Here is a 54048-nt window from a genome sequence, read left to right as displayed (position 1 = left end):
TAACAAAAGCAAAACTTGCCAGAGTTTGTTGAAGGGACTGGAGTAATGGCACTCTTGTGCTGAACTTCACTGGTGGATTGTAACCCTCCCCTCAGAACGTAAGCTATATTGTTCCCAACTATTATGTATATTCTTCAGAAAAGGATACCAAAGTGTGGTTTGTAATAGCACAAAGGGCATCAAAATCACTACAATTGTCTTCTGGTTAAAATGGACAGCACTCAGTTCATAGCATTATATTTTATCCTGAACTTGAAAGGGGGAGAGAGAATCATGAAAGGTACCAACAATGAATTCCCATCAAATTTATACATGGCTTTGCCTAGTACATTTGAAAAAGTCATCCTCTTAGATGTCTAAATATAGCAGAAGGGTCAGGAATTACAAAGTGATTTTCTGATTAAAGATGCTTTAGATGTTTCTGAAAATAGATTTCTTATAAACACTATCCTTTGGCAAACAAATTAATGTACAACTTCTTTCTCAAACAGGGCATACAACTAAGAACTGATTATTTAGTCTTTTTCAGAAACCTAAGTTTTAAAATTTTCATCTTTGGCTTTCCATCAGAAAAGGTTTAGTCTCACAAATCAGTTGATTCTGGCTTCACTGAATCCTAATCATGCCCTGGCTCTGATACTTCACAGCTGTATTTCTGCTGCAGTGCTCCTGTTCGGGAGGACTGTTTTTCTTCATATGTTTAAGTTCACTCCACATCCTTGCCAAATATTGGAGTTCAAGAAACACAGAGTCAGAGGAATTCTTTCATTGCAAGGAGTTTACACACCTTTTGATTTGATACAAAAGATCAAGGGCCGCTGACAACTGTGTTTCATCAAGGTATCCTGTGGCATAAATGTCAAATCTATATAGATAGATAGATTTTTCTGTAATATAAGTATTTCTTGCATGTATTTTTAAAACTGGTAGAACACTGAAATGCTTGACCCCAATTCCTTGGCATTAGACAAAAGTTTATTTAATATAGTTAATTTTCAACCATTTCTTAATGGCAGCCAAACCACAGTTTCTTCAATGAATAGTGACTATTTCCTGATTTCTTCCATCGTCTTTCGATTATTTTTGTGAGAGAACAAAAGAATCAAATTATTTAAAGGCAGTGTACTGTCTGGTAATAGCTGCTGGCTGCTCCTCAGACTGATGAACAACTCTGGAGTGCAGTTAGGCACACAGTTGCCTGTCATGACTTACAAAAGGCTTATCATAGAACCATACTTACCAGGAATCACAGAATTTGTAGAGACCAGTGGCATTATTAGAGCTGTTTAATGGTATCTTTTAACTAAGACAGCTGATGTAATTCCATCCAGTTACCCTTGCATTCAGGTTAGTATCCTGTGGTTGCATGAGGTTAAAAACACATCCAGTTTATCACGGGGTATCTCTCGATCAAGCATATTTACCATGCCTAGTGCTTCACAGTTCTTCCCCAAATCACAGATCCCAGACAATGTTCTTGTTTGGTGCCATACTAAGAAGAAATTGCCCTGCTATTCAGACTCCTCTCTTTATATAGCAGGGTTAGGATTTTGCTTTATCATCTTTATAGGAAACTACATTTAGGCTATCAGTGATGATTCCCAAGGGCCTTTTAATAATCAGAGCTCAGGTTTCAGTCCTTCATTTTCTAATCATGGCCTTGCACTCAATATCAAAGGCAAAAGATACTAGAGTAGGTGTGGATCATATCGCTTCTGCTCACACCTTCTTTGGATGCTTAGAAATTATGATTAATCCCTTGCACCCCAATGTAAGTCCACATTTGGCTAAGCTACAGAAATAATCAGTTAAACACATTAAACATCTTTTTTATAAAAAGGCTTCCTATTCTGCTCAATGCATTTTATTGAGAAGCACTCATAACAATACTGTGTTTAGAATTATATACACTCATTTCAATGTAGAAGAGACTAGTGGAAGTCTATGAAGTTCTGTTGCTTGAGTGCAGGAGAATAGACCCTTAAGTAGGTTTCACAGTATGGCACCAAGCCGTCACCCCAGTTTCAAGCAAGTGTTCATTATATCCTTTCAGATGGATACACAATGGAACAAGTATTTACTACATTTGAGGTGGGAATTGTAACAGAGATTTGCTGCAAAAGGAATCATGCAAGCAGGTTAGTCCAGCAGGTCTCACAAAGGGAACACACTTATTTCTGTATCAAATAAGCCCACCTTGTAGAGGTGACTAAAGATGACTTAAAGATGTCACCGGTAAAAGGAGAGCTACCACTATGGCATTACACTGCTCCAACATCCATGGTTCATGTGGCAACCCCTGGTAACAGCTGGACTGGTGCAGTGAGTAGCTTTCCAGTCTTTTTTGGTTACTGGGCACAGGCAAGCAAAGCTAATAATATTAGTTTTGCTCCCCTCCTCTCCTCCTTCCTTTCTTCTACTACAGAGTCCAGATAACCACGACTCAGGCCAAGGGAAAGACATCTGCATTTAGCAGCAATATTGACAAACCTTTTCTCCTTTTGCTGACAAAGAGTGTGACCAAGAACAGCAGCAAGTTTAAGAAAAATCCCCATGAAAATTGCCTAGATGCAAGCAGAAAAATGAAGAGCATTTTCTATCTAGCATGCATTCAGCTCCTCAAGGAGCATAACACCACACTGATGTGTTGTCAAATGTGGCAACTCCTCTGCAGAGATACTTGGGTAAGCTGAGTCAGTAAGTTTTATTTAACTGTCAACCCTTCCTGCTGCACTGTATCAAAGTCAAGAAACAAAGCTTTAACCTCATCTGACTCTCAACAGACACTGGCTTATGGGGCACTTCCGGCAGGGAGAACTTGAGAGGGTTTAGAGAGGAACACTAACGAAGTTAGTAGCATATTAACAATGCCTGGTTTTCAGAATAAGCTGAGCCCATCCTAAGAAAGCGAAGTCCCTTCATGGAGCTGGGCAGGAACAATCAATGACGTTTGGTTTTGGAGTTTTTCTCTCTGCAGGTCTGTGTGCTTGCAGCTGAATTCTGAATATCTGAATTTGGTCTTTGAGGCCAAAATATAAGCTCACTTCGGTTTACTTTGTTTACATTTGCTTTCCAAGCAACCTCTTGAAACTCTCTGCCTCAAACAAAATAGATGATAGTGACAGTCACATAGCCAGGTTTTCCTGCTGAGAGGCAGAAAAACAGACTGTCCCACCAGTATTTGAATCCATTTCTAGTGATGTGTTTATAGGTAAAAAGGCAGACAAAGTGTCACCACTCAAAAATACCAATTGGCTATAAAAGTTTCCAGCTTTCCATCCAGGAATTTTCCCCCTTCTTCCAACTACACTGCAGTTAGCATTATCTTGTACTGTCTTTCTCTACATGTACCCGTTGCAAGGGATGTTGCTAACAACTAAGAAATCAAACAGTATGACAGACTGTTCTCCACCCCTTTCCTCTATTAGGAGAGGAATGCTGGTTATAGATGGGTTAATTATTACATTCAACATTATCCTTTGGGGAAGCAATGACAGGGCACTCTCAAGTCTGTTACTGCAGATAGACCCTTACAGCTCTTCCACTTACCCTACAGCTAGAAGTCCCTGAGTGGCTCCCTCCTGAGCAGCCTTTCTGAAGAATTTTTCAAGTGCAACTTTCTTCATTTTGATGAAATCCTTTTCTTTCTGGCCAGGCAAGTTCTGAATTTCATTTAGTTTGTTTCTGTGTTCAGCTGTCTGAGGCTTCTAAACTGATAGCCTGCTACTGCAGGTGCCATTTTGGAGACTAGATTCACATGCAGAAGACAAACTGTTTTCTCCTGAAAATTGTTCTTGCTCACTTGTTATTTCTCTTCAGGCAAAAAATAAAGTAATTCATACCACAAATTTGCAATTTTTTTTATATATGAAAGACACAACATTAATCTTACCATGTTTCAACATCTAGATAAGGATAACTTGCCTGCTTGAAAGGATTTTTGAGGCGTAGTGTAATGAAATGCATTACCAACATTAAAACACATTTTAGCTTAAGCTGTCTCCAGCCCCTCTGAGTAGGATTGTATCATAACTAAACCATTCAGACACAGTCATTTCTTGCTTCAGAAATGATCTCTGGGTGATGGTTTAAGAGAAAGGAGAAAAACTAACACTCTAAAGCAATTTTATGTGGCTATCCGTTGATCTAGTACAAGCTCAGTGGCGTTTTCCTTAAGATTGATCCAAACCTACCTAACTATGGATATAATAAATGATTATTAATAATAAAATGTTTTGCATACCTTCACTTTAAAAAGGTATTGGGCACACATGCCTGCTTTGTTTTATGTTACAATGTGGAGGACAGCAGAAAAAGAGGTTCTCCTCCTTAAATTACTGGATTGCCATTAATATTGAATGCATGGGGGTTACAAATCGTGCGCACCCTGCCCACCAGCTGTTGTCTGTGCCCCCGCAGCCCTGTGGCTATGGATGTCTCTGTGCTGGTCCCCTGGCAGAGACCCAACTCTACCTGGGTCTCGCACTGCCGAGGCCGTGCCGGTGTGTCAGCCATGCCAGGCTCAGCAGCTGCTGCTCAGCCACACAAACACTTGGTATTTCTGCTGGTAAAGCACGTAGTGCAACCAGCCTCATTGTAGCAAAACACAGGCATGAGCCACCAGTGTGCCCATCTCCTCCACATGTTTCAGCAACTCAGGAGCAGGCTGGGCCCTATGTAATACTAAAGTGACCCTGTTGCAAACCTTGCATCAATTCACAACTGGAAATCGCCATTTCTCCCAGTGAAAGAAGTCTTTCTTCACATCCATGTCCCTCACACCCTCTGCAGGGAGAGCTGCGGTGTGTCTGTGGTGGGCTCCCTTGGTGGTAGTTGGGGCGGGGGGGGAGGCGGTGAAGAGGGGCGATGTGCAGCCCCCTGCCCCTCACTGGATCCCAGCAGCTCCCTGGAGGTGCCCGTTAGGAAGGCAGAGGGAGGCAGGAGGGAGGGTGGCTATGTGGGGAGGCCAAGCCGGGGTGTGTTAGTGGGGGACAGAGGCCGTGGTGCGTTCCCTGCGCTGCCACTGCTGCTGCCTGTGCTGAGTCACTGCGCTCCCACCCCTGCACAGACACGTTTCTGAAATAGATGACTAGGACTATGTGATTTCCATACCGATGAAGCTCCCTAACAGCACTCCCCAGCTCCTCTTTCCCCTCATGTTAGCAGGAATCTAACATGAAATGGATTATTAAAACCTGTGTAAAAAAGCATCTCAGGAAGGGCCGCCACCTCTGCCTTAAGCAGACGTGGAGGGCAGTGAGGCATGGATGTGGCTTCCAGCTCTGTGGCCTCCTCACACAGGTCCCCTGCCTCTGCAGTGCAGCAGGGCTGGCGGAAGCATGGCACTACTTCCTGGCTGGCAGTTTTTTTAAGGTCGGTCGGAAATGCTTTTTCGCCTTCCTCCATTTGCTTTTCCAGCTCAGCTCCTCCAAGGGTACCTCAGCCCATGGGGCCAACAGCCCCACAGAGCCCTACAAGGAAACCCTACTGCCAACGGCCACTGGCCTCCCACCCCAGCCCCTCTGACTCTTCTGCCTTGGTTTAACCCCCCTTTCTTCTTCTTCTTCTTCTTCTTCTTCTTCTTCTTCTTCTTCTTCTTCTTCTTCTTCTTCTTCTAGTTTTCTTTCTTTCTTTCTTTCTTTCTTTCTTTCTTCCTTTCTTTCTTTCTTTCTTTCTTTCTCTTTTTCTTTCTTTCTTTCTTTCTCTTTTTCTTTCTTTCTTTCTTTCTTTCTTTCTTTCTTTCTTTCTTTCTTTCTTTTTTTGGGGTGGGGATGACACCAACTAAATATTAGCTTTTTAACACCTATTTTTGATTATTTTTGACAGCAAAAGAATTATTGTACCTTCTGTGAAACGTTTTACAGATCCTTGTTTGGTTACAAAGGACATCCACAAAAAAACACAATCGCAGTAAGATTTCATAAAAAGGCAGTTTTCTCAGTTTTCTTGCACAAAAGAAGCTTCTACGTGCTTCTGGCTTCCTTCCATAGGTAACCATTAATCTGAGTTTTTCCACTGCTTACAGTACAAGTTCTTGCTCACAGAAATCAGATCCTTGGTTATGTTTTCCTTTTGGCCACTGGTTTGTGCAATTGCTTCATTTCCTTAAATCATCTTACTCAAAAAAGGGGCCTTGATGCTAAATGTCAAACAAATAATGAGACAGAGGACAGTATTTTAAAAATTCTCAGGTGCTTGTGAATATGAAGTAGCATCAAGGAGAATTTTTAAAGAGAAAATGCTTAGAGAGAAGCCTTGCTCCTGGCATGTAGAAAGCTCAAATGTTTTGGTGGGACACAGAGGTCAGGTGGAAGGTCTCCATGTTCTGCTAGAGCAGGCAAAATTATTAAAGAAAGATTTCTGGTGTAGTTTTGACAGTTATGAATAGGAAATGCACTTCTGTGAATATTCTGTATCACTTAATTAAAACGAGCTATTTTTGTGAACGCTTTTGACCATGAACCTTTTCCTTGAATATTCATTGACGATGTGAGGGAAGGCATGAGCAGAATTTATGGAAATTCATTTAAAATCTGAATGACTATGCTTGAGATTTTTTTATTATATTCATTAAATATTTGTTACGTATTTTTTATTTTTAATGTTGGTTTGATTATCTAAAGATAGAAACAGATGCATAGACACTCACATCACATAATTGTTCAGTTATGACTATAACTAATTATTCACACTATATAAGAGATCCCTCTAGATATTTTCTTAAGTGAGTTTGCATCAGTCACAATTTGAATACCATTGGCAATCCATTTGAATGGTAACAGTTTCTGCCCTAGGTCTGGTCCCAGTGTACATTTCTAAAGGCACAGAAGGACCAGGGGTGAGTCACTAAGAGACAAAGAACAATCCCTGCTACATACTCCGAGACTCATGCTTTATGATGCCCAGCAAAAATGGCAGGAATTAAAGGAAAAGCACTACAAGGAGAAAAAAAAAAAAAAACAGTAGCATATGTTGCTCTGGAGACTGTGGGCTGATTTGGGCTGTGGAAACTACTCTAATGCATGCCTCTTCTGGTCCTTGATACAGCCTGAAATCCTCAGGCACAGTGATGCCTTAAACTTTCTCCAGATCCCTAGGCAATGAAATGATTACCCCAAAGCTTCTTTGCCTCTGGAGATGAAGCATGGTCCCAGCCCAAGAGTCTTCTCTTAGAGCACTGGAATAATGCTTAGAAGAACTAAGCAGAAATCCCAGGACATTTGAACAGATCCTGGAGGACTCAGACATCGAGTTAGGACAAAGACAAAGCTTTCTGATCTTCTCACTCTATTAAACTGCACTCTTTCAGAGCCTGAAATAGCAGAGCAATGCCTGAGGATACAATGGTGAGGCCTCTACTGGGATTACAATGCACCAGTTATTTCATTATTTCTAAAAATATTTAAAAGAAGACCAATCTCAGCACAGCTTGGTATAGAAAAGAAAAAAGAATGAAAAGGGAAAGGCTTATATTTGTGCTTTTATCTTATATTACTGTATTAAATGTGTTGGTATACATACATATTGTCTATTTTTCTCTCAATTCATTATTCAGAGATTATTAATCTCTTTAGGTGTCAATATAGTACTTGGGACTTCACAGGATTATTTAGGCCCACGTGCATGAGGTCTGGGTTTGTAGGAAGCATAGCCCAAAGATGCTTCTGTGAGCAGGGCTGTAGGGTGCTAGCATTGCATTTGGAAGTAGACAAAGGGAGGACATTTTAGACATTGCTCATTTACCTAATTTCCAGAAAATATTTTTAATGCAGAACATGAATTAAATACAAAACTAAAGGAACATAGTAATATCTGTTCCTCTCTGTGCCTGCTGAGGTGGCCAAAGCCATTAGTGACAGTAAAGGGTGTCCAAGGGAGGTGCCATGGGAGAGCAAAATGTGACGTAGACCATTCTAGTCCCAATAACTTGCCAGCACCTAGGTCAGGAATGGGACTGAAGTCTGTGCCTGTGATGTTAGCACTGCTTCAGTTCCCTTTTAGATTTTGGGCCACACCTGGTCCCATTCCCATATGACGAGTAGGAGTCCTTTCCTGCAAAAAGCAGTCCTGGAGGCAGACTTTGTGCTTTGGTTTCTCTTCATGGAAAGATAAGAATATGGCATAGGAGGAATCATAGAATCATAGAATATCCTGAGTTGGAAGGGACACACAAGGACTATCGAGTCCAACTCCTGGCTTCACACAGGACCACCCAAAGATCAGACTATATGTCTGACAGTGTTGTTCAAATGCTTCTTGAACTCCATCAGGCTCAGTGCCATGACCACTTCCCTGGGGAGCCTGTCCCAGTGACTGACCACCGTCTGGGTGAAGAACCTAGCACCCTAGCACCCAGCCTGACCCTCCCCTGTCCCAGCTCCATGCCATTCCCTTGGGTCCTGTTACTGTCCCCAGAGAGCAGAGCTCAGCGCCTGCCCCTCTACTCCCCTCATGAGTAAGCTGCAGGCCGCCATGAGGCCTCCCCTCAGCCTGCTCTGCTCGGGGCTGAACAGCCTGAAGAATGAGATGCTGAACTCTGTGCATTGCCTCATGTTTCCTGGAGGGCAGGTACGTGGCATTAACTGTCATGCAGGAGGTGGACTCTTCGTCCTGAAAGGCAGAGAAGACAAATTACATTCTGACATGAATGACAAAAATATCCATAATTGTATTAGACAGAATTAAAAATATATAAAAGGGTAATTAATTCCCATGTTTTAAATACTAAGAGTAGAAGAATCCTCTCTTATTGGCAGATTATTCTATAGCGAATCAATGCATTGTCCTGTGACTTCCTCTGAGGAAACTGATCTTTGGATGGGGATATTCTCAGAAGCAGGGTACTGGCTAGTATAAGCTCTGCTGAAGGGTGCAAATCCTTATTCCTAAAACGGAAGGGGGTGTCACTATTTATCTATGATTTCTGTCTATATTGTACTGTTCAAAAGTCAAACCACAGCCTTTATCAGGCTGATGAGCATGTGTTCAGACAGGCATGCTGGTTACTACTTAAAGCCTTTCAATACCCAGGGATGAGCTGAACATATTTACCAAGGTTAAACAGGTCTGACTGCAATCATTCTGTCTGTCTCTAATGTTATAGCATTGCAAAAGACCACAGAATGTGAATTCTTATGTATTCTAGCACCCCAGCTATATATATGTATTCTGAGGCTCAGTAAAGCTTCTCACAGATGGAATCAGACAGGGAGAAACACACAGAAATGTAGAGCAGCTTCAGTTCCTGCCTTACACATCTGCAGCTCTAGGTGGTGAAGAGACCTGAACTCTGAGCCCATTGTCCAGCTCTCCTGCACCTGCTGCCTGCCAGAGGAGCTTTTGGCACTGCGCCAGCACCTCAGAGCTTTCTCGAAATCGAGGCATGCAAAATATGAAGTCACTTTGGAAAATCTTGGCACTGGAGGAACCAGAAATATACCAACATACAAATGTGGAAAAGGAATAGACCTGGCTGTGCTGTACAGAAAGCTTCTGCTTTGAACTAGAAGGTCCTTTTCTATCAAGGTCGTCTCCAAAACAAGTATAGTTAGGATGACTTGTTACATCCCTAATATGGTTATACAAAACATTTTTAATCAGCTCCCTGATAAAATCAGTGTTTGTCTGATTAAGGATACCAAATAACTTCATCTAAGATCCATGCTTTATCATTACAAAAATATCTATCATCTGAATTGTGTGTTGTCCACCGCATCAAATAAGTACTTTACTATTTTTTAAATTCTTATTCTCACAAAAACCTTTTAAGGGAAAGCTGTATTTTACTAACGTGTAGAAGTTAAGTATGATATCCAAGGTTGCCCAATTCTGTAGCTGGCTGGGAGCATTTTGATGATCTAAGTTAGCGCTCTAATCAGTGAACAGCTTTTCCAGTAAAACATATAGCCTCCTAAGTTGTGCAGAAAAATAGGTGTTAAAATGTAGTAATCTACAAATAGCTCCAGTTGTTGTTCTCCTTCACCAGTAATCAAAGCAGGTAAAACAAAGGTAAGTTCCCTACAGCCAGCTTTCAATGAAATCTGTTTTAGGAAAAAGAAGAGCTGTCAAAGGAAAATGAGACCTATGCAACTTCTAGGAGCTTCTGGAAGCTGTGGTTGTATGCTTGCATTGTGTGTTGCTATAGTAATGCCCCTTTCCCATTCAAAATATGCCCTGTGCTAAGATCCCCAGCACAATAATGGGCTTTGTGAATGCTAACCCTTTGTCTTACCATTGTACAAATAATCAGGTAGCCCAATGCCAGATGTGCTGTACCTAGCATCCTACTAAGAACATACAGAAGACAGAGAAGTTATTTCCTTCACAAACATGGTATTTGAAAACTAGGGATTTTTAGGAAGAGAGGGCAATAACCAAAGATCAGCAGCCACTTAGTGGCTCACTTACTCAGCCAGTCCTTTGGGACAGTTTCCATTTCCAGACAATGCAAACTGCATCCTGTGACAGGTGATGATGGACACTCCAGATTGCTATAGCTACCTGGCACTGCCAGCATGTTCTTAATCATCGTTGCTTGTTTGCATAATGCGTTGCCGTAGCACTGCCAGTGAGCACTGCAATAAATGGCAGAAAGAAGACTTCACTGAGCTGCTCTGTGCCAACAGGGAAGGTGTCTCCCCAGACCAGCATGGAATCATCTATAGCCAGACCCTCTGGCCACAGAACCTCCACTATGACTTTGGTCCTGTTGCACATACTTATTATAATCTGGTTTTTGCTATTGGGTCCTTGTGATATTTAGGCCCTCCCTGGGGATTGTTATTGTCTCTAATGCCTTCTGACTGGTGGGGATCCCTGCTGAGGGGTATTGTGGGGGCACTGTGTGCTTTCCCTCATGGCATGCACTTCCGAATGTGTTGTGAACTAGGGCCGGGCTTGGTGCTAGTGTATGTGCTGTCCTTGCATAGCAGAGTTGAGGCATATGAGGACTTTACCAACTTCTGTGCTGTTCTGGTGAGGATGGACCACGATTCCCAAAATAAGCTGTCCCTGGTGGGCAAATATACAGGATAAAGTACAGAGATTTGCTCACAACAGAAAATGATACTTCAGAGAAGTACTGGATAATCAGTAACTTGGAGCTTGTAGACCTCATATAATTTCCAGCAAAAAACACCTAACCTTTTGGGTTCATTCTGTCTATGGATAGGTTTAGCCTGAATCTCTTGTGAACAGCTTGTACCAAGCGGGAGCCTGGCATGGAGTGCTAAGAGAAGTATCTGTATCACTTAATGGCACTGTGTGTATGCTGTCCATGCACTTTGAAGTTGCCATGTTAGCTACAGGATGTCTCATGTCTCTTCTATTGCTTCTAAAAGGCTCTGGCCGATGCTTGAGTTTGTTCCTGTGGAGGTAGGGATTACATTACCAACATTATTCTTAGGTTGTCGCCAGTGCGATACCCGCTGTTCCCACTAATCCCATCATTGGCAAAAGCTGTAGATAAAAACTAATTCTCTCATGGAGGTGCCAGGAAGAAATGCCCATGGAGGCCATGGACAAACTTGTCAGTCCTTGGTGCTGAATTTCAGATGTTCCAGTCCATGAGGGTTCACAGGTGGGGCCTAGCCCCAGCAGGCTGAGGCCTACCACCAAGAGTGAAAGAACTGGTTGCTATGGTCAGTCGAAGAAGAACTTGCATTTACATGTTTCTCTTCACCACAAGAATTTCCTTGTCACCTGGACTGCAGCACAACATTGGTGTCACTGTCCTTCTCTGCTGAAGAGACTGTCACTTCTCCGCTGAAGAGCAGGAGCTTTTTATTAGTGGAAAGCATGCCATGCTGTGCCTTGGGACAGGCTGCAATACTGGTGGTGGGTAAAACTGCCACAGTCAGATTGTTACCATTTTAAATGTGACCTGTCCACTAAAACCAGCTGTTAGAAAACCACATGTAATATTCGTGAGTGGTCAAGACCACGGCTGTGCATTTCATAGGCTGTAATGCTTTACTGCTGCCCAAATATTCCGTACAACTTTAGGTATTTGACAATAATCGTACACTCAGACTCTGCTAATTACCTACACCTCATTCTTTCAAAGGGCTGTTCACTGTGAATGCCATGCAACAAAGCACATCTTCAAGGAGGTGAATAAAAAGTAAAAGATCTAGTATTATATTGTTTTCCTTAAAGTCAATGGAATTGTGCATGTACTGCATGTAAGAACCTGTGTCTCTGCTCTATCTTGTTTCTGTTATTAGTTTTGCGTCTCTTTATTGTAGCTTTTTTGCTACAAACTGTCTGCCTTGTACTTCTGCCTGTTGTTGAGAAGAAAGTCCTGATAATGCAGCCTAATATTTCAGGATCTTTCTAGGTTTATAAATCCCAGTTTATGACAAGGGCACTTTACTAAATAATATAAAAAAGAAAAAATGCTGTCAAATGCCCTTAATAATTGGGTATGTCCCTTTCAACATATTTCTTTCTACTTGTCAGCTGGAAAGGATAAAATATGGCAGATTTTTTTTTTATTTGACACACAATAGGCTCTGAGTGACTTGTTATGTAAATTACATTTCCTTTAAGTTCAGCTTTAGAATAAAGAAAGACTAAGTATTTAAATGAAGAAGGAAATGTAAAGGCTTTTGGGAAATACTATTCAATGAACAAGACCCCCTAGCAAAGAGAGTATAGTATTAAAAATCTGACCAGAAAGCCTATCTGGGTCATGTGTTTTTAATTGAAAAATAAAAATTTGGAATGTAACAGAGAAAAACGTCTCCTCTCAAAAAAAAAAAATCCTCACATCACCCAATCCAACCACAATAAATTAAGCTAACAGCTTTAGAAATATCCCTGAGTCTGTCATGAGGCTGTGTTACTAATAGGTTGTTGAGACAGGCTTTTTCTGAAAAATCTTTCGTGAATCTGCTGCACAAGCCCTTTTCAAAATAAGAAAGTCTGCTTCCCCGAGGACATAGGCATTAGACAGCACTGCAAAACTGCACATTGAGCTCAGCATTATCCACAGCCCACTGACCCCCCCACCCCCCTGCTTGCTTCTTTGTGCCTGCTTAATGCTCTCCCCAGGATGTCTGTGCTGATGATGGGGGACGAGGGGAGGCAGGAGGGACACGGTGCAGGTTTTGCCCCAAATTTTCTATTGTTTCTGCCAGTGGTTCATCTGATGTTTACTGCAAAGGTAGCAATGTGTATGTGAGTCTGTACCGTGTAGGATAGACAAGGCTCCTGGTACAAGCAATTGGCAGAGTTTTAGCTTCATTAATCATAACCCATTCATGTCAGTAGTAAAACTCTTCCTGACCTCAGTGGAGCCAAGATTTCAATCCAGACAGCCTAAGCCTGATCAAAGCAAGTCTACATGAGACAATGCTTAAATCATCAGCAGAAACTAGCTGACCATGAATCCTTCTTGACCAGATGAAAGAAGTAGTGACAAATTTTGAGTCAATGCCTGTAAAGGCAAGGGTTCAGTCTTGTGCTCTTGTCGTACTGGGAATTCATGAATTTCCACTCAATCCTGCAAAATGAATCATTGTGTGGCATTAGGCAGATCATCCAACTGCCATCTAATACAAGTTTTCTACCCATAAAGTGGGAACAGTTAAATCTGAGCATGTCATTTATTGCTCTGAGAATCAACAACATGGCTTGAGCCTTGTCTGGTGTAGATGACAGGCTATGCAAGATCTCTTCAAGCTGAGCCTTTGGTCAGTACCCTGCTGTTGAGGTTCAAGTTCTGCAGAAGATACAGCTAAATAATACCTGTGGATTTCAATTTGTAGAGAAGGCAGCTGTGCACATATGCAATATCGGAACAGAATTCAGGCCACATTATGTTAATATCCTTAGCTAATCTGGTCTTCACTTAGCAGTTAATAAGAAATCATTCTGGAAAGGTACATGTTCACTGCTATTGGCATTCAGATTCTTTTCTTTCTGGTTCATTTTGCCAGCATAGCCTAAACGTTTGAGACTGTGCATGCAGGAAGGCACTGCAGTTGAGAAAAATATTAAAAACACCTTGGCAAGCCCTGACTCATTATTCTTTTTTTTTTTTTTTTTTTTTTACAGAATTGTCAAAAGTGAAAGAAGACTATGAAGTTAAATTGTGGATTTTAACCTCAATTTCTGTCTTTATTAACACACCAGTTACAGATTTTTGCACTCCAGTAGTCCATGGTCCACTGAAGTGAAAGCTCTAATGGTGTTCAGCTGAAGCTCAACATTACATATTTTCTACCCTTTAAAATGAAAACACAACACTTTAAAGCAGGCAACATTCTTGTCTTCCCATATGTATCTGTTTATGAATAACATCCTCCCCTTTGATAGCTTAAGAATGAGTGTGAAATCCCCGGTCATTTTCCTTGTTTTTGTTTGTTTGTTTGTTTTGATTTTTTTTTTGTCTGAATGAAGTATTTAATCTGGCATTAAATATACAGACTCAGTTGCTCTCAGTTACCTGCTAGTATAAATTCTTCATATCTCACTGGATCCCAGGGACTGTTTTTCCTGCATCACAACGGTGTGATTTCACTGATGTCAGTGCTGCAGCAGCAGGGCCATCAGGAGCTCTGCTGGCTCAGGTACCACATGTGAACAAGGGTTTCTCTCTGATCTAAATCAAACACAGACCACAATTAACACCACTGACAGCAGCTAGATTATACATGCACAACACCACCTCAGTCAGTCACTCCAATCTACACTGTGCACATAACAAAACAGCTCCATCAGTTGTGTTTCAGTAATGTATTATTAAAATACATTCTATAGTATATAAAGCAAACATGAAAACAGAGCAGGAAGTGCAGGGAAAGATTTACAACAGCTGAATATTGTCATTGATAATCCTGGTCCTAGAAAATGATGGAAAGATCTCTTTCCTTTACAGAGCTTTAAGCCCTCCGTCTTACTCCTCCTTTGTCAACAGCACTAAAAAAGTGAGTGAATACCCAGAAGTAGGTCATGATTGCTAATATCCAAGGATACCAGGTTTCTGTGGTTACCTTAGCGCTCCCTCCCTTCCTCCCTCTCTATCCCTCCCTCCAAGCAAAGTGCAGCCCCCATACTGCTGCTCCACACCAATGCTGCATCACCGACTGCAGAACCACTGCTCCTGATTTACACCCGCACCTCAAAGAGTCTGCACCCGTGGTGCCTGTGCAAAGAGAGCCGGGAGCTGTGGAGCACCGGGGCCAGGTGCCACGCTGTGTCTGTCAGGCTGTCTGTCCCCTGCCGTGCTGCATCAGCACCTCGCCTCAGTGACGGACAGGACGTGATGGCAGTGACCAGCACCCCAGGACCTACAGCACCTGGTGGGGTGGCAGGTGGGAATAGGTGGTGTGATGAGTAAGAGGGCACCCCCTCGTCCCAGAACATCACCGAGAGTCAAACTGAGAAATGAGGTGCCGTGCTACAGCATCACTGCAGCCCCGATGCCCTCATGCGTGGCTGAAGGGGATGTTTCTCTAGCATGTCTTCCAGCTAGGATGACACAGAATAGGCTCAGGCTGCGGACACGGAAACAGAGAGGCAAAGCTCGAGGCATAAACACAAAGCAAATCACACCGTGGCAGCTGTGTACAAAACGGGCCGGCTGTGCATTTGAAAGCGTGAGAAAGGAGCAGGCTGTGCAGAGAAAGGCAGGCTTCTGAGATGTGACAATTTTAGCACTGATTCATCATGGGGTAAATTTGCCACAAGTGGGGCTGGGCCACAGTATTTAAAGGGCTCTGCACTGGCTTGCATTTGGGCAGGCTTTGTACCAGGCTTTTGCTCAAATAGGAAATTCTTTCCTTTTTTTTTTTTTTTTGACAGGTCTCTGGGGTGCTAGAAATTGCTAAGACAGACAGCCTGGCAGCTGCAGTTCATTTTCAGAAGTCTTATAAAGCACGGTGACTATTAAACAGTCTGATTCTAAATTTGGGACTTATTTGCCCTTATTTTTTGTTGACATCAAGGTTCATGTCCACCAGTTCCCTTGTTAAAGTACTCAGGGAGTTCCCACAGCAATGGAAGACGTACTGGTCAAAACAAATGTGTTTGCAACGTTAGGAGCAGAGCTTCTGCTAGTACATACCACTGCAGCCCGGGGGTGGATATTTTAGGAGCATAACACTAGAAGCAACTGAATTACTGAATTCAGTCATGATTGCAGACTTCGTGTAATACTTGTTTAATCCAGAAGAGTCCAGGCATCATCTACTCTACACCAAGCAGTTCCCATCACCCTACCAGCCACCCTCTGACTGTACTTGCAAAGAACTCTCTCAATTTTAACCATTTTACGTACCCGCTGAGTGCCACATTTAAGCGACTTTCCACTTTGTCAAATTAACACTTCTCTTCTGTCCAATTCACATGAAACTCATATAACCTTCATAGCTGCCTGTTGCTGTAAGCCCCCAAATTACCCTTGGAAGTCAGTCTCGGTTGAAACTGAAGCTATGTTTTAACTTTTAATTACAGTCATTCAACATATGCATTGGCGGACCTCCAGGATTTGGGCCCTGTGTGCTAACTGCTCTGCAAAAGAGAAGCTGGTAAAGAAGGAACTCATCAGATAAACTGGCTATAGTAAAAACATTGAACTCTTGTGGATATATAGAATATTCATTGAATTCTAGACAAAAATAATAATAAAAAAGACCACAAGATTATATCACAAATGGTATAATCTGCACACAAACATATACATATATATATAATATATATAGTATAAATATATATATAATTTATATAGTATAATCTGTATCACAAACAATATAATCTGCACTGAATCACCCAAAAAAAAAAAAAAGTGTTTAACTGAGCCTTTTGGAAAGGAGTTTAGCCGTGATCTGACACATCCATTGATGGAGAATTTGGCATGAAAATTAAAGTTTGTTCCAGTCATAAATCATTCCTACTATTAAAATACAAATTATGCCTGATTTTTCATTTAAATTTGTCTGGTCAGCTTCAGTTTGCAACTATTGTTTCTTATTATGCCTTTCTCCAATAAATTAAAGAGTTTTTTAATACCTGGTATTTTCTCACCATGGAGGTACTCACACTGTAATCAAGCCACTTCTCAATCTTCTTTTTGATAATCTTAACAGGTTAAGCACTCTGAGTCTCTTACTATAAAGTATTATCTCAAACTGTAATTCTAATTTTCTCAAAGCATTTTTAGAAGTCTTTTCTGCAACCTCATCAGTTCTTCAATATTCTGCTGAAAATGTGGACATTAGAGCATTGTCCAGTAGCCCACTAGAGGTGTCACCAAAGCCATTTGCAAAAATCACTTTACTGCTAATTGTTATTCCTCTCTCTACTCATCCAAGAATCACATTTAGCCCTCTTTTTTAAATTAACATGTCAGCCAATGAGTCTCCAATCCAATTCTTTATGGAGTTTTATTTGTAAATTGTCTAGGTATACTGATTTAAAATGTTAGCTAAGTCATACACACAGCTTGACATCTCCAGCTTCTGGAAGTCAAGTAGCCACTTCAGGGACACATTTTTCCATCCATATGCCTATAACATACAAGAATGCAATTGTTCGTGCCTGTCCGTCTGCCCCTTCTCAGCTCATATCTTCCACCTTCCCGCAATGCCTCAGAGCATCCCAGATCTGCACTTCCAAACCTCAACTTGCAGTCGTCAATGCAGCTGTTCAGTTTGCATGGTTCTGGCATTGCACTGAGTCTCTGTGCCTCAACCAAGACTTCCAGAGAGGAGGCCATGGGCTCCCCTTTCGCAGAGCATGGAAAGATGTGGTAAGTGTGGTGAGAGCCGCCTTCCAGACAGACACGGTGAGGAGCTGGACAGAGGGCCACAATGCACAGCAGCCACAGCAAATGATGAAACAGAGGCAGCAACCATGCAGGCAGGGAGGAGCTGCTGAGCTGGCTGCTTTTTTGAGCAAACCCTCCTTTTTTCACCAACATCAGCCTCTGTTTTGCAGCTTGTCACTTACTGCTGTACCTTTTCCTCCACTCTACTTTCACCTACAAAGTCCTTTCTCCTACTGCTTTTTATTCCCAGTCGACTCATTCCCACTTACGCTCACTCTCCCCTGCCAAAGCTCTTCAGGCTCTTCCTGGAACAACATTTCTCCTGCTGCTTTCCCACCTTGGCTCCTGTGTGTCACCCCCTTGCCCTGTGACGTCCTCCTCCAGGACACTTGAACATCTCTGGAGCAGGTACCGCTTGGAGCTGTGTTCACCCACCGTTGTGCAACGCGGCTCTGGTGCTTGGTAATTTTTTTTAGCCAATATCCTAATAGAGGTGACTAATTGTGGCAGCACTGTGATGTCTAGTAGGAGAGACTGATGAAATAATTGTGTAGCGGGGATGAAACAGCCGGGCTGATGGTGAAGCAGAGCAGGCATTAGCTGTGCCAGGCTTACATAACATTGCAGGCTGAGTGAGAAGCACCCAGAAGGAATTCACTCCTTATCTCACCCCTTCCTCCCCCCTTATTATAAAAAAAATAAAAAAATGTAAGATTTCCTTTACTGCTGCTGCATGGCTGGGTGCAGGTCCCTGGGCTCTCGGTGGGGCAGGAGGGACAGCCCAGCCGCTGCTCCGCACTGGCGCAGGACTCGCTCCAGCTCTGATCCCACACGGTTTGCTGGGCACGGAATCAGGTGTCACTGCTAAAAAATGGTTCTCTGCCTTCTGATTCATGATGGCTTTTTTTCATGTCTTGCAGTGGATGAGAAATATAATTTGAGTTTCAATATATGGCTGGGGGTGCCTTTCTTCTCTCGTTAATTAGTTATAACCCTCGCCTGGTACTGACGCTTATGTCGCTTTAGATGGCTGATATCTGCTAACCACCTCTCTGAAAGATTACAAAAGAGCCATGAAAATGAGAACGGGGGGATGGATAGATGGATGGACGGATGAGGGATGCCTCTATTACAAGGAGCAAGCACAGAAAGCTTGGATTAGGGTGAACAGCTGGTGCGTATTCAATAATCAACTGCTCTGAAAGAAAAGCCTATTTTTTCTCATCCCATGGCATTAGAGAACAGGATACCAGCGCTGCCAACCTTACAATTGAAATCTGCCCACACAGAATAGCAAATTCCCCTTGGCTTGCATTTAAATGCTCCTGGCTCATTATAACTCCATACAGCCTTTAATACATACATGTGGTCGGCATATTATCCTGCAAACAGAGCGCTGCACTGCTTCTCTCAGCGTGTCTCTGCCTTCATTTCAACACCAAAGGGAGGGATGGGGCGGGGGGAGAGAAAGGAGGACAGGCAGCTTATCGAGTTTACAGCTGCTGCCGAGAATATTGGTTTGATCCTCGCTGCTGGTTAGGATTCGTTTCCGCAACAGGCATCAGGTTGGGGCACTGAGCATCGTTTGAACGGGCTCAGGAGGTCGTTCTTCGGGACGGCCCCTTGGGAATAACAGAGCCTGCAAAGGAGCTGGTGGGCAGGGAGCCATGCTGGCCAGCACCTTTGGGTGTCAGCAGCCAGAGGGGAGGAGCAGAGTTGGTACTCTAAGCCTCTGTCCGGAAAGCAGGGAGGGTTGTTTGCTGTTTGTCCCCAGGTACTTTGGTGATGCTAAACACGGCAGGGTGAGCAAGGCTTCCTCCAACCCTATCTACGGTGGCAACAGCAGCAGCAGCAGCTATAATTCACTCTTCTTCTGCTTCCTGACCGCATGCCTCCATCTGAGCCCAGGGAACAAGTCCTGGGGGCAGAGGTAAACCCCGTCACGGTGTCTGCGTGGTGTCTGAGCCCCTTCTCCAGCTGCAGACCTGCCCAGGTGCCTGGGGATGGGCCGTGGTCCAGAGAGCAGAAGTCCACCTGCATGTGACGGTGACAAATGGGACACCAGACAGCTGTCAAGCAGGAACATTTTTCACTTCACGCTACCAGATGCGAACGAGAGGTGAGAGGCTCTATACATCACGCTTGCTCCCACGAGCCAGCCAGTCTCTTGGCTTCTTGGTAAAAGTAGAAGAAATGTTCTAAATGCCCTCGTTATTTTGGATCATCAGGATAACAACAACGACCAGAAATATTGTTACCCAGCAATTTTGATCCATAACAAGGTACTGAATATTCAGAGAGAGAGCCCAAAAGCTTGGACCACAGTTTCCCATTCGAACACCCTGTTAATAATCATGTCATATTCCTGTTCATTCAGTGGCCTGGTTTTTGAGGGAAAACACTGCTCGTCCCTGCTGCCCGAAATGCAAGGAGAATGGAAGGGGCTGCATTAAAATGTGTCAGCCTGAGTCCCTCCTGTGCTTCTTGCAGAAAGGAAAGGAAGATATTAATGCAGATGATTTTGTTACATAAATACATGTTGTATCAGGGCCATTTTTAGCATTTGTGGGGGTGTGAAGAACTTCTCCAAGCTGCATATCTATTTCATAGGATTCAGCTGAACTGAGGAAAAGGACAGAGAGTTTTAAGGTAAACTATCAAGATACATTTTATTTAAACCCACGCAATTCTGTACAGGGCTTCACATGACAGAAAAAAGATTTCTCTAGCGCCTTTCTGGCCTTAGTAGTGCTTTTTAATGCTTTGTAACAGAAAGACCTCTTAATATAATTGGATGAAATTAAGGACAAATTTGTCATCAAATTTCAAATAATAAGTCTGCCATTTGGCTTCAAAGATTTTCAGTTTCTTTAAATTCCACATGGCTACAACATTCAATTAAAATGGAATTTTAAAATCCAGAAACCTAATTTGCACTTTAATCTCAAAGTAATTTAGACTTCAAATGGATATATTTCTAGTCAGGAAGGAGCCCATTTTTGTATGAAGAATAAAATCTGGGGGCATTTTTAGCAAACCGGGTTCACAAAATACAAAACTTCTCCTTATTTATGAGCAGTTTTCTGTCATCCTTTCCACCTCAGCCTTGTGCTCCTCCCGTCCCTGGGCTGAGTGTGGCTCACGCTGTCCCTGGTGTGCCCATCAGTGCAGCAGGCAGACAGCTACCCGCAGCCCCCGGTATGGCCGTGCCAGCTGGGGACGTGTTATACCCACCCCAAAATGGGCCCAAGTTCTGCTGTGGGCATAAGCTGAGGGTGGTTGGGACTGGCATGTGCAAAAGTGGATTTTGCAGTCCTTCCACATTGGAAGTGTCCAGCAACTGGAGCAGCAAGGAGATCCTCAGAGGTTTTTTGCCTGTTCTGAAAAAAATATAAATCATTTTATCTCCATGGTTATTTGAGAACATATTCCTTCTGGACAGGGAAGCAGCTTTTGGGAACTGTTTTACTTAGAGGAAGACATTGTCAAAGAGAAGTTTTCATGGGATTAACTAGTGCCACAGTTTTTGTTTCTCAGGCTCCAAAAGGATCAGGTTGTTTTGAAAGGAAAAGTAAAGCAAAGGACACAAAAAGCTAGCTTTATAAATCATCTGAGCTTGGCAATTTGGCTAATTTCTAAATTAGAGCCTACACTCTGTGTTTCTTAGATTTCACCATGCAATCCACCTGGTAGATCCCTGCTGGGTCACCGATAGCTACAAGGTGCTCAAAACTAGAGGGATGAGAAGGGGTTACCTAAAAATAAATCTAATTTAGCACTTGGCATATTCACAGCAGCCTTGACCCAGGGTATTTTACAAACATGGTAAAGAATGTTAGTCTCATTTCATAAAATCAGACAAAAATAAAAGTCCATTTTGGACACTTCACATTTTGGACACTTCACACTTTAGAAACTCAAGTTTTCTGCAGCAAAGGTCAAGTTTTTCAAACTACTCTAAATTCACCCTGAATCTGCTGCCCCTTTTAAATTACTCCTCTAAGAGATTCATTCAAAGCCACCCTCTGAATTGGTGGTTTAAGTGGAAAAGAAGTCAAGAATTACTTTTGCTAGTTAAAATAGTACTTTTTGGTGGCATAATGACAAGGAAGACTCAGACCCCCCCATATGCCCCTTCATTCTCCACCCACTCATTCTGTTGATCAGTTTACCTTGGATTTACTTTGGAGGGACTCAACTCCAGCTCCTGTCCTCCTGCTAAGGGGAGAAAGATCTACAATTATTGCTCAGCATTCATCAAAGAAGGAGACAAGATAAATGCAATATATCATAGTGGTGAGGATTCTTGGGTGACCCTGTAGACTCTAGGGCCCAACTTCAGTGGCGGTATTAACAGCAGGAGGTGATTCAGGAATTTGCAGAGATTTCAGAGAGGTCATAATCTGTGGGGAGCAATAAAACTGCTAAAACTGTCCTTTGCAGAGACTGACTGCCCCAGATCATGTTTTCTCTTTTTGGAGAACAAAATAAATGAAGATCTTTGGGATATGCATCTTGAGACAAAGAGTAACATCCATTTACAGTAATAATGCAGTCAGCGTGAGAGAAAATCAAAGTAAAATAAGGAAGGTGTCGTCATCAGGAACACTTGAACCTGGTACAAAATAAGATATACTTTGGAAAGACACTTCCTTTACCAACTTTACCAACTGTGAGGGCAGCTGAATGGATGGGATAATACACTGAGGCAGGTCTTTTCTACCTTTTGTTTCCATTAGAAACATAGTATGTCTATAAGACATCGGTTTTCTCTAAGTGCTTGCCATCTATCTTTTGCATTTTTCCAGTATCAACACAACATCACAAAAGCTCTTTTCAGCTGAGACTAAAGAGGAGTTTGCAAAATCCAGACCTCACCAAGCAAGTCACAGTGGCAAGCAGGTTAAAAATTAACTGGAGCTGCAAACAATAAAGCCATTCTCTCCAAGTGCTGCTCTGCATTACAAAAGAGAAAGTAAGCAAAATACAGAAAGGAGGGAGAATGCAGTTCAGTGCCTTCAGCATGTCGCTGGGAAGCAGGAAAAGATCAACAGTGGCCTTGGTGAAGGTTTCACTGAATTCAGTATCTGTAGCTACAGTCCCAGTCAGATCCAATAATCCCGGACCAGCCAGGAGCCAGCACTGTGGACATGACAGTACCCCCAGCACCAGGCACCTCACCAGTGTCCTTCTGTAGTCATGGCAGTAACGGAGGCATCTCTGATGGGTGAATCAACATGGCTAAAATTTGTATTTAACTGTGGAAATACCTATTTCCTTCCCACCTGAGGAGTTTAAGTTAGGGCTTAAGGCTTTGAAGCTCTCCGGTCCCTCTCTAAGTAGGAGAAAGAAATTGGGTACTTCAGGAGGTGCTTTTGGCTTTGTTCCTACAGTCATTTTTCTTAGCAGCAACAACAACATAAGCAGAAATCTCTGCCTCCTCTTTCCCCAGTCCTGTACCCTTGCAGGGGGAGCAATGGGGTGAACTGGATTGGTGCCCCTGTCTGGGTTAAAAGAAGCCCTGCCAAAAATAAACAAACAAAAACCACAGATATTGGATAAACCTAATCAGCTTAGTGGAGGGAACAAGAAATGCCCTGACAGTGGGATCATTTTTTCTCCAGAGATATAAATCATCCTCATGGGTTTACATTAAGAATGCAGCGGTGAACTGAAACCATTCTGGAGAGCCTTGAAAGATTTCTCAGGGGCCGAGAAAGTAAGAAGAGCAGCATGAACAGACACCAAAGGGAAAAAGAAACAGCAGGTAAGTCATAAATTCATAGTAAAACTATAAGAAGTGGAATGACCTCCACTCTTCTTCCCTCACCTGTCATCCTTAGGAGAGGGTAAAAAAAAGTTTATTGTGTTATCTTAGTTCTTTTTCAACAGACACAATGGACTGTATTTTGTTGCTGTAAACCTACTGCCACCAATGGTCCTATTTGTTCTAATGCATTGCTTTGCTCACAGCACTGTACAAAAACCATATGATAAAGACAAAGGCACAGACATAGTATTTACTTAATCATTTTAATACATTGCTTACCTACTGAGCGATGTTTCAGTGTACCCACACAAGAGTTTAGAACTGAAACTTCCCTTAGATAAATGTCCTCCTCTTTATTCTCATATATATATACTAGACTCTTAACCTAGACATTGATATATACATATAAACATACATCATGTTGTTTTGCTAGAGCCGTACATGGCTGTATGCACTCATCTTTGCCTGCTCAAACAGGATCTGCAGCTTAGCTGTATTTGATAAATATTGCCTAATTCTGTTTGATAAATGCTCCCTCTAAGATCTTTCCTCTATAACATGAAAAGTCAATGCCCTAATTTTAAGTTACCCTTTGAAAGCGAGCCAATATTCAGATGGATATTGACTCTGGGCCTGCTGGTTGTTCTGCAGCAGTGTTTGGAAGGCTGCTGTTTTAATGAATGTGCTAACATTTGATACACACACTAACAAAATCAATAGCACTATTTTTAAAAAGCGTGTGGCTTTACTAAGTACACTGTCACTACCCCGTTGTGCAGAAGTTTACTAGAAACCTCCCTATATGACTAAATTGATGCATCTGTCTCATTTCTCTACTTGCTTGCCAGGATGTATAACACCAGACTTCAAGGACATTCAAAGTCAGCCTCTGCAGCAGAAAAAAAAAAAAAATAAAAAATCTGTGCTTACTTAAGTTTGAAGTAGATGTGGTAACCAGTACCTGAAACTCGCATGCAAGTGTCAAATTTTCCTCATTTCTTCCCTGCTGTTGTCACAGAAGAGACCTAGGGAACCTAACACAGGTTTTCACATCAGAAACTCCTGGTTTTATGGTTTCTGAAAGAACTAGGTGACTATGGGCAAAGAATAAAGTGTATATATAGCTACTGTTGAACAAAGTCATCCCTGCTCTTTTGTCTTTAGTAGGCAAACAGGCTGAGGTCCTTGAATCTAAACCTTGAATCTGCTGTAGCCCATCTACAGTCACCTTCTTTTCCCAGCAGCTACTGAAAATACCCAATATATGGGAGTGAACAGGCTAGAAACCTCTGAGAGAGAGTGTGTGAGAAGCAAACCCAGATGAAAGCCAGATGCTGTGTATAGTCAAGCATTTCGAGTCACATTGACTTAACTCCAACTCTGAAAATGTGCCTTCCCTTTAAGGAACTGATTGAATGCCATAGTATGTGAGCATATATTTGAACTGGAGACTAAATATAGCACTAAAAAAGTCAGCAGTTAGGGCAAGATAGAAGATCAAACAGGTTAGACTAATAATACGTCCAAAATGTCTTCCTTCTCTGAAAAGTTTCATACCGTAGGATTATAGAACTATGTGAATCAATCAAAATTAGTTATTTCCATCGTCTGAATCTGCAGTGATACTTAGTTGCCAAAACATGGCATCACCCTCATCAAAAGGAATAGCAATTGCTTCATATGCATTTGTATGTGCTTGTATCAGGCACAGGTTGGCTGGAGAAGAAGCAAAGAAGCTACACTAGAGGAAAAAATGAAATTTTAAGTGAAAAATGTTTCCTTTTTCTTCTATTTTGAGCAAGCATTCACCATGAGAAGGAAAGTATGACTTTTTTATATATAAATTTTACCATAGTACATTTCAACAGTGAGGCTGCAGAAGAAAACATAACATTGGGAAATTCCTACAGCACACAGGTAAAACTGGTAAAAGAACTGTAGAAAAGATAAAGCAATCTTATCAGAGATTCAGGGGATAGCCATTAAATTAAAAGTTTGGTAATTCAAAGATTTCCAAATTAAAATAAAGACAGCAAAACTCATTGCTACAGCCCGTTATCCAAGTGAAGAGCTGAATCAAAGTGTAGATTCAAAGGCAGACTGGGTGTTTTAATGCATTAAAAGTACAGAACAAGCACAAAACGTAAGAGTTTGGGGGGGAATATAAATCATGATCCATGTAACATCTCACCACAGGGCATCAGGAATGTGCTTTTCTTGGTGGCAGATTACCACCATTTACCTTCTGTGTTGCTGCTTCTGGCCTTTCCTCCTAAATTCCTGGTGGGGGGGCTGGCCAGGAGAAATACTGGGTGACAGTCACCAGTTCATCGCAGCACCTCCTACCTCCTGAAAACACTCCTCTCTCCTCGGAGAAGGGGATAACTCAGATTACACAGGCAGTTTTAACAAGGGGTTTCACGTCCCTCTGGCGAGGAACACCAGGGGGTTCGGGGCCGAGTTGCTCTCCAGGCTGCCCACACCCCACAGAAACAGTGGGGGCACGCCAGTGAGCCCCTGCCACAGCCGCACCGCTGCTGTGTGCGTGCAGTCTGCCAGCAGCTGGCACAGCTAGCAGGGCAAACCACGAGCTTCTTGAGCTCTCATGAGCTGCTTGGACCACACTTGGGTGAAAGCCTGGGCTGAAATCTTCTGCCTTGCTAGGGAGCTGAAAGACATGATGGTGATGCCATTGCTGCAGCAGTCAGCCCAGACCTGCTGTGATCCTACATATCTAAATGTCATTACCCCCATTTTAAGGAGTCACTTGAGATAAACAGAAATAAAATGAATTATCCCATGTATCTGTATTGAGGGAGGAAATGATGCCAGCATTTTTGAGCCCCAGTGAACTGCTGTTACCCTACCTTCCCTCCTTCAGAGGCATTGCAAAATTAGAGCAAAGTGGTCTTTCTGCATCTATAAGTATCTGATACTGGGAATGCAGAAGAAAAAACTATTCTCCCCTGCACACACAAGCAATATCATGTAAACAGGGAAGAGTGGAAAGGCAGTCTCCACTGCAGGCCTTTCTAATAAAACTGTGCTTGTGAAACTACAACCCAACAAGTCAGGAGACTACAGAAAACCATCTATAGATCCACAGCTCATTTGGACCCCACTTGATTCAAACTGAAACAGAAGCCCCGTACAAAAAGCCCCCAGGCTGGTGGCTGGAAAGGCACTATGCCATGATGCTGTGTGAACAGCAGAGCAGCGGGATGGTCAAGTTTCAAGGCAGCATTGACCACATCTGGGGAAAAGAACCCAGCAGGTGAGGGGAAGCTTGTGGAGGCAGAGTGTCTGTCAGTGTGGTGGCAGGATGCAGCAGCAGCAAGGACTGCAGACAAACACACCTATAGCTGCACCTGGATCAGCTCACTGAGTTGCAAACGTTTGCTGAATTCTTCCCCACACTCTTCTGTCTCATATTATTTAATCTGCCTCAGTAAATGCAGCCTTTAACAATAAAGTCCAACTATTACAGACTGTTCTGTGGCCTGGGCGTCACGTCAGGGTGTCCAGCACACACGTATTAGGTTAGCTTCTGGGCAGAGATTCATCAAATCTAACCTGACTGAGTAGCAGCTAATTTTTTTCTTAAGCTGACATGCCTTTCCACATGTAGGCAATATAAATGTGCGCATTTCTGCGCAGATCAGTAGACAATATCACCCAGAACAGGGGCCCTGCTGACTTTTCGAGCTCCTTCCACTCCTCAGGCGGTTTGTTCAACCATGATTCATTTTAAGCAGACGATTTCCACCATGCTGGACATTTTCTTCCTCTTTTATTACATGATCTTTCCAACTATTGAGGATGTTTTAGCAACATGCGAAATTTTTTTGTGTGTATGGATGCATCCTGCAGGTTGTAATGATACCACTGGGTTATTATAATCAAAGAGGTTCCAGAAAGGAAAGAACTTCAGTATTTATAGGCTCAGGTTTTTATGAGAAGTACATCACAGCTGATAAGCGTTTCTCTAAGATCTGATACTTTACCATTGCTACAAGAGAACTAATAATACCAGAAGGCATTAATGCATCTTACCCAAAATCATAGATCTGATTAAAGCACTAAGAACATTTCCTTCAGAATCAGTTAAGACACTTTGTAGAGTGAAACACCTGATAACAGCAGTAACAGCCATCCAATGCAACAAGCCAAGCCTCCAGGCCTGATGATGGGAAGAGCTGAGGCATTCTCTGGCCCAAACTAATGCAGATTCAACATGTACGTGTGTGTGTGTGTGTATGTCTGAGTGAGAGGGGGAAAACAGCAAAGTCTGCCCAAACAGCAATGAGCAATGCTGCAGGAGCAACCCCAAGAAGAAGTCAGCAGGAAGCTTTACGGGCACAGAATACAAGCAGATCTGGAGTGTGTGGAAATGGCCTGGGTGTTGTGTATTTCTATAATTATCAGACAAACAAGATTCTCTGTGCATTTGCTGCAAATAAAATGTTTTTGCTTAAGAATAAACCTTGTCCAAAACTTTTTTTTTTTTTTGAGGGTGTGTTGGGAGGAAATGTCCTGTAAGGGCTCTGAATACTCACTAGCCATTCAGAGCAGAGGGACCACGGTGCCCAAACGATCAAAGGATGTCTGGTCACATCCTCCTGCCTTTGCTGCACTTCCAGCTGGCAGCCATTTCACCTGATACTTGATGGTGAGAGGGTACCCAAACTGTTGTTAGGTTCTGTGGGACAGCTGGAGCATGCACTGCCTTGCAGTGGGCAGGACAGCAGCGTGCACCCCATGCAGCAGTGCTGATAGTTGAATCTAAAATCTACAGGAAAGAAAGAAAGGCACTGGGCTTCTGCTAGACAAGGCATTTTAATTTGCACAAACACAAGTGACAGATGCTTTGGAAGTTTCCACTTTGTATTCTGCTTTTATCTTAAAGTCTTAATAACTTATTTTTCCAAAAAGAGAAAACCCAGAGAATACTGATCAAGAAGGGGAAACATAAGTGTTTCTAATATCTCCTTCACAGAGCTGTTTATACTGTTTTTACACGGGCATGTCAGTAGGTACATGTCATGTCTAATGGACAGGCTTCACCAAAAGAAGCTAAAATTCATCACTGTGGCAATTAAGGAAAGCTCCAGCAGGATCATCCCAAATCTGAAGTAAGCCACAGGACTCCTTAAATCTGTTCCACACAACCTGTGAGCAGTGCATGGATGCTGTTGCCCCTCAGCAGCCTGAACCCATCTAATGGTTGGTTCCTTGGACATAGCTGCTCTTTGGCTCGCTTTGGACATGCTCCTCTTTGGCCTGGCCAAAACCCAAAACAAATAAACAACCAGAACAAAACAACAGTGAATAGTTTTGTACCAGTTCAGCATGCTGAGAAGGCTGGGCACCACAGCTGGTTAGCACTGGAGTGATCTGAGGAAGGAGGCAGGGCGCCATGGCAAGGGTGGGAGGGAGAGCATGACCGTGGCAACTGGCTGAGATAATGGCAGAGGTTGTTGTGGAATCACAGGCTGAACTGTGAAAAGCAATACTTTCCTTTCTGTGAAACGAAGGCACTAATGCCAACTAATAGAGCTGTGGCAACTTTTCAGGTGTTTGCCAGTGACCTAAACATCTGCTGCTATACTGCAATAGGAGAAAAAAATGATTCGGTCTGTCTAGCATCTAAATTACTTGTTTTCTTGTTAGCTGACCAACTTCTTGCAAGATATGCTTTCTTTTCACAGAACAGCATATTGTGAAACCCTAGCAGTTCTTCTGCAAGCTGTCAAATACAGTCACTGCAAGTGGGCACCAGTGCAAATGAAGCAGCCAGTGCCAGGAAGCATAATACCCCCTGCCAAATAGCCCCTCTTTGTATTACCTGTGCATTCAAGCCTGTTCTCTGCAAGCTGCATGTCTGGTACACATTCAAATCAGACACTGACAGTGCTGGTGGTACTGCAGAGGAAACCTGCCACTGTGCTGCACTGCCTCAGAGCAGCCCTGCTGAGCACCAGAGGACTCCAAAAGCGATGGGTACTCCCAGCTGGCACCAACACCAGGGCATTACGCAGGCATTTGGACATCCCATGGCACCTCCTTATCTCAGTGGATTTAACCTCACAACACCCTTCTCTATTGCATCATAGGCTACCCTGAACAGAAGCCAGGTGCATTGCCAGCAAGCAGACTGCTAAGGCACGAGTGTGTCAGTGGCACAGCAGCAAGGGGAAAAGCTGTGTCCTCTTGCAGCCCCTGCTCCTCTGCCCTGAGGGGTCAGCCCCGCTGCTGCTGCCTGCACACTTCAATAGCCCCATTCAGATGTACCAGAGCAGGATTTGCCCTTGCCCTGTTCTGCCAAATGGTTGTAACAGCAACAGAGAAAATGCACAGAGAGGATTTTCCAGCCTGTCATCAGAGCAGAAAAAAGAAACAGGAAAAAAAAAAAAAAAAGAGAAAGGGAAAGAAGTGTAAAAGAGAAAGCCAAAATGAAAGCAAACAGGGGAGGTTGAATGGAAATACATCTCCTAGGTCTTCAGCTCAGGTTCCTCCCTATTGCAGCAACTGTCTCTTGTAAATCTCCTTAAGCTCAATCTCACACTTATTTGACTTCTTTTGAACCCCCCTACTCCCATTGGAAAGCTATTTTGGAAACCCACTCCTCTCGTGGCTAGAAGCCTTTTAATTTCCAGCCTAATTTTATTCATAGCCATATGTCCATCTGTTCTTGTGCCAGCCTTGTACCGTAGCTTAAATAGTTCTTCTCCCTCGATGATGTTAACCTCTCAGTTCTGGTTTCCTGCTTAGCTTAAGTTGATCCTATGTGCGAGCTGCTGCCAAGCAGGCATTCCCTCACCTGCCTCCATCCGGTGGCGTGGGCCCATCCTGCATCTCTGCCCGTGACACCATGGTCACACTGCCTCCTCCGCACTGGCACCAGTGCTGCTGCTGACCAGTGCTACCGCTAGTGCTTGTTCTGTTGCTGACTGGATGGTCAGCCAGTGTGGAAAGCTCACCTCGCTGAAAATTAACTCAGAAAAGATCCTTCCCTGATCCCACAGTTATCCAAGCATTGGCCCAAGGAAAAATATGGAGCATAGGAAGAGAAAGGTCAAAAAAAAAATAAAAAATGGTGCTAACAGCTTGGATATTGATTGGTTTAAACTGGTTGTGAATCCATACCTAAAGACAGCAAGAGTTCCTTCTTACCCTTTCACACTGCCAGGTAGGAAGTCATGCTTCTAATCTCTTCTTGTCACGTACTTTGTCCGACCCCCCAGAAGGGCTCTGCATTTGTTCCTTTTGTAGTCAATCCCTCTGTAGCACGGGATGAACAGACCTCACGCTCTTCTGGAGAAGACATCAATGGTGCCCTCTTCATTGGCATTCATACTCGCCTTTCTGGGTTAGAGAAAACTAAGTTCATTTGTCCTCAGATTGCAAGTTGGTTGTTGTGGTGGTGGTGGTGGTGGGGTCTTTGGTGGATCTTTGTCAGTCCTGGGGCTTCACGGTGCTGAGCCCTGCCCAGACATGCTCTCCAGACCTTTACCGTCCCCAGAGAAGTCCCTATGTAATCAAAAACCTTGCCTTGGGCTGTAGTGTGACCATCCCAGTGCCAGGGAGAGAAGAGGAGGTGATGCTGACAAACTGGGCAATCTCAGTGCCTTGGCTAGTGGCACCCTCACACCAGACAGATGCTTCTGTCCTTAAGCACAAGAACCGTCTGACCTTTTACATTTGCAGTCAGGCGTATGTTTATGCATGTTGTTGACATGGAGCCTCCAAGTCCTTTCAGATGGTATTTTGTAAAATGCAAGAGGTAAACAAATGAAACAGATCTCTGAAGAGTAACAGGAGGAAATAGAGAGAGAAAACTTTCTCTCTAGAGAAACAAGAGAAAAGGAGACCAAGCATTCTTTAAACAATTTTCCATTTGACCTGTGACAGGCTCTCTGGCCCTTGCTGCCTGATCCGCCATCACCCTCTCCCACTCCTGCAGTGGTGCGGCACGAGCGACATTTCTCCCTGGGCCCTTTGTTTTCAAGAAGGATGTAGAGTTCCCAGAGTACCTCTGAGAATTCAACACTGAATCACTTCACACCTGATGGCAAAAATATGCACAGACAGGATGTTCCTCAGCCAGACGGGCGTCCCTCTGCCTAGCAGCTGAACTGTGTAAACCCCATAGCTGCTTTGACGCAGCAACCTGGTCCCAGGAGCTATAAAACCAGGCCTGCCTGAGGCCACAGACTGGCAGCACAATGAATCTGCAGCCTCCATGTACAGAAGCTTCCTCTGGATCACGTCAATCACACGCGAAAAACACAACCACTTCCTTCCTTCCCCCTCACAACACGGCCTGGCCCAGGGCCGTGAGCCCAGCACTCTCTGTCAGAAAGGGGCATACGAGTGTTGGGCAGGACTCCTGCAAAAAGACACAAACTTCCTGGTGGTGCCATGATATCTGGGCTGGGTAGATGTATACAGAAAATTTACTGCACGTCCACAGACCACCTGGGCCTCATGCACGTGTCTCACATGAGGGGCACCTCAGCTATCTGCATGTGCTCAGTGAAGCTGCTCTGTGTCTGTCTGCAAACAGTGGTTAGACATCTGGGATTTCTGGACATCTTATTCCAGGTGGAAAAAGAGGACATGTCAAGGGAAACCTGGATGCAGGGTGGCACTGGACAGCCAAATGTCTGCATTGTCTTGTTTGACTGAGGTTTTGTCCTTTGGAATATGAGAGATCTTCCCCTTAGATTACCTTTGCCTGATTACAGAAATAAGTATTATTTCATAAATAAAAATAAATAAATCAGGAAATCAGATAGGAAATAAATAGAAGTTACCTCTAATTCTGTTTTAGAAAACCCTACAAATATGAAAATGACCTAATCCATAGATTAAAGCCATATTAGCGGAGCAGGGGGATAAATAGTTGCTCTGCTGTCTGGATTATCTGATGGAGTAACACTTAGAAGTGCTGCTTGCCAACCACACACATAAACCTGGTTTATCGTATCCTCAACAAAGTAGATTATATTTTTGTGGTGCCCTTATCCACATGTTCAGTCACCAGGACTGTATTACCTTCCCCGGTGACCTTCAAATTGCTCTTCCAAATTAAACAACCAGGCGTTAATCCCCAGCTTCAGCTAAGGTAATTGGCTGCGGTGCGAGAGGTGCGACCCGGGGCAGAGCTTTGTGGTGGCAACAAGGTCACTTATCTCAGAAAGGCCCCAGCAGAGAAGACCTTCACCTTGAACCTGCCATGGGTTGCCACGAAGGTTCAGTGGCTCTGAGACCTTTGTGACAAACTGAAGTCCTTCCTAGAGCACTGTCAGGCACCTGAGGGAGAGGGAAACCAAACAGCAGAGTTTCCCCACTGCTGCTCTAATTAAGCAGTTCATTAGGTGTGAGCGGAGATGGATGGGTTGCTGCAGACTGTTCGTTCGAGGTCCTGGTCTGAGCCAGAACAAGGGCAGTGGTACAGAGTTAGGCTCAGTTTGAATGAAGCTGGAAACTTATGATTTGATCTAGTAGGGTTTTCTCCAGTGCTGAAGGACTTTACCAGTTTTACACGTCGTATGCACTCTTGTTACAGCAGCCAGTCACTTTGCTCTCATTTGGCATTTCAGATTGTCAAATCTGAGGGACTTGTGTATTCTGTGTTTTGAACCACCTTCCTTTGGCAACCTGTGCTCCCAAGGCAAACTTCGAATCCAAGAGAGACCCTATCAGAGACCTTTCCTGCTCAGCTGAGTCCTGAAAAAATGACAACTAAAAACGCTCACTATTTTACATTTTATGATGCATTCTTTAATATTTAATAAAGAAGAGGCATGTATTTAACTAAAGTAAAAAATGTTTAATATTAATGTTCACAATAATTGATAACTATCTTATAATAAAAATTCCTAGGTATTTTAAAGCTCTAGCCATATTGTCCCAGCTGTGTTATCTGTAGAGAATGTGTTACAGCTATGTAAAGCTTCTGTGATGGCTAAGTGTATTCAATTATCTCTGCTAGTTTTGTACCCCCTGCCCATACTCTCCATTCGTCTCAGCATTTGCTAAATATTTTAAGCTCGTTAAGTTAGTTCATGCATGCATTACAAATAAGCACTTAGGGGAAAAATATGGCTATTTTATCTACCTTGATGTACAGGCATAAACATACCACTAATCTGCGTACAGCTGTGAGACATCATCCATTTTCCTCTTACTCCCCCCCTTCAGAAAACATACTTTGGAAAACGGGTCATGCAAATGCAGGGATTTCTACAGGGAGCCCGCAGAACAATGCACACATTTGCCAGCACATAGTGGGCTCCCATTGTCTTGTCCTCAAACACATAATAGGAGCTACGCCAGTGGGAAGGCTAAATGGGGAACAAGCGGATGGACAGTAGAGATGACGTTGGTAGAAAGTGCAAGAACCTCCTTCTGCTTCTGTTTCTTTCAGAGGCTTGTGCATAGTAATTCCTTTCCATTGTAATTCGTTTAGCGTATATATTCATGATATGCTTCCTAAAAAACCCCTGGCTGTTGTCAGCAGAGAGGCTGTGTGAGTGCCTTTATTCCAAGAGCCCCTTGGAGTTCAGACAGTATGGCATCCATGAGTGAGGAGCATGAACTCTTATGGTAATGAAGATTACAGTGAAGAATGGATGGGATGAAAGCCCAGTGGCTCACCCACGGACAACAATTCAGAGGATTTTCCCTTACAACACCAGAGTACTCAGCTATAGCTAGGTTTCCCCAGACCTTTCTCTACAAGCCACCTTAGAGATTTCACAACCAGGCTGGAAAAATTTACATATAGATAAAACCTTCGTTTCAGGCCTCCAAGCAAATGTAAAAATGGGCCCTTGTTTTTCTGTGAAAGACCCGGAGGTAAGACAAGTGAAGCCCTGCAAATACACATACAAAAAGCTACACAGTTAGAGTCTGAGTTGGTACACATTCAAAGAGCTGCACACAAGTCAAGTAAATTAAATTAGTTTACCCCAGCTGATAAGTAGGCTTGTGAAAGTTAACACATCTTTTTTTCTTCCTTCACTTTTTAGCCAGTTTATAACAATCTGCAGCAAAATAATTATTTTCTGTTAAGTTCTGTGGGATGACTCTAGAAGATGATGGAGAAGTGATCAGTTCCCATTCACTTCCAGAGGACTTCTTCCCCAAGAATTCAAAGTGGCAATCAGCAACAGCAGTAGTTCTTCCATCCCTTCCCCTTTCAGTCTCCTCCACAAGCTCTCCACAAGCTGTGAGATTTTGAACACTCATCTTGCTACAAGTGAAGAAATAAAAGACATTGCTGAAGTGCCACTTTTCAGACTGTTCATCAGTCTTCAGTATATTTTTGGCCTGGGAAAAAGAATATATATTCTTTTTTCTCCTGATCTTTTGTTTTCCTAATGCTTGATAACAAGATCCATTCCGCGTTCTTGTAACAAGAATTCCTTGAAAACTATAAGAGGCATCTTCCTATTTATAAAGTTGTTTGGAGAGTGTGGATATTAGTAGCATTAGTAGTGTTTTTAACCTGCTTGTCCTCACCAGCTCCTCCCTGAGCTCATAGTGATGGAGCATCATTACCACCCTGCTCCCAGCCTTTGCCTCCAAAGGCAAGGATCTGAAAGCTGGTTTCACCATGGGGAAACCAAAGATCACAGAAGAGCTACGATGCCTTTCTTCCTGCAAGCTGGCCCCTCCAAGGAAGAGGGGAGATCATGGGGAAGCTAACAGCACTGCCAACATGCTACCTACCATGAGCATTAAGCCTGTCTTAAACAGAGAAAATTAATACCAAGCACCTCATTTAAATGGCATCTCATCTGGGACAAAAGCCAGGAAATATAAATGTTGGTTTGGTCTGCTCATCTCTCACATGACTGTGCCTTTTTTTTTATTTTTTTTCTGTGATGAGCGGTAAGGATAGAAAATCAGCCCCAGCTCTGCATTTCCTGGCTTTTGTCGGTTTATGTCACACCCATAACATTATTCAAACGGGGGGGTTTGTGTGTAACAGATATATGTCGACAAAGCCCCGTCTAATGCCTTTTAGGTTGCTAGGAAACCCGGCTCTGTAGCCACCACAGAGATATCTCCGGCTAGGGGCTTAGATAAGCTCTGACTTGTTTTGATTAGGTGAGCTTTATTACAGAAAAGACAGCAGCATGCTTGACATCGTGAAAATATGACCTGCTACAAAAACGATGGTGCAGAGATCATATATTGCTCACAGTGGCGTCCCGGGGAGGACACTAAGAACACATTTCTAGCCCCACCAAGTCACTTCCACCCAGAAAAATCCACACCTCCTAATCAAGGTTTCCCACGGTCCCCTAGGACCTGGGGCAGCCACTGCTAACACCTCCATGTCAAAAAGTGCTGTGGTGAGAAGTCATTATTAGTCTGGCTTTAACTTCATGTTTCAGGAGAACGGTGGTATTTGTGGTCAGGTGGGTAGAGCAGATAACTAAGAATTAAATTACCTACGTTCTTCCCTCAGCTCTGCAATGTAATGATTGTGCTTAAAGAATGAATCTGAGTGAGTTATACCCATGTAAGATATTTATGCAGCCCCATTAATGGAAGGGACAAACGGATGTGAGCCTCTCCATGTTGCTTGTGGTGACCTGGGGTCTGCTCTGTGGCACTGAGGCTCTTCTCTCTTCGGACTGAGCATATTTCTGTCTGCTCGTTCTGTGCTGATGCCCTGCCCCTGCCTACAACATGTCCAACAGGCATTTGGCCATGTGGTGGAAACGCTGTGCCTTCCTGATAACTGTTTTTCATCCTTCACCTCCTTACTGATAGAAAGTTTTCCCCTTGATCTACCCTACAGCAATTCCAGCACCTTACTACTTGTCCTGCCCATTGTGCACAGGTAAATAATAGGTTATTCCTTCCTCTCTGCAGCAACCTTTTATATGTTTGGAAACAGTTATGCTTTCTCCCTCAGCAGACTTTGAGCAAAACAACCTAAACTTTCTCAGTCTTTCTTCATAGACCATGTTTTCCTGAGCCTCTTTAACTCCATGCTGTGTACCCTCTGAAAGCAGGGCAGGTATTCGACAAGCTACAGATAAAAACAACGATATCTAGGTGAAAGCACCAGCCTGAGCGCAGGCTTAGTCATGCTGCACCTGTGAGCTATGCAATTTCTGTCCGTGTTGCTGGCAATAGCTTGGGATCACATAAGCTACCCTTTAATTAGGAAGGGATCAAGCAGACATATCTGATGATATACAGGCTTGCCATTGGGTGGTTGTGCTGAGCTCATGAGCAGCTGAAACCGTATGACAGGGACCTTGGGTCCATGCTGGGCTGTAAGCACTCTCAGGGCTTTCAGCGGTCTAAGTTTACATATACATATTTACGTTTAATAAGGTACACATCTCCATCAAGTACCCTCATGTGACAGATGCAAGTTGTAGCAGTCAGCAGAGGCAATCTAGCTGAATTGCTCATGGGGTCTATAAAGGCTCTCCCTAAATTTATGCCCAATTACATGAAAAGTTTCATTCACTCAGGAAGTATAATCAGCCCATAATTGTGGCATTGTTAAAGAAATCTCTACGCATCAATCTGTCTCAGATAAAGCTATTACAGGAGTTAAAAAGTGATCCAAAGGGTGAAAACAATCAGGCTCTTTCCAGCTAATTGGGAAAGCAAGTTTCAGAATAATAAGTTCTGTGCCAAGAACTGTGCAGCTGAAGTGTTTCAGCTGGGAGAGCTCAGTACAAACAGGTACTTTCCAAACCATTCAGTATATAGGTTAATATTAACATTAGGCATTGCACATTTAACTCAACGGCCTAGGAAGTAATGATCTGGTATGCTTCCCCGCTCCCGTGGCTAAGCCTTGGATCTGCATACAGTACTTGAACATACCCTTATGCACTGCAGTCCTGTTAGAGAGGATACAGAAAGCCTGTTGACACTGTCTTTGCAGCTCGCACCTGGAGCAAACCCTGGTGTCCTGGCTGACTTGGACAATATGGCCTGTGTCCCTCGGGAGCGTGTGAGCTGTGACCACACCGCAGCAGAGCAAACCTGGCATCCTAACAGTCTCCACTGCTGCCTGTAACTGGGGCTAAGCACGTGCCCCACCAGCACTGGGGTCAGCATAGACTTGCCCCATGCACAGCAGAGAACCACACTGGCCTCTTCCTCAGAAGGTGACCAAGCCCAGTAAATGTGTGCAGAGGCTGTTCAGCAGTTGTTCCAAAAACACGCTGCCTGCTTCTGCTACAACCGCTTCTGCTGCCATCAATTCCTCAGCACACAGCGTCAGAGCTCCACCACAGAAAACCTCACCCTCTGGGCTGCAGACAAGGCCAGCTCAAACTAGGGCTATGGATGGCTACACACAGATGCCTGTTAGAGCCAATTTTGGCCAGATGGTGTTTGTGCACCACTGTTGCCCCAATTATGTGCCTGGCTCTTAGCTGCCAGCCAAGCTGTGACATAACACGTTGCTACATGGAAGTGCTCTTAGGGCCTGGGTGTTGCTGTTGGCAAACAAGGATGGGAGGCTGCTGGTGGAAAAGGCTGCTCGTGTGTCTGTCTGTATGTCTGTGTGTGTGTGTGCGTGCGTAAGAGATGAGTCTCTTTTGTCCCTGCCCCTGAGCTGCCCATCTTTGCTGAAGAATTCCCAAATCACACAGCATATCTTTCCTAAACATTGTTGTACCTAAACATGACTTTTTCCTCTCAGCTCTTCAGTAAACATGACTTAGGCAGGACACCTACCAGAGCCAGGAGCAATACCAATCTTGCTCTTGGGGGCCCTCCACTTGTCCTAAGCATGGCAATGAAGCTGTAAAGGGTGAATGTGTGGCTCAAGAGAGTCTCTCAAGGCTTGTTAAGTTCCTGGACCTCTCAGACTCAGCATGATGCTTCAGACCCAGGTGACAGTGCAGCACAAAACACACTTACGGCACTGAAGTCCCAAACTGGCATAGTTTGTGATAGAGGCATGCATGTCAAGCTGCATGGCATGGTAGTTGACATGTGCAGCCTTTGTTTTGATGAATCTGAAGTCAAACGACTCAGTGCTGCAGGCCAAGCCCAGCACACCCAGCTGGCCTCCTACCTCCTCCTCTCTGCCTCCTGCAACACTCCCTGCTGCACAGGCCTGGGCCTCAGCCAGTTCAAGGCATGTGGGCGCCCTGGGAGTCCTGAATTCCTTTTTGCTCCTGACGAACTTTTAGGACAGGATGGCTTTAGAGTTCTTGAGACTCGCACTTTCCATACCAGCTAGGAGACTTGTGAACACAGCCAAGTGACGTTTGTGCCCATGTAGCAGTGTGCATGAGTATAAGCCCATGGGCGCTGGAGAACGCTCCTGGGGAACTGTGTGGGTAGTGTCTGTGGAGTGCAGGCCTTGAGAGAGCAGCTCTCCCAAATACACCCAGGTTTCTTCAGGGAAATTATTCAGCTTGCTTCAGATAGGAGCTGGGCTGACATGGCTTCAGTGTAGGTGACCAGGAGATCAGGGCCAAGGTGCAGATCTGACTACATATGGACTGTTTGGATGCACTCAGAGCCCTGGATGATGTTCACAAGGTCTAAGAGGAACAAGGACAATTTTTCCAACTGTGCTCTGTATGTAAGCAGTTTTCTCAACTGCTCCTACAACTCTACAAATAGGTACTCAGAAACACCCCACATTCTCTTGGCTACTTCATGAAATGAGGGAGGAGCCAATCGGGCATGTCACAGCCAAGGCTGCTGCTTTGATTGACTAATGACACGTTGTCCAGATTTAAGCCTCTCTGGTTTGCATATCTTGTTACTGGAAAACTGGGACTCTGTACTGACTGAAAGCAATGGAAATGAGTTATTGATCTGTGTATTATCTGTATACAGATGGCATTTCAGCCTCATATGCTCTGGTTCCACAAACATGTGAGCTATCTGAGCTATGCATTGCTTACAAGCGGTGGTCTCGCAGCCCAGCTACCTCCTCACATCTCTTTCTTTATTGCATTCCCATTCCTCACCACTCACTTCCCCCTCTTTCCTGTGCAAGCTTGGACATTCATTCATTGGTCCCATCCGAGCTCATGCAGCTCCTTAAGCCAGGAGAAAACCATCAATTTTATTTTTGCTGCATTAGGTTTCCCTTGGCTTAGCAAATGGATGTAGATCACAGGTGGATCTGACAAGTGCCAGAGTGGACACACAGTAAATGGCAGACGTGCACAGCTGGAAAGGCAAGAAGGCAGGGGAGAGTGGTACCTCCCCTCCAGTGGCAGTTAGCCATTAAATCAGCTCATCCCGTCCTGCAGGATTGCATCTCTCTGTGATTTGGCCACACACTGAACAGATGTACTGATGAGAAATAGTCCGAGGGACACTGAGCAATTTCCCTGCCAAAAATTTAGCACAAAAGACCCCTCACAACTCATCCTTTTTATACCAAAATCTCTCTTCAAGACAACAAAACCCTAAACTCAGTAATAAGACAGGCCCTGCCACAGTTAAAATACAAACATGAACAACTGACTTTCTTTGCTGTTTGTCCTCCAAAACAATACACTCTTCTGTATTCCTTGGGACTCGCAGGAACACAGAAAACCAGGGTTGGCTGCGTACTCCCAGCTGTGTTTCCCAGCCTCTTTACCCATCACCTCACCTAAAGAGCTCAGACAGCAGAGAGGTCTGTTGTCAAAAAGACCACAACGTTAGGAGGTGATTTATCATGCCCATTGATTCAGCTCTTCCTTCCCTAACATGAGTATTATAAGCATGGCTCAATAATAGGACAGATACCTTCTGGATAGTTTTCCTGGGCCTAAAAGACAGTATCTGATGCAGAGTAAATGACTGAAATTCAGCTAGAGTCAGCGGAGAATTTGCCCAATTGAGAAATGGAGTTCTCCTTAGGGATGCCAGCCAGACCTGTTAAAATTTGTGAAAGCATATCTGATTTACACACTTTCAGCGTGCTATTACTTCTGCCATGAGGTTGAACTTTTTAATGAGATTAATGATCCATGGGTCACAGTGATTGGAGATTGATGAGGTTCTCACCGAAATCAATTTACTGTTTCTTCCTGCCAGGGGTTGCTGCCACTCTGCTGCATCCCAAACTGGGTCACAATTAAGACGATGTAGTTCGATCTGGCTTTCCCTGACCAGATGCTTCAATTCAGTGCCTACAGTTTGTTACATATAGTTTTCTGATAACCTCAAGGGAGCCTAATGGTAGCAGTGCATTAACCCACTGATGCTAATCTGCAGGATTGGGTATCAGGATATGCAAATGAATTAAACTAGATCTTCTTTTCAAAAGGTATCATAAGATGTCCCTTGAGCTTTATGTACTTTTGGACATGATTGGATGCATTAATATTTAATTTCTGCCAGGTGGGGTTCACCTTCCTCTGAGGTAAAGAGTTTACAGAGTGACACAGATCTTGTGCCTGCCTTCTTGTTCTTCTAACAAGAAACACAAGATCCAGTTTCTCTCTCCTCATCCTTCCCCCACTGCTTTCCTCCCACTATGTTTTAAAAACCTGACAGTAATGTGAAAAAAGTTGTTGTGCTCCCATTAGGGCTCTGTTCTCACTCTGTGACTCCCCAATCACATTTGCTACCTTGATGTGTTAGCATGGCTGGGATCTAAACAGCAAACCTTTTTTCTTCTTCTTTTTTGTTTTTAATAACTTCTTTTCTTCATCCTGGTAGTGTCCTGAAACAGCTACTTTAGCTTCTTGACCTGAACGTAAGAACAACTAAGTGGAGATTTGCACCAGAGTCCCAATCCAAGGCTCGTGCAGATCCTGTTGACTGCTGGGGCAGGATTTGGGGTTGTTGGTCCATACAGCGTGAATATTTGCCCTGTGCAGGCCCTCAGGACAGTCTGTAGCTCTGCAGCACTCCACGCTGTTTGATTTATGGAGTTCCAAGTGACCAGGGACATAACCATTGCCAGTAGTTAAGATCATAAATTTTAAAAGTCAGTAGGGACCACTAGCCTTCATTATACCGGAAGCCAGATAATTTAATCCAGTAAATCCTGCCTCAAATCCATATCTTGTGGTTGAGCTGGAACATATATTTTCAGAAGCTGTTCCAAACTCAATTTAGAGATCTCATTTTAATGAGGTATCCCACTGAGCTCTCTGCATCCCTGTACCTCTCCCTGTGTGCAGCACTGTGTATGATGTGCTCACATCTCTCTTCTTACAGTAGTTTTGCTTAAAACATTGCTTATTTTGGTTAGAGCAGAATTATTTACTGAGTGCTACCAATGTGTTCTGCCTTGCTTAAGTAATGGTTTTATAATGTAAATTAGACAGATAATGCTATTCATAAACCATACTGCATGATCAGATGGCAGACTAAGCTTAGCGAGATAGAGATTTCCTTTTTAATTAAAACTGCGACACTTCTGTGTAGTGGATTAACACTGAAAGGGTCACTGGAGGAAGTGAATTAAAGTAGGATTTGAATGATGAGAAAGTGGCCATTTTTGAGCAATTTAACAGCATAACAACTGTGTCACTTCCCAACGTCTTCCTTGAGGGACTCCTAAGACTATATTACCTTGAATTAACCCTTAAAGCTCCTTAAAGATAGTAAAATATTTTATTATGAAAATTGGGACATGGAAGGTTAAAGTGAAAATGAAATCATCTTTGGCTTCTCTTTTGCAACCTTCATCTTTTGAAGATGAGAATGAGAATTTGTTTTCACAAGTACCTGGTACCCAGGGCTCCCACCAACGTCTGTTGGATTTGGGAGATCTTCAACAGCTTCAGAAATTGAGCCCCAATTGCTCGTTTTAGGCAAATTGTGTTTTTCCCTCAGACAATGTGTGCACTCGACAATTAAGCTGCAATACGAACACTGAGCTTTAATTCCCACAATACCCAACCCTGCTGGCTGGCTTGTCCCAGGAGGCTGTCAGTAACCAGTGCATCCGCAGATGTCACGCTTGCACTGAAACATCCTGGCTTTTTGATGAAAGGAAGCCTGGAATATTTTATTTTGCTTAAACACTCTCAAACTGAAGATCTTGAATCATCCTGATGTGAGCCCACCTTCATACAATCCTCAACATGAATTTCTCCCAGTTAGAATTAGCTGCTGTTCAGCTGACATCTGTTAACAAAGCTGAGTATAATAGGTGGTTAACTTCAAATCTAAAACTTGCACATGAATCCTTTTGCTAAATACTCTGCAATTAGACATAAGCTGAGTAAGGCAGAGGCTGCAGCATTGTATCAGTAGGAAACAACTAGGGAGAAGAAATCTGAGTCGTCCTTCTCCCATTAAAAAAAAAATAGCTGAAATATTTCGCCCTATCTTCCTCAAGTATGTAAGAAATTCTGAATCAGCTGCTCACAAAGAATAAAATTGTTATCATTAAATTTCCACATGCCTATTTACAGCAGTTGATTAGAAGTGTCTAAAAATTCTTAAGCAAATATCAGCTTTCTTCCAGAAAAACTGTCTGTTGATCTGTCGAAAACAACAAATCCAGTGTGGTTACAGACATTATAAAACAGACCAGCTATTTGGTATTAAACCTCAGTAAATGATTTGTATAATCAAATATTTCTGTGTTGGCACACACACACACCAAAAAAAAAAAAACGCATGACCCTACAAACAGGATTATTGGGAGGATAAAAAAAAAAAAGAAAAATGAATTCAATTCATCATCGCCTTACATTTGCTACAAGAAAGTGATTTCTATAGTGACAAACTATAGGAAAACCAGAAAACCCCTAATACTCAGACTGCAGGCTCCTTGGAAGGGGACTGAATTTACTTTGAATACTGCCACAGCACAACAGCATCCTCCTCCTTATAGAGGATCTCTTCATAGAAGTGAAGTACATTTATAACAATAATAAATAAAATTATGCTTACCCCATTGAGAATCGTAAAGGAAATTAATTTTTAGTTTTAGAGAATAACTGAATAAAAAAAAACACACTGAGCAGCAGCATAGACCCTTCTCAATACTAGTTACAAACGGTGCTGGATATCCAGACAGAGAGGAGCTGGAAAGAGAGCCCGAAATGGGCATGTTTTGTCCCCAGCCCTCTTCAAATCCCGTGTTACAAAAATCACCAAGCTTGCAGCTACAGGCAGGCAGCAGGACCCACGCCTCTACCTGTGATCACCTACCCCCATCGCTTTGTGCCAGCAAACCCTGCAATGCAGCAGCGAGTACTCTGCACTCGGGTAAGTGTTTGCTTGTCTCCCGATGTCTGTGCCAGTGAACGTGTGCAGGCAGCGGGGAGCTTTAATAAAGCAAACTCTGCAGTAGACTGCAGAGCAGGCTGATGAACAGTTTCAATGGTGCTGGGGTGTGCCGAAGCTCTCTGCCTCCCCTCCTCCATGCAGCCCTTAAGCCTGATAGATTAAAGCCCTGGCCAGCATCAGGTGGTTAAAACACAGTTCATTAGCTCACGTTGCTCGCTGCCTGCCTGCCGTGGAAAGGCTGCAGGAGCCGCTCATGATGATCACACACTGAATGTGTTTACTGGAGTTCAAAACAGCTTGTCTCCCTCATGCCAAGACTGCCCTTTAAAATGATATTAATTAAGCAAGCAGCTTTAATACAACAGGCAAATGGCATGTAATCAGTGATTATAGCAGCAGGGAAGGGCATGGTTTCACAGAGATCAGCAAGAAGGGGATGGAGGCAAGACCGGGTCTGCTTCACTAGGGGCTCGCAAAGCCCTGCTCCTTCTCCCTTTTCTCCCAGGTCCTGCCAGCGGCCTCATGTCTCATGCCAAGGTCTCAAGAGGGACGTCTAAGCTGGAGAGAAAAGCAGTTTCCCTTCTGTACCAAACTGCTGGGCAGGGAGATGTGTTTCCTGAACCCCTTTTTGGGACTGAGGGAAGGCAGGGGCGATGCAGCTGCAGCAGGACATGGAGGCATGGTCACCCCAGACACCTGGGGGGGATAGCAAGGTGGATAGTAGGGGCCAGGGCAGCCCTCATCAGACAGGGACTGATCGCACAGAGAGCTTACCCAGCTGTAAGTTGTTTACCAGAACAAGATGGAAACCAAATTAATAAATTGTCCCAACTCGTGTCCCCACACTCCCACTCAGTGTATTTGCTTCTTTCCCTTCTGTCTTTGCTCCTGCCCTCCCACATGAAAAAAGCAAAGTTATTTGTTTATCTTCCTTGCAGTCCTTTATAATGCCTTATAAAACCATTACCCAGGCTTTTGGGCCAAAACCCCATTTTACAGCTGTAGAAAATGCAGCTCAGAGAGGCAGGGTGACTCAGTCCAGATTTTATAGCCAGCCCACATCAGAACCAGTTTTCAGGGCACATTTTCTTTGGCTCTCAAAATGAACCTTGTTCCACCAGCACCAGAACTTTCCGTGGAGCCCCAGCTACCCATTGCTCTGAACTTTCTATCTTTATCCCCTCCGACAACTATTTATTCTTTGTTCTTCGGAGTCCTGGATGTTGCGGGATGTAAAGCAGAGCGTATAGCATTGTTCGCTTCAGCTTTGTGCTGGTGAAAGAACAAGCACAAAGGAAGGAGAGGAGAAAAGGGGGCACCTTCTTGTATAAAAGGCCCTGAAATCCCATATGGAAAAACGCTATAGAAGTGAATAAATGTGATTCTAAAAGCCTTTTGAATTTGAGAGAGAATGATCTCCTTCCCACATGGTTTTCAAACATCATATAGACTGGTGTAGCATTCGAGCACCTAGAGAAAAGAGATCAGTCTCTTTTCAATTCTATGGATTTATCTATATAAGACTATTGCTTTCATTTCCACTAAGTACCTTATGGAAAAGGCCTAGGGAAAAGGACGAAAAGATAACTAGGACAACAATTTTGGTTGGTTTGTTTTGGATTTTGAAGCAGTTGCAGAATAGCAAGCAGCACTATTGCTTTCTTCTCCCAATTCTCCATGGTATTACGTTTATTTTGTTTATAGGCTTTTCTGTGGCAATTGCCACTACAGTGTCAGGCAGGGAGTTTTTAAAATAATGTGAATGCTTGCCTAGATGTTTTTTGAGATGACTGGCTTGCCTGAATATTTATTTTCACTCTACATGGAGGAGACTGTGCTCAGAGGAAGGCAAAGTGAGTCTTCATGATCATTTATCTTGCTGGATGAAAAAGCAGTAACAAGTGAAACTGTGGTAAGTATTGTAACATCCAAAGCCTCTCAGGGGAGGAGAGGGCTGCAGAATGCAGCAGTGCCAGCAGAAAGGCTTTTTTTCACAAAACTGCTGCAGCAGGCACACGCAGTCAGTCTGCCAGGGAGGGCCACAGCTGTGCCAGATGAGCAACAACACGACTGCGCAGAAATTCAACACAGCATTCAGGTATGCTGATTTCCCACACAGAATTCAGCAAAACCGTTCCCAAACCCTCCTGCACATATGTGCATGTGCGTAGGTATGTTACGTAAAGGCCGTGCCTCTGGAAGCCCAGAGGGAACATTAAATGACTGCGCGCACTGTTGACGACGAACAGTGGAGTGCCCAAAGGCAGCTTTTCTATGGCAAATTTATGTCATATTTTATCTGCTACAACATCTGGGCCAAAAATTGGAGCTAATGATCTAATAAGACAGCTCAGCTATGAACAGTCACTCCAATGTCTTGACCCTGATCATCTCCCATTTTTTTTCAGGCAATAACAAGCTTGGCCTACTCACTTAAGGACTGTTCGTTTCAGTTATCCCCAAGCCTTGTGGTCTCTCTGGGCACCAGTCCTCATCCAGAAACAGTTCTGAACAAGAACTACCAGCCAGGGGCAGGGTGGAAGTGCATGCAGGAGTGCTTGGAAATACTGCTTAAAATAGGTTGTCCTTTGTTGCACCATCTTCCCAGCTATATGTGCTGTTTTCTCTGTCCCGGTGAGTGTTCCCTTTGCTGCTGGTGGTAGGAGGCATGGTTCTGTCCCTCCAGGGAGACGGGCAGGCCTCCCAGAGATGCCAGGCTCATTCCTGGGAGAACACCTGGGCCAGCAGAGGCCACGCAGCTGAGCAGCAGTGAGAGGAAAGGGGAGGTTTCCCTGCCTCTGCCTCTCCCCTGGCCCACTCATACAAGGCTGGGAACAGTCAGCCTTTCATCTCCACAGGCCTTTGCTTATCCAGCCATAAAATGGGGAAAGCCATCACTCTTACCTCACAGAAGGGTCAGGAGGCTTTACTCATTTGTACTCATAATGAATGAAAGGCATGGTAAAATGGCAATGTCTTCATTAATTACTATTAGTCCACCCACTGTGTGGAGGGTAAGGATGGTTGCAGGGAACATGGCCAAACCTCGGTGGGTTACAAGACCTTTGTCCACCACAAAGCTGCTCCCACGCATGTCATGGCACAGCAGCCTGGACTTGATGCAAAACTGTAATCAAAATAAAACAGCATACTGCATCATTTGCAGCTTCTCACCCTTCAGATGACATTTTTTCATATGCTTCTACATGGTTTCCAATGGGTTCTGGGTTTTGTCAGAGGTTTCCCTAACAGACATAGCCATGACACAGAGGAGGGATGGTAATAACACCGTAAGACTGAGTTAGAGCGTGCTCCCTGTGTGGGGCTGTTGCCCCATACTTCACAGGGTTTCCTTGCCCCCTCATCCAGGTGAGGGAGGCGAGCACAGCATGCGTGGCCTTCCCCTCCCCAGGTCCTTTCGGTGCTGCCTGCAGTGCCCAGGCTGGCAGCTGGCTCAGGTAGCTGAGATCAGGGCTCCTCATCCAACCGAGTGCCCGATGTACCTGGGCTTCAGTGAGCTGGTGCTGTTTTGTAATTAACGATGCATTTTCAGGGCTATTAATTAACCCTCTTAACTTAATCACTCTGGTTATTAAAGAGAAAATTTGAGCGAGTTTCTGGAGTCTCTCCTGGGCCAGGTTTCCCGTTGGCAGCAGCAAGCAGCTGCACTGTCCTCTGGGGGCAGGCGGATGGCTTTGCGTGCTGGCTCCAGCCCAGGCTGGCACCGTGGTGTCGATCACGTTGCTGCTCCATTCCTCTTACCTGGATGGGTTTTGTGGAAGGCACCGACAGAGCATTTGCCAGCTCCTTCCATGTGCTCTGGCAGAGCCACTGCCCGTCACAGCATGAGCTTCTCTCTCCACCTCTTTGCCCCTCTGGTGCTTTGCTATCCGCTTGCAAAGGCAGGGCTTTTATTATAAGCATGCGTATTATTGTCTCACCCTTGGCACCCTGCAAAGGATGTCTGTATATCTCATCATACAACCTGACACAATATCCTTCCCAGATGGTCCAGATACTGCTCTGTTTCATTAACATGTTTCTCGCTGCTGCCAAAGCCCAATAGAGCTGTAGAAATGGTGGCTAGAGAGTGCAAGAGGCAGTAATGAGATTTTTTTATGTGTGTCTTTATGGTATTGAAGAGCTTTTTGTATCATCTCTGAGCATCACTCTCACTCAGGCTGCTGCTGGTGAACATGGTCTGTCTGGCTCCCACATCAGGCACAGCACATCTTGATTTCCACTTAAATCAGTCTCCTACCATTTTAACCCCAGCAGCCTTTGAAATCAGGAGGCCACTGGAACAATACGCAGAATTTATATGGCAGTTTTCATCTTCACAGCAATTTTCAAACAAGAATGAATCAATCTTTAATGCTCTCCTATGCAGGACATGACAAAAGCCTGCAAGGCTGATTTTACAGACTGGGAACCTGATGCTCAGAAAACCTGAGGGACCTGCTGAAAGCCATGAGAAAAAAAACACAGTCTGAACTGCACAAAGAACAGATGAGCTTGCGATGCCCTGTACCACTGAATTCTTACATCCGTGTCGTGTTCCCAGATGACATATTTAACCTACAGGGCAGCTTATTCTCCATGTCCTCCACTTCACCACGAACACCAGAACCAGGACGTTCGCTGCCACCTGACTGTGTCAGTGATGCTCACTGACGTGGCGTGCTCTTGCAGTGGAAAAGGAAGTTAATTATTGGCAGTTACAGGGTGTGTGCTAAACCAGTGCCTGTTGATGCTGAGTGCTGTGGCTGAGTTCAGGACGTACTCAAGGCTGTACACAGGGAAGGGTCTTTGTGTTGGAAGTGATTCCTCAGGCACTGGGAGCACTCCCCCGTTGTTATAAAATGCTACCCAGTGGTTTCCCCAGGCTGCCAAACCTGCTGCTTCATGCTCCTGGCCCTTGGTCTCTCTCCTTCTGTTCATGTAGCCGAACAATTTGCAGCTTCATCACTGAACCATGGCACATCCTGACTCAGCCTAATATTAGCAGGTAGCTTTCTCATTTTACAGACCAGGGTACATCTGCACCTTAGAGATTACTCTAGGGTTTAGATTATCCTTATCAACAGGATGCCTTTTTCCAGCAAAACCATACAGTTTGTTCTTCAGGATTAAAGACAGATTGGGAATAAGTGATTTATATGATATATTACTGACGTGAATCTGCTCTGCTATGATAGTGGGTCTGAAAGTTTGGCTGAGCTAGTAATGTGGTAACACAAGAAATCAGACTAATAAAGCATGGCTACCAAATATGAAGGATGGCTGGCAATTCTGGAGGGTAAATAGGGTTTAAAACATGGCAGGACCCTGTTGACTATAATCTCAGCTCTGACACTACTCGGAACTTGAATAAAAGTTGTTATGCTTCGCTGTAATAGCTGCTGAAAAATTAGTTAATTTTTCTACAGTTCAGAGGTAGGCTATGAGATGAAAAAATGAGTGTTTTAAAAGTATTCTCACCATGTGAAATTAAGAGCAGACAACAGAAAAAAAAAAAAAAAAGCTTTCAGGTCAGTCATTTCAAATCCCTATAAAAACAAGGACATAAACCCAAAGGAACCTCATCAGGCACACAACTTCTGCTTTTACCTAACAGGAAGTAAAAAGAACCCATTTTAACAAATGCTACAGCCTTTCCCTAACCCCCCATATATTTCCTCCGTATTCCCAAAAGGTGGGGGTCAGGAAGAGCTGACAATGTTAAGAAACTGCAGGTGCATCTTACATTCAGGCACAAGTGGAAATTGTCTGTGAAGGGCTCTGTCAACAAGGTTTTTCCTCAACAGATGTGACCCCATATTTTGATTTGGGCAAACTGAATCATTCTAGAAAAGAAAGGGAATTTAACAAATGCTCCAGGACAAAAACATATAATTTGCTAGAAACTAATGAATCGCATACAGTCATGCTTCCCTTTCATTCTTTTTATTAGTGCCTACACTAGTGGTCCACCTCACTTCAGTTTATTAAAGATCAGAGGCCCTGTTTTAACTTCAAAGTCAGTGATATTGAAAAGACCAAAAGCCGTCAGCAAATCCTGAAAGAATGGTATTGCTTCTCTCCATTTAAATTTTCACTTGCTTTTATTATTTTTCCTGTTTCCCATCAAAGCCGTAGGAGGCAGTTATGCCTTTGGACTATTGCCCTATATCTTTTCATTCTGCCTTTTTCGTTCCTTTCTGGCCCATTCTGGAACAGGAAAACAATGTGGGTGGCAGAAGGGCAGCTTCCACCACTTCATTAATTCAGCTTTTTTTTTTTTAATTGAAATGTCTTGCAGAGACTCTCATTATACCTATTAATATACAATTTCACACCATTCTTAGCGGCATTCAGATATTTTATATTCAAATCCATGCACTTCTGATTTAATGCATTAAACCTAAGTCCCCATATATATATATTGTTGCTAGCCAGTCAGTAGCTGAGTAATATATATCTACATCAATGATGTTTTAATGATGCATTGTTCTAATACATCACCAAAAATATAGTGCTCTCATGATAGATTGGTGCCATACATCAATGTAGCAAGGCTTTTTTTTGATGTATTGCCCAAACAATGTCATTGTAAAGGAAGAAAAGGCACATAAGAATTGGTAAGTTTTAATTTACTACATTTAAAAAAACACTTCTAATATTCTTAACAAAATAATAGCTGACTTAGTCTGAAGTGGAAGACACATATTAAAAGAGAGGTCTGAAGCAGCTATCTCAAGTGCAATCCAGTGGGTCAGAAGGCATCATGCAGACTCTTAAGACATATCCTGTATCTATTTGTATCAGCAGACAGAAAGGAAAGAAAATTGAATGAAGAGGGAACCTAATTTTTTGTTTTCAAAATGTACACAAGTCTGATTAGAGAGGTGGGGCCTCTTCAGCTGCAGGCAGGATGCCTTTGCGCTACAACTCCAGCTGATCCCAGCTGCGTGGACCCATGAAACCCTTGCTGGCAGTGGGAGAAGGTATTATTTTTTGATGGGGGATTTTTTTGCCCTTTTTTTTTTTTTTTCTCTCCAGTCAAGCAAAGCTGATCCACCAGAAAACAACTAACCAACAACAACAACAAAATTAACAGAATTATGGCTATGTTGATGACGCATAATTTCAGGATAAACATTGGCAGATTGGAGAGATTAGCACTTGGGGGTAAGGTTCTTGCCAAAAGCCAGCTGTTTTGATCCAACTCTTCTGCTGTTTGGCTTGGTGTGACTGTCAGTGCCCTCATACACTTTTGTAGAGAGGGAGAGGTACGGAGCTTCCAGCTATTCACGCTCCTTAACTCACCAACAGCGGTGAGGCAAGAGTCAAAGCTACAGCTTTGCAGTCATGGACTGTTGGTTCAATCTCTGCTGGAGCAGAGGGACATTTGATTGCAGAATCAATTATATTATGAGCTGTGTACAATTAATGCATACAGCTCCTTGGTGAGACCAGCAAGCAGCCGCCTGCAAGAGTAAGGTCACAGCGCACAGCGGCAGCCTCTGCAAATTCTGTGTCTCAAGAGATTTGCTGAGGGCTCTGATAACTCGTCATGCAGAACAGCAGTGCACATTGAGGCAGCAAGAAAACCAAGGGGGAAAGAAAAGAAATGCAAGTGAGCTGAGAATAGGGCCAGGGAGCACAGCGAGCTGTCCCTGCCTTCCCCACCCAGCGCTGCAGGAGCTGCCCGTGCTGGTGCAGCCACACGCCTGTCCGTGCAGATGCAGTCACAAAAGTGAAACCTGAAGAGGAAATTTCTCCTCCACTCCTGTTCCCAGCTGAAGCTTGCCCTGGCCAAGCAAAACTTCCAAAAACTGCCTTCTCCAAACCATTTATTCCATGGTTGCTTCTACCCTAGTGCTCCAAATGAAGATGCCGCAAGACAGGAAATCACATAAGCCACCCAAATGCTAAAACTAGCGTGCAAAAAGCATTTGTTTCTTCAAGAAAAAATGCTGCCACACAAGAAATGTGAAGTACATTGAGCTGCCTGATAGTGTTTTTCCTATATATGTCCTTCCACTGACATCAGCTGGAATAGTGAGTGAATAATAAAGAACGGAGTTATCGGTATTAAAGAACAAAATCTCTGTTCACTGTTAATATCCAGTTCTGTAGTTAACATGTATCTAATGCAGGGAAAAAAAAAGCACTGAGTCGATATTGTATTCCAGGCAGAAAATGTTAGACTTTAATTAAATGAAGTAAACATCTCATTAAATGTCTATTTTTACAGACACTAATGAATCTTATTGCTGAAGGGGCAAAGGAAACATGGCAATGAATAAGATGAAATGTGTTTCTTAAGAATTTTGAGTAGTAAATATTTCCTATGATCTAACAAGGTATAATAAGAAATCCTACTATATTAAAATACCTTTAAGGATGTAAGAAAACTGATCTCTGATCAAGTCATCTATAAATTAGACCACACATTTCCGCTTGGCTTTTAAAAACCTCCTACTCTGATTATAATACACCACTGCAGAAGATAGTGTTATTTATTTTAGGATATTTCACACTAGGAAAGCAGAAGCTCTCAGCTGCAAGGCAACCTTGAAAGAGGTATAGAGAAATTTCAGCAATAAAGACTCGGTTTTAGAAGTTTTCTTTAGCTTTTGCTTACACCTTTTGGACAGAGCAGCTTACCTTTTATCCTACCTCTTCCCACTGGTTACATAGTGAGATTTGTACTCATCGTGTTCCCCTTTACCTTCAAAATTCAGGGCACACAGCAATTTTGCCCAAAGCCTGCCTGCCACTGTGCTGGACCTTGTGGGATGCTGCATTTTCCCCATCCATAGGGGGCTGACCTGCTGGTACCTGGTGCCTCCAACCCGTCTCTGAGATGGGCTATCCTCACCCCCCAGCCCCGCCCAGTCTCTAACCTGTCTCTTCCTCCTTTCCCAGTTTACTTTTCCCACCCTTCCAGACAAATTCATGCACCCCTTGGCATCTCTGCCCAACCTTTTCCCCTCCCCCTGCCCTCTCTGCTGCCCCTTGCGCCGAGGTTGAAGCCGCTCTCCATGCCCGGGGTGGTGCCACCACCACCTGCTGCCTCGTGCACCAGGCTTTGGCATGGCTTTTGCTCTCTGCATGTTTTTCCTGCAACACACACAGCCCTTCCCTCTGCTCTGCCTACAGTGTTAGAGCTTGCAAGGCATCAGTGTGCTGTCTGCAAGCACAGAGAGAAGCAGGAGCTGTACGTATCTCCATCCCCTGCTCTCCTCTCCCCAACCAGCTCCTGATCGCTGTTTTGATCAGCCATAATACTTGTGTGCAGAAGGAGGTGCAGCTTTGTGCATGCATCTCACGTTACTCATTCATCAGAGCTCGCCTGTGTGGTTGTTGGTTATTTACAGGAGACCCTGTCTTTCTGTCATGCCCAATGTTGTTTTTCTCTGAAGCATCATCAGGCATTGCTGGAGGCACGATGCCCGGTGTGGGTGATCAAACCCTCTTCTCGTCTGCCCTGGAAATCAAGATCAGTCATGGCTTACGGTCCTGTGAGCCAGATGGTTAGCAGGGCTGCTGAATTCATTTCTCGGTCTTTCTGTGCATAAATCCAACAAAATGCTTTTGCCTTCCTACAGCTGGCACATGTGCCTAACGATTTGATCTTTTGCATTTTAAATATTTATTCAGTATTTAATTTAAACCCCTGAGACTAATCCTGGTGCTTTAACTTAGCCCTCAACTAGTTTCTGTGAATCATCTCTGTCACTATTTGGTGATCTTCGACAAATTGGCTTCATATACTAGTGGGGCACAGTCCTTAGTCCTTTCTCTATTTGTATTTTGGGAGTATTTTGGAAAGAGCTACTGGTGATTTTTAAAGTATTACAAGGCATTAAACTGTTGTTTCTGTCTTTTAAATTATAGATGGTCTCCATAGAGACACTGAAGTTCTACATTGCTCTCTTGAATTGCCTGAAGAAGTGACACTTAGAATTACATTCGGAACAATGCTAATTAGCAAATGCTGAATTTTAAACAAGCTTCACGGCAAGGTTTTTGTCTGATAGGAGCAGCAACCAGCAATTGACTGACCAAACCAACAAAGCTGAATTACAGACAACATGCTATTTAATTATTCATTAGACATTTTACAGGGTTAACTACAATAGGCACCATTCCCTTTCTGAGGAATCACCGAGCCAAGCATAAGTGCCTTAGAAATCCGGTATAATAAACAGTCGGACAGAGTCAGCAAAATGAAATCTGCTTCCCAAATTACGGTTTTTGTGAGGAGGGGAGAGGCAGAAACAAACCTTTGCAGCCAGTGGATGAGAATGTCCTG

General features: G+C 43.6%; 2 long non-coding RNA genes across 3 annotated transcripts; both read right to left on the bottom strand.

Annotated features, from left to right (window-relative positions):
• Window positions 1–7119: 7119 nt before the first annotated feature.
• Window positions 7120–44635, bottom strand: LOC106036733 (uncharacterized). 2 transcript variants are annotated; one of them, XR_007165734.2, is made up of 4 exons: window positions 43668–44635; window positions 14450–14605; window positions 10408–10574; window positions 7120–8610 (listed from the first exon to the last, which is right to left on the bottom strand). It is a non-coding gene; the product is annotated as an uncharacterized lncRNA (long non-coding RNA). The 2 variants fall into 2 exon arrangements; XR_010831971.1 differs by lacking the exon at window positions 43668–44635 and having other exon boundaries at window positions 14450–15014.
• On the bottom strand, window positions 20549–29591 carry LOC136790965 (uncharacterized). Its single transcript, XR_010831970.1, has 3 exons — window positions 29386–29591; window positions 21943–21988; window positions 20549–21150 (listed from the first exon to the last, which is right to left on the bottom strand). It is a non-coding gene; the product is annotated as an uncharacterized lncRNA (long non-coding RNA).
• Window positions 44636–54048: the final 9413 nt, after the last annotated feature.

This window comes from Anser cygnoides, chromosome 5, assembly GCF_040182565.1.
Source record: "Anser cygnoides isolate HZ-2024a breed goose chromosome 5, Taihu_goose_T2T_genome, whole genome shotgun sequence".
Taxonomy (NCBI): Eukaryota; Metazoa; Chordata; class Aves; order Anseriformes; family Anatidae; genus Anser; species Anser cygnoides.
This window is presented reverse-complemented; position numbering and strand designations above follow the sequence as displayed.